Genomic DNA, 72,089 nt, shown 5'->3' on the forward strand with positions numbered 1-72,089 from the left:
TCATTAGTCCTTTCGGACCCCAAGAGGACCACCTCAGATATTATTCCATATTTCAAAGGACTGAATCCAAGGGCGTGCTGCTTTGCGGTTCTGCCATATGTAGAGAAGTAAGCACCCACTTTATTTATTTTATGTTTTATCATTGTTGTTAATATAATCTCATGTATATATTTTATAGTTTTTTGTCATTATTTAGATTTGGTTTTTTCAAATGGCAGAGGGCATTGGAGTGGCTGCTGCATTATTAATTTGGTGAAGTGCCAAGTTCTATTCATGAATAGCATGGTTGGAATGCACTGAGAACGTAAATTGTAAGTACTAGTTTCTATGATTTGTGTTAGAATTCGTGGTGCTCATGCTAGATCAAGTATGTGGAGGAGAGGGACTCACAAAATACAAGAAAATATCTTGCTTATTAAGTTGCTCAAATACAACTAGGCTTCTTGCTCCATACATAAAAGCCTTATAGCTCCACCTTTAAATAGGTGAGCTAGTGGACCTTAAGTCTATTCACACACACACCCTTCTCTTCCCCTTCTACATAACCTTAGTCTCTTAATAATTTATACCATACCACTTAAGTTCTTTTAATTTTGAACATTGAAATTTTGAAATAGGGCATCTAAGAGAGCGGTTGCTACCATTGAAGCTCTGTATCCTTAGTTAAAAAAGAAGACATAGTATAAGTTTTTAAATCAACCCATTCCTCTTCAAAAGGATTCACGCTCCTGTGGGTGGCATGTTATTGCCAATGTATGGAAATTCATTCTTTCCAAGTACACTGAACTTAATAGTAGTGTAAGTTACGTTACTCGTTCTCCCATTTTTGTTGCTTTCACCTCTTTTATAATATTTAATTTTGAGCCATTTTTATTTTTAATGCAGTCACAGTCTCTTGGTACGCTTGATTTTTGGTTGTGGAACGTGCGAGCGAGGGTGATTAATATTATACTTGATAATGCAATTACACCGAAAGACCTTGACTCGCCACGTCCAACAGGTGAAGCCTCTACATCAAAGAAGAAAAGAATGCCTATGCATTCACCTTTTAACCATTTTATCTTTAAGCAAGGAACCCCTGAGAAGGGTGGCAAAAAGGGTACGCCGAAGAAGAAGCTTCGATTCGTAGGCAAGAAGGCTTCTACAAAAGAGACCCAGGCAAAGGATGTGGACGCAGGGCGGCCGAGCCACAGACAGCGAGCCACAGACAGAGAATCCTGAGGGCATGGAGCCCCAGCAGCCCTAGCTTGCAGATCTTTATTATAGTATATTTCATTTTGTAAAGATTCTTCTCGATATGAGCTTTTTTCTCATATCTTTGTTTTTTTTAATATCCAGAATTCTTATTGAACCCCTTACTATTTTAGCAATTTAAGACAGCTTTAAAAACAATTTACGAAAAAATTGAGAGAGAGAGAGAGAGAGATCAAAGTATAATACAAGTACACAGATAAATTGAAATGTCACAATATATTTTCCATCAAAGTAACATTGAGATACAAATTGTTTTGAGCCCAAGTCCTCAATACAAAACATTCCTAAAATTCCTAATCATCCTGCTGAGTAGGCTTTTCTTCAGTTGGCTTGTTTTGGGTCTTCTGAAGGATCGTTTGATACACGGCTTTGGCTTCAGCTAATCAGTTTTTTTGCATCTTCAAGGTCTTTTTGTCTGTTTTCAGAGTACACGACAGATTTATCGTCTGTATCCCCAAGAGAGGAATACATTGAGTCATCTTGTGAGACTGGAGGGGGCGTAGCAACCTTACTAGGAGCATCCTTATCGCAAGAAGAATTCGCATCCATGGGAGGCTGGCTTTTGTTTATGAGCTATGAGTAAGAAATAATGTCACAACTTTCATATGTAGGATGTCTTTATATACTACTGAAAACCATGTTCTACAATCCTGTGTGCCATAAAACCACCCTACTTTTGAACAACTGTCATCTCCAATCATGTGTGCCATAAAACCATTTTTCCAGTCTACAATGAATGTCATGACCATTCATGTGTTATAAGAATTCGCATCCATGGGACAGCATTCTACAATCCAAGAAAATATATTAAAATACACATTGCACTTTTTGATTGGTAAATCATAAAAGATTTTACAAAAATGATTTTGAAAATGAAGCTTGAAAGGTATTGTTCTAGAGAAGTTCATTAACTCATCGATATACCCTCAGCCTCCCAGTCGGTATCTACCAAGGCCATCCATCGGCTCCATTTGCTTATGAATCTTTCTATTATTCACCTTGAATTGTGCCTTGCTAATATCCTCACCTCCTATGATTTGAAGGTGCTCCCTAACATTTAGGAGGCTTTAATGTCTACTTGCACTTGCAACTTCCCACCACACCACTTGGCAACTGAACACGTATGTCAACAAGAAAAACAACTTGTTCATCTCCCTGCATTGGAAAACCCAATAACTGTTCTTTTTCATCCACCGCTCATAATAAAAGCGTATGTATAACGTGGAACGAGCTTTGAGATCCTAAAATGAAACACTAGAGTCTACTATATTACACTTGAATGTGTCATTTTTATGCACCCCCTCTACAATACTCCAGTGCTCTCCAAGCAAGGCAACCATGTCATCACCTAGTACTTTCTTGCACACAACCATGGTATATGTGTGTGAGAAGGTAAATTGATTGAACATCTTAGCAAAAAGATGTAATTGGGCATACCCAACTAAGACCCACAAATCGAGAGGGCTTTGCAAACTTTAAAGACCCTTGTATATCACAAAGCATCCTTGATTTCATGACCATTACAGTCCAAGCAGCTGGGAGGATTGGCCATTCAATAGAAGAGAGGGGGGGGACATGTTATCATCTGTAACTTACCAAAACCACCATCATGCCTTGGAACCACATAGGAGTGCTAGTAAAAGTTCTACACTGTTTCTATACAAGAAAACCTTGCTTCACCGATATCTCCATGTAATGCATGAAATGTTCCAGTAAGACTGCGTAATGGCTGCTCCTCTACCAAGTTTGAGGGGAAAATGTCTACAAACAAGAAATAAGATGACTTAGAAAGAAAGAAACTTATGGCAGTCATGAAATCATATGCTCCTTTCAAACTCATGATACTTACAGTTGCATGGAAACTTAGTTTGTTGGCAAAGATGGATATCTCGTGCTGTGTAAACGTTAGGCAATCAAACTTTAAGGTAATTGGAGATAGCGATCAATTGGATGGTCGGGCATTGAAGTGACTAGGGCGATTGAAGTGACTTGGGCGATTGTGTTGAGAAATGTGGTACCGACTCATGTTTATGGGGCACATGTGTATTTGTCAAGCAATTAATATGTATTTGGATGTGTATAAACCTTAGGTTATGGTCTAGCAAAGGTTAGAATGAGCAGTCAATGTAAATGGTGAAGAAGAGTCTAGAATGTGGTCAAAAAGGGGAATATTTGGTGATGTATGAAGGCAAGTGGATAGTAGCTAGCATGTGGCTACAAATTAATGTACCAACCTCATTTTCAACAATGCAGTTGTGAGTATGTGATTAGTCTTGATTCATATCTTGATTATCTTCATTTTAGTGTTAATACTATGCTCTAACTATGTCTTCTTCCATCTTCCACCCACCATAGCTCTCACTTCTCATGTTTATGCACTCAATATTCTCTTCAAATCCACTTATTTTAACATGGTATCAGAGCCAATGTCATCCCCTTAATCTCATTATCATCCCACAACACCGTAATTAGTAGAATCAAATCTTCCATAAAAGAGTGTGGCCAAAAAACCAGCTACTACTAGTGGAGAGGTTGCCATTGCTCAAACCCTTTACCATTTGGCAAACCCTCTTAGTAGGGTGTGGAGCACCTTACGAGAAATCTACTACAAGGAGGAATTAGACAGAAGCGGTCTAAATCGTGCATAAAGTCACGTGGCGGAGCTTCAAATTTCGGGGAAAATTGTCATGCCGACAAGTTCGTGTAACAAATATCTAATTCCACAAGGATCCTGGGGTTTTTTAAGGTGTTGAACATGCTGGTGAAGTTAGTTTTGCCAGATGGTTGACTGTGGGAAGAGATCCAGACTTACTGCACTTTTTTGGTATCAAGGCACACGTGGATGAGAAAGATGCAATTGCGGTCTTAATCAAAAGCATGCCTCAAGAGTTTTCTTCGGTGGTAACAACTCTTAGTAATCTTTCAAATCTTACTCTTGAAGGTGTTGAATCCTCTTTGTTTGAAGAAGATAAGAAATTAGAAGGCATACAACAAAGCTCAACAAACAGTAGGGAGACTGATTTCTTTAACAAATCCAATGTCAAATGTAACCATCGTGGAAGGATGGGACATAGTATACCTCAATGTAATCATTGAAACAAGCCCAAGATTTTATGTGATGCATGTGGCAAGGTAGGCCACCTTGAGAAGAATTGTTGGTGAAAGGAGAAACAAGAAAGCAACTTGATGGTGGAGGCAACTCATGAGGATGCTCCATAAGAGCACCTTTTCTAGATGTGATGATGTGATGATGTTTTTATGTCATGTCTATGTTGATGTAATCCCCTCTAGCCACCAATGATGTAGGCTATGTGTGTGTCTTCATTAAAGGGGTCAAATGTCATGTCTATGTATGTCACATTACCTTCTTGGGATGCAACCCATGTGGGCACCAAGGAGGGGTGTTGAGAAATGTGGTCCGACTCATGTTTATGGGGGACACATATGTGTTTGTCAAGCAATGAGGATGTATTTGGATGTGTGTAAACCTTAGGTTATGGTCTATCAAAGGTTAGAATGAGCACTCAATGTAAATGGTGAAAAAGAGTCTAGAATGTGGTAAAAAAGGGGAATGTTTAGTGATGTAAACAATGACGTATGAGGGCAAGTGGATGGTAGCTAGCATGTGGCTACAAATTGATGTACCATGCTCATTTTTAGTAATTCAAGTTGTGAGTATGTGATTAGCCTATATTCATATCTTGATTATCTTCATTAGTGTTAATACTATGCTCTATGTCTTCTTCCATCTTCCACCCACCATAGCTCTCACTATCGGCATTATCGCTCAAGGTGACGAGTGATTGCATGATTACCTTTTTTATCGGATGATTCTAGATTAAGGCGATTGTTGGACTTACACCAATAGATGTAGTGATAGCTTGTGGCAACACTAAGTTATACATCAACACATGACTAAGTTAGAGAACACTAAGCTATACATCAACACATGACTAAGTTAGAGAACACTCAATGATGAGCCAAAATGGTGACAAGAGCCAAAGTTCACAAAGTAACACTAAGCTTAAATTAGACACAAAGTGCATACAACAATGCTGGAGCTCTCACACTCTAGAGAAGGTATAGAGACCATGATTTTATAGGCCCTGGGAAGGGAGGCGCCTAGATCAAACCCACTTGCCCCTCTCATGCCACCTAGATGAGGTGCCTTGAACGATGGTCAATGAGCATGGGTTACAAGCTAACCCATGGTTTACACCTTAGCCCATACACTAAGCATAAATGTATCTAAACCATGGATACACAAAGTAATGGATGTAGATCATCATATTCTCAACACCCTCTCTTGATCTACATACATACCACGCAAGGTGTGTAGATCAAGGAACCACATAGGCACTTAGTACCACAAAGAAAATATACTTTCACAAAGAAACTAACTTTCACAAAGGAACTAACTTTCACAAAGGAACTAAAAGGCCCAATCTGAATCAACAACAAGATTAGCCTCCTCTTCAGATTTGACTTTGACTTTGCCTTTGTCTTTGTCTTTGTCGGTACTGTTGGAGTTTCCTTTCTCTTCATCCTTTTTCTTTTTCCTACAGTCTTTGATCATATGCCCCTTTTTTCTACAGTAGTAGTAAATTCTTGGAGCCTTCTTTTTATCCTGGTCTGCAATCAAAGCTTGTTCACCCAATAGCTGAGGGTGCAGTTGAAGACAATGAACTTACCTCCATTCTTGTTTCCTCTAAGATTAAAGAGGATGCTGCTGAAACAAGCGTAAGGTTAGGTTGATTAGAAATGACTGAATACATTGTTCAAAAGTCGGAGGCATACTACATAGAATCACAAAGACAGCTTCTTCTTCTGAGATTGTAACTCCTGCTCCAGAAAGCTGGTCGATGAGACACCTAAGATCATTCATGTGCGTGGAAATGGATGTCTTCTCAGCTTTTTCTAACCTATAAAGGCATTTCCTGAGAAACAGTCTTGTTGTAGCATTGGTTTGACCAAAATTTGCTTTTAGTCGAAGCTAACCTTCATGAGCGCTAGATGCTTAGCTAACCTAATGGATTTGATTCGTTAAGACCACTTATAATGAATGATAGAGGCAGTCCTACTTGCAAGACCCCATAGATCTTTATTTAATAAGGCCATTTGCATTTTGATGGCCCACGTGTGATATTTAATAAGGCCATTTGCATTTTGATGGCCCACGTGTGATATTTGGTGCCATCAAAGCGGTCATTTCTATCAAAGAACCGACCCTGGTGACTTGACAAATCCCTCTCTAAAACAAATACCCTTTATAGTTGGAGGGTTATTACAAATATGTTGTTTTTACCCAATTTCACCAACAAGTACCTTCACCGTACAAGTGCATATTTTCACATAGAAAGGGTGAAAATCCCAAAGTTTTGGCTAAGTAGTAGTAGTGGATTTGTGTGATTTTTTGATTTTGGGTTTTTTAATTTTTATCTTTTTGCTTTTCGGTTACTTAACTCACAAGAGCTAGGTATCACATGAGTCCTTTACATTGATAGGACTATTACAAAAGATGTTCTCTCACAAAGGAACCCTTCCACTTAGTTTGAACCACGTAGCATAAATAAGGATGTATACAACTGTATGTGCACCTCCCCTTAGTTAGATGTAAAGCCTTTAGTGAAATGTAAAGGTGGTGGTTTCAAGGCTTAAATTAGTAGTGTGGTAGCACTGGTTGAAGAAGGCTGTTGAAGCCGCGTGGAGAAGATTGATGACGGTTGGTGAGGCCACGTAGAGAAGTTTTGGCTACTTCTCCAAATTAGCTCCGGTCCCAGCTGGCACAGTAGGGACTTCACTGAGATGCACCTTAGAGTTGGCAGATAGGATCTCACCTAGATAGAGTCGCCTTCAGTGCAGTGCTGCAGTGCAATACCCTTGGCACCGTGGAGCAGCTCCTTCACCACTGTAGCGCAACACCCTTAGCACGTTCAATTCTCGAGGAAGCAGCAGAGCCGCCACACTCGCCTTCTCTATAGACAGCACCCTTTGCACCTTCAAATCTCGACTGTGTGGAGAAGGAAGCAGCAGAGCTGCCACACTCGCCTTCTCTGTAGACAGCACCCTTTGCACCTTCAAAGTCGCAGAAATAGACCACATAGGTCTACGCCATTACTAGTGAGACGTTGCCTCTCCTCAGGCGGCCTGCTGCCTGAGGCCGTGTAATAGTCGCCTAACCGCTGGTTGTGTAAGAGCTCAAGACTGCCAGTAGTTCAAGTCAAACTGGCAGTGAAGAGAAGATTTTGCATTAGTGATTAGAGAAGGAACAGCTTCAGACAAACTTGAAGCTCTGCCTGCAAGCTTCACTCGTCACACAAAGGAGAAGGTGAAAAGAAACTTCACCTTATGGTTGGCAGTTTGTAGAACACAGTTAGCACTTCTCTCTCATTAGAGATTTTGATAAGCTAATATGATACCACAGAATATACTATCTCACTCTCTCTTTCTCACTTGGACTTAATAGAATAATCACAAAGGTGATAATTTCCACTCTCTTGTGCAACTCATGTGAGTGAAAAAATGGAAAAAATCTCTTCACAAAGTTATGTTGTTCCCTCTCTTCACAAAGTGATGTTATCTTCTCAAACAATGGACACTTTCTCTCTTGCTTGTTTTTAGCATCATTAAGAAAATGAAGATAAATCACTCAACCATTAAACTTACTAATGTGATCATCAACACCCACAATAGTGTTTCCCGACAAAACTCTCTCTAATGACTTTGCTACTAGTCAAAGATATAAAAGAGAAATGTTGCTAAGCACAAAACTTATTGCAAAGGTTAGCACCAAGCTATTAACAAATCTTCTCACCACTCAAGTAAGACTTCCATACTCACAAATATGCTCCTACTCAACTCACAAGTAAGATGCACTCCCATGGAAAGGAGCTCCGATACCAATTGTTGGATTTACTCACCAAATAGATGTAGTGATAGCTTGTGGCAACACTAAGTTATACATCACCACATGACTAAGTTAGAGAACACTCAATGATGAGCCAAAATGATGACAAGAGCTAAAGTTTACAAAGTAACACTAAGCTTGAATTAGACACAAAGTGCATACAACCAGTAGGATTGGCATATTGGTGAGGCAGATCGTGCGATGGCAGATCGTGCGATTGGACCATTTGACGATTAGATCCTCTTGATGTCAAGCTTCACTAAAAGTATGCTCTCTTTTTATGTATTTTAAAGGTTAATCTTTGTCGCTTCTCTTGACTTATTTGGCCTTGACTCTTATGCCCACCACCGCATCCCACATAGGCAACTCAATTGAACTTTTATGCTTGTCTCTCCAGCACAAGCAACTCGACTTGTGAAATAGCAATTGGTGTTCTTGTGGACAAGTCAGGTTAACATTTTTAAGGAATTATGCTTGATCATTACTCTTTGACTCTTATGCCTTAGGCTTGTTTTGGTCGTTGGTGACTTTTGAACTCTTATGCCATTGGTGAATTTTGGCCTCCACCAAGAGTCGGATGCTTACCTGATGTCCTTCCCTTTTTTTTCTTTCTTGCTGCTATGCTTTAAGCAATTGCATCTTTAGATTTGTTGCTTGAGTTAAGGGGGTATGCATCATCTTAAACTTAAGAACGAGGCTTTGATGGTCTTTAGGCCTTTTTATGCTGGGATGGTCTTCCCTTTTTTTTCTTTCTTGCTGCTGTGCTTTAAGCAATTGCATCTTTAGATTTGTTGCTTGAGTTAAGGGGATATGCATCATCTTAAACTTAAGAACGAGGCTTTGATGGTCTTTAGGCCTTTTTATACTAGGATGGTCTTGACGCTGTGCTTGTTATACATTCAGTAGATAGGGAAGTTGGGATTTCTTCTTCATGCAGGGCTAAAGAAGAGGGTAGTTCTTGGATTTTCTTCTAAAGCTACTCTTGCTCTTTCGCAGCCCATGTGTGACCCATCGTAGCTTTCCCCTTATCTTGCTTTTTGACCAACCAATGTGTTGTACGAAGGTGAAATGATGTCATTGGCTTACAATGATAAGCTAGAAGCAAATGAAATGAAAAGTGTCCATGCAAATGTCAACACAACCAATGGGGAAGGGGTAAACAATTGAATACATCTTTGTACACATTTAGTGTTGTGGACCATGGAAATGACCTTCAACTCTTGATCCACCTTTCACAAATAATTGCAAACTTGAAAGTGTCATATGAGAATATGAGCTTAGGGCTGAAGATAAAATGAATGAATATGGAAGTGAATGAGAATTATTAAACGAAACATCTATGCTACCTCTTGAAAATCCAATAAACATTTAGCTATATTTCCTCGTGGGCAAAAACATTTAGCTAGATTTCCTCGTGGGCAAAAACAATCCATGAAAACAAGCAGTGATTGGCCTCACGCTGCTCACAATTTTGCTTCGAGGAGAATTTGGATGTTCACTCCTAAGCAAATGAATATGTTAGATGCTGAAGGCCAAGACCTTGAAGTCTGGGGCTATCGCAAACACACAATTCTCACTGCAAATGAAACATCGAATTTGAATTTCAAGTTACCCCTGAGGAGCTAGAAGGGGTTGTCCTTGGTGGTGATTGGCTGGTCAACACCTGATATTCTATTGATGAAACAATGCAAACCAATTTTTTTGGAAACCCCTGAAATATCCTTCACGTTGTTCTTACAACCAGAGGAACCCTTGCCTAAAAATCTATCTCTAATCTTCTCTCTAATGCATGCTAGTGAGTGTGTGTAAGTGGTTTAAGGTGAGAGGATGGAATAGTACCCGTAGTGCAATACAATGGCATGACAAAACTTGTAGGAGAAGGTGAATGTTAAGCTTGAAGATCTCAAGGGTTATGAGCTTCCATCAGAAAGATCCCCACGAGTGCATGCTATCTCTAATCTTCTCTCTAATGCATGCTAGTGAGTGTGTGTAAGTGGTTTAAGGTGAGAGGATGGAATAGTACCCGTAGTGCAATACAATGGCATGACAAAACTTGTAGGAGAAGGTGAATGTTAAGCTTGAAGATCTCAAGGGTTATGAGCTTCCATCAGAAAGATCCCCACGAGACATTGAGGTGAGTAGAGGTGAGTGGTTCCCTCAAAGCTATTTCTTAGCCCTAACACTCCATATCTAGTTAATCACAAGCAAGAATCAAGCAAGCTTACCTCAAGCACACACTTATACAAGGAAGCAACTCAACAATACATGCAAGAATTAGCAAGGAACAAGACATGTAAGAAGGAACAAGACATGTAAGAAGGAAGGAGCTCCCAAGCTTGAGCTCAATAGTAGATTGTATTATGAAACGTGACCTTACACACCCTCATACATCACTTATATACAAGTGGGCTTTGCTCAGCCTGCCCACACATATGGGGTGCCCAAAACATGTTCTCATTACATATTTAAGCCTTATATGGCCGGCTTTTGTTGTAACAGTGGGCCTTTGGCCATATACAATGTGAAACATCTAAACTAAGGTGGGGATTTTTTACAAAGAGTTTATAGAAAAGGAGTAACAACAGTTGTGGGGGAGACACACACACAGTGTGCTTATGATAGTTATGATAATCTGGCTCTCAAAAGGATGGGGGTGTATACACCAAGGGTAGTTGTGGGGGTGTATACACCAAGGGTAGTTGTGGGGGTGCAAGGAAGGGAGAGACGATGGTGGGAGAGCACACAAGTTATGGGCTTGGTGTGGTGAACTCTCTCTATCTCTATACCTACTTGGGATACATATGACATTTTGGCTCTTGAGGCTAGGATTGTATGGAGCAAGGGCCATTGTGGGGGAGGGAGGGAGGAAGGGATGGAGGGTGAAAATGGGAGGGCACATGACCTAGAGGGAGGGCGTTGGATGACAGAGACATCCTGTAGATTTAGCTCTACGAGAAGGGGGGGTAGTTTGGTTAAATTTGATTGCCTACATTAGCACATCCAATTTAATTAATTTAATTATATTAACACATTTAATTTATTACATTAGATCATGGATATGTTAGAGCACTATCTATAAGATATCTGTGAGCTATAAAGAAATAAAAACACATATTTCACCATAGCCACTCGCTACATAAATTACAAGGCCCTTTTGCATAATCATGTGCCATGCTCTTGCAAGTCAGTTGTTCATACTATAAGAATCTACCCGACCAACTCTAATCATCATTGGGGGTTTGCAGTTCGGTTTTTTCTACTACAAGAATCTACCCCACGAGCTTCAATTATTGTTGGCTTGCAAGTCAGTTGCTCTTACTACACAAATCTTCCCCACTAGCCAAATCGCACAAGCATTACCCATAATCATTGCCATCACTAGGACCCACAAGCATATGCAGACAAGCATCACCCACAAATCAATGATTGGCACCATCAGTATCCACAATCAACAACTAACACAAGTAGGTGTACATCAACCCCACGATCAACAACCATCACCAATACCATCCACAATCATAGGGTCATAACAAACATCACCAATACAATCCACAATCATAGGGTCATAACAAATCAATGATTGGCACCATTAGTATCCACAATCAACAACTAACACAAGTACGTGTACATCAACCCCACGATCAACAACCATCACCAATACCATCCACAATCATAGGGTCATAACAAACATCACCATCCACAATTTACATGCATATTTAGCCATCATGTGAGGGATGCAAAAAACAATTAGCCATCCAATCATTGAGAGGGTGCAAATGGGAGGGCACGTGACCTGGAGCAAGGGTGTTGGTCAACACAGACATCTTGTATATTCACAGAGACGCCTACCTTGTAGATTTAGTTTACTTTAGACATCTTATAGATTTAGTTTACTTTAGACATCTTATAGATTTGATTTAGTTTAAATATATCTACACAAGAGGGGCTAGTGGGAGAAAGAAGAGATGAGAGAAGAGACAATGTACTCAAGAACTCATCAATGAACCACTAGCCAACTTCATTAGAAATGAACTACAATGCCTCATATATATAGGAAAGTTCCTCCACCCTTTCCTCCACCCAAAAATGTGTGTAAATAGGAAAAAATGGAAATGAATGCTATAAATCCCAAAAATGCCTAGAGGCTAAAGAGTGTGCCACTAGCGTGATACCATCTGGAGATGACACCTATCTAACAGCTAGTTTGCTTTAATTAATATATATAGACAAGAGGAGGGGATAGTTTGCTTTAATTAAATTGCCCACCATTGGTCAATAGAGACATCTTGTATATTCACATAGACATCTTGTAGGTTCACATAGACATCTTGTAGGTTTAGTTTAAAGATCTACGAGAGGGGGGACTAGTGTGCTTTAATTAAATTCCCCGCCATCGTTAGCACATTTAATTTAATTTAATCGCTTTAGCACATGTAATTTAATTTAATCACTTTAGCACATGTAATTTAATTTTGTGCATTAGCTCATGGATATTTTATAGCAAAATCTATAGCATATTCATGAGCTATGAAGAGATATACACAATCACGTGTCATGCTTACAAGTTAGTTGTTCCTACTATAAGAATCTACCCCACCAACTCCAATCATCATGGTTGCATCTAGATCATCATGGTTGTAGTTTGTGACACCAGCTATTAATGGAGCACACGAAATTAAGACAGACCACTCGTGTTAACACCCACATATGAAGCATATGCTATAAGTACATACAACCAAATTGCAAAAGCATCACTAATAATCATTGACCACCATCACCAAGATCCACAAGCACATGTAAACAAGCATCACCCATTAATTGATGACTAGCACCATTAGTATCCACAATCATCACCCATTAATCGATGACTAGAACCATTAGTATCCACAATCATGTGGTTAAACTAGCAGCACCATCCATGATTTAGTGAGATGTTCGTTTTATCAAAGAGCCCATTCAACTTAGGGAAAAAAACATCTCAAATTAAGGGGAGAAGGAAAATTACCTTCCAAAAAAGAACCCATTCAACTTAGGAAAAACCCATCTCAAATTGAGGGGAGACAGAAAATTACCTTTTGAAAAAAAAAATCCAAGAAAATTGGATCAAATTATGAAGGAAATGTTTGTTCAAATTCACCCATACCTTTTCAAACCTTGTTTTTCATGCCTCTCTTATTTTTCTCTCTACTTAGGTAATTTCATCATATTATTGCTCTCTTGTAAATATTTGAAGGAATTTCTTGGAATCTTAAACAACAAGTGCAAGTAGGCAAAGCAATAACTAGCTCAAGTAGCATAAGCATCACCAAGATTTGTTAACAAGTGAGAAACAGCAAGCCTCAAGCAAGAGAGCACTTGGTATGTAAGCAATCATGCAATCCTCAAGCAAGAGAAGCAATCAATAGGCTATAAGCATGCATAATCGGCAAAAATGGCAAGCATCACCCAAAATCATCGACCATCACTGGTATCCAACCATTATTGATAACTAGCACGCGCATCACCCCCCACGATGAGAACAACCATTACTGATAGCATCGAAAATCATATGGTCATAATCAACAACACCATCCATGATCATGTGGATGGTCATAACCAACAACACCATCCACAATCATGTGGTCATAACCAACAACACCATCCATAATCATGTGGTTATAACTAGCAACACCATCCACAATCATGTGGTTATAACCAACAGCACCATCCACAATTAACATGCATGTTTAACCATAGTGAGCAACATAAACAACAACCAGCCAATCATTGAGAGTCAAATCAAAAGATACTAGCATTAGCACTTGAAATCAACATATAATCACACTAAGGCCAAACAACTACCACCATGAGCAGAGGGAAAAAGTGCCCCGATAGTCCTAAGTGTGTTCACACACATCACTACCATATAATGCTACAAATTGTTAGAATTAGGGTTAGGGTTGTAACAATGCGCACACACACAAGATAGAGAAGCTTGAGAGCACACAAACTCACTAGATAAGAATCAACAAATGTGTGCCAGAGATACAAAAGATAAGTACACACCCCAAAATAAGTAGATAAGAGGGTGTACATACGCACGAGGGAAAAAACCTCCTAGTAAGGGAAAAAGTGCCCTGTGGTCTTAAGTGTGTTCACACACATCACTACCATATAATGCTACAAATCCCCCTTAGAGTGATGATGTGAATATGTACAGGGTATGGCCGATGAATCTTGAAAAGGAAGTAAGCCCAAAGCTTTACGAAAAGCTTTGAACTTTTCATGATGAGAGGAAGAGCCTTCGTGAATAAATATGCCATATTATCATGTGTAGGCACATAGACCAAGCTGATCTCTGTGGTAGAGAGTCTTTCCTTGACATAGTGGTAATGGACCTCAATGTGCTTAGTGCGAGCATGAAACACTGGGTTCCTCGCAAAACTACTAATGCGCTCTGGCTGTCAGCGAAAATCGTAGGGCTACCGACACCCAAATATCAGCCATAAGATGTCTGAGCCACACACACTCAACTGTAGCTGTAAGCTATCTTGTACTCAGCTTCACAGCTGGAAATGGCCATTGTAGGCTGCTTCTTGCTGAGCCATGATATACATGAATCACCAGGGCAAAAGCAAAAAGCACTAGTGGACACTCGTGTGTCATAACATCCAGCCTAATCTGAATAACTAAAAAGCATGCAGTTGTGACTCACCTCCTTTTGGATAAAACAATCCAAAATACTGAGTGCCCTATAAATACCAGAAAGCCCACTTAACAGCCTGCCAATGTTTCGTACCTGGGCTATGCATAAATCTGCTCAACTGTGAGACCACATACTGTATATATGGCCTCGTGTTACATACATGAAGAAGGGATTCAACAGCCTGCTCATACAAACTAGCATCAAAAGAGTCTCCTACGCGTCGAGTACCTATCTCCTAGGTTTAGCCCCATAGGTTTACAGTCTTCAAGATTAAACCTCTTCAATAGTTTTTGTATATACTTAGACTGCAGCATAACAATGCCATCATTGCATTGCATAAACTAAATCCCCAAATAGTAATGCAACGGCCCCAAATCTAACATCTCAAAATGATGACTGCAAATCAGCCTTAAAGGCTGAAATCTGATCTATATCAGGTCCCATGAGAGCAGCATGTCGTCTCAACATATAGAACGATGACCAATAATGTGTCCTTACTCCTCTCTTCACATAGAGGGTACTCTCTGTTGGACTGTTGTAAAAATCATTTACAACCAAGTATGTATGAATCTTCTCATACCATGCTCTAAGAGCCTGCTTAAGGCCATAACGAGCCTTTTTTAACCTGCATACTTTTGACTCTTCTCCTTTCAGAGCAAAACCAAGAGGCTACATACACCTCCTCATGTAAATCACCATTCAAGAATGCAGTCTTAATGTCCAACTGATCTACAATACATACACCTCCTCATGTAAATCACCATTCAAGAATGCAGTCTTAATGTCCAACTGATCTACATTCCACCCATGATGTGCTACCAAAGCAATGAGAGACACCCAATGGTAGTTATACGAGATGTGGGTGCAAAGGTCTCATCATAATCAATGCCCTTTTGTTGGGCGGCATACCCCTTTGCAAAAAGTCTTGACATGATCCACATGAGAATAATTTGCATGATGAGAACCCGCACGAGTTCTGCTAGGTAAAAGAGCTGCCAACTTGCTATCCCTCAATGTCTACACAAGCCATTTTGGCATATGCCTAGATTCTTGTATGGCTACTCTCTCCTCATCCACTACATCCTCAATAATTGCCTCATCAAAAGGCTGATTTTGCACCTACAAGGCTGAATTTCAGTACTTGGTTAAGCATTCAATTGCTCTACATATGGTTGCCCTCCATTAAACAAAGATAGGAGCCAATCAAACATGTCCTGTGAGCATACATTTTGCTATTTTTTTACATGAAAGCATGGGTAGAATTGAGTTTTCGACAAAAACAACATCTATACTTACCAAAATCCGCTTTGAGGCTGGATGGTAGAGTCGATATCCCTTGCTTTCTGAATTGTATCCCACAAATATGTATTTAACTGTCTTATCATCAAGCTTATTGCGTTGTTGCTCATGCACAAGAGCATAAGCAAGATAACCAAAAACACGTAAATAAGCCACAAAAGGCTTCCTGCCATGCCAAGCTTCATAAGGAGTTTTAGACTGCAAGGCCTTTTTGGTAGGGCAGTTGTTCAACACATAGTTTGTGCACATAGTTACCTCAAACCAAAAACCATGAGGTAAATCTTGGGCCTTCACCATACATCGTGCCATCTCCATGAGAGAGCTGTTCTTCCTCTCAGCCACACCATTTTGATGAGGTGTGTATGGCACTGTACATTAATGTCTTATGCCTTTTTCACCCATATATGCATGAAATTCCTTGGACATATACTCCCCCCTTGATCTGAACGAAGGGTCACATGCATTTTCAGCCCTGGATATAAAGCGCCTAAAGCACATAAAAACCTCCGACTTCTACTTTGATGGATACACCTAGCTATATCTAGAGTAATCATCAATAAAAGTGACGAAGTAGCTCTCACAGATCCATTCTTTGGAAACGATGCCCGATACATTTTACCAAGAATACACGCTTACAGCCCAAATACCTAAAATCAAGTAGTACCAATCTTTGCCGCTGCACAGCCTAAATACCTAAAATCAAGTAGTACTAATCCAAAATGACGCCTAAATACCTAAAATCAAGTAGTACCAATCCAAAATGACGCCTCTCCAGAATGTCTTAGAAACCTTACGGTGCCCAAAACGTGCCCAAAACGTGCCGGAATCGCGACGCGGACCCTGAAATTTGTATGCTTTGTATACAACACACTACAGTATATATTTTCTTCTCCTGAGAGGGTATCTCAATCGGAGACAGAAAAATAGGGTCATGAGGAGGGAGGCAGACTACTAGAGCAAGTGTCAAGGAAGCTAGCTCTGATAATACCAATTGTTAGAATTAGGGTTAGGGTTGCAACAATGCACACACACAAGATAGAGAAGCTTGAGAGCACACAAACTCACTAGATAAGAATCAACAAATGTGTGCCAGATACAAAAGATAAGTACACACCCCAAAATAAGTAGATAAGAGGGTGTACATACGCACGGAGGAAAAAACCTCCTAGTGAGGGAAAAAATGCCCCGACAGTCCTAAGTGTGTTCACACACATCACTACCATATAATGCTACAAAATGCGAACTTGAAATTTCAATATTCTTGGAGTTGAATCCACCCATGGTTTAAGTTTGTGGTCCTTCCATCTTTTTGAGGATTTGATCTTTAGCCTTTAGGTACTTGATTTTTAACTTTCAATTTAGGATACCTCCCTCGCCTTGTTTCTATGCTCTATGGTTTCTTAAAAAACACTTGCTTGATCACATGTTTTCTCTTCTTGTACTAGTTTTTTTTTACCGTCTCTTTTGCTTTTGGAGACGCCTTTTGAATGTCTTTGGTGATGCCTTTGAATGTCTTTGGTGATGCCTTTGAATGTCTTTTTTGGTCTCTTTTTTCAAGGCATTTGTGTTATTACCAAATATCTTCATAGGGTTTTTAAAAAAGGGTTCTTTCTTGTTTTGTCTCCTTACCCTAGCCATTACCAAGTAATCTTGCCCATTTTGTCATGGGACCTTTTTTGTACTTCTTGAAGAAATAATAAAAAACTCATAAATTGATCAAAGATGAAAGCATTGACTTGCATCGAATTGATATAAAAGAGCATAACATAGCATAAATAAGAGAGATAGAACAACATCACCATCAAGACAAGATTGGGTGTGCAATCTCCCCCCTCATGTGTGTAGCTCCACTTCCATGACATGAGTATTTTGAGAATTGTATTCTAAATAGGCCAAGGAGCTATTAATAGTTATGCATACAAAATTGGGCTTTGCTTTTCCACTTTTTACAAAAATAGCTCAAGCACTAGAGCTCGTTCACACACTAAGTGTAACTAATCAAAACTCTTATAGCATATGTGCTAGGAATATAGCAACGACATGCAAAAGCGTGCATAAATAATTTGTAAAAACATTTGGCAGGTGGCCAACAAAAATAACTCATAAAATAACATTGTGTACATTCACACAATCCATTTATTAAGCTGATTGTTGCACACATTAAATCAAGCATAATTTTTTACAATTATTATGCATCAAAAATATTTTAAAATATATACATGTAATAGTTTTTCCATTTGAGGAAACAAATGTTCTCAGTTGTGTAGAGAAAAATGCTACAACAACAACATCATGCTCGTAGCTATCAACGTCATAATCTACAAGGTAAACTCAGAGGTCTGAACATGGCTCAGAGGCTAATCAAGCATGGCTCAGAGGTTCTTGTGGACATGGAATACCACAAACAGGCTCAGAGGTTCATTAACCGAGCATGGTTGAGAGGCACCAAGGCATAGCTTAGAGGCTCGGGTGAACATGGATTGAAACAATAAAACTTGTGTGACACCTAAATCGGTGACCCTTGCACTCTTTATCAAATCACAAATAATAATACGAAATAATATGATATATACAAGATCCCTTATGTGCGACACACGCACTTCTCATCACCTATCTCTTAAACGTAAACATATTAGTTGTTCCAATTAATTTCCCTTCTCTACAATTAATCCTAATACGAAACGTTGATAGGCACAAACACAACATACACTTACCAATTGTTTCACGATGATGAGAGTATCATTATACACCTCATCTAGCATGGAGTGTGTTGCCACTTGTTACACTTTTCATTAGCATGGCACATCAATTACATAAACCACTTGTTTCACTCCCACCGTGTGCAGTTGTCTAGCATAGTCTACTTGTTTCACTTTGACTACAATAAAGTTATCAAGCATGGCACTACTTGTTATACCTCAACAACATACACCCGTCAAGCATGGTCTCGAGCTATGCTAATAACACTAGGTAACCAGTATTTAATAAAGGTCACCCACAATACCAATCACTAGGATGGCACACTAGTGGCTAGGCATCCCCGTATAACTAAAGGGTGGACGTTATGTAACATCTCTCCTGCTTGGATAAGCAATTGACCTCAGTTACATGTTTGTTTTGCGAGCAAAGGAGATCAACTATCATATAATATATAAATTCAGGTATATTTTCTAATTATAATGAAAGAGATTGTATCAAGGACTTCTATACGTAATAAATTCTAGTGTTTCATACCACCAAAAATAATTCCACATAAATCTAGAGATAAGTATGCATCGGAATCCTTCACACATGGTTAGTCTTGTGTCCCATACCACAAGGCTAATACATATTGAAAAAAAGTATAGTTCAAGATGGAAGGGTCAGTTCCTTCAAGAAGTTCTACTTTTGATGCATAAAAAGTCTCCTTGAATTTTACAAAAAGTGTGACATAATTTTTTGTAGGAATAATCAAATGAAATAAATATGTTACCTTAAGAGTTGGATATGAATTTGTCGAATGATTGAATTTGTATGAAACTAGTTATTTACAAGTGTCAGATAACTTTGCTACAAAATACACCACTAACACAAATATCACAAGAATATGTGATGTTTTAATTTGTTTTGATGATTCAAATTATGGAGAATGGAGAAACTTACTTAAATTGGACTGCGAAATATTGGTTAGAAGAAAACGAATCGACAAATGATAAATTTTATTTTATGCAAGTAATCAAATTACACAAGGCAAATACTTAATTGGTAATCATTGGAGATTTTATATATACTAATATGTCGGCTAGTTTCAATTCATAATATAATTTCACGCAGGGGAAAATTTTTGCATATACTAATCTAATAGAGAGAAGGGAAAAATTCGTGTGCAGTCGGTGCCATGGAGAAGAAGAGAGATCGAAAATTCACGCTTCCGCCGCCGTGGAGAAGAAGAGAGAAGCAATTTGAAGCTTTTCTTTATTTTTGATTTAAAAATAAAATAAAAGAAATTAGAAGCGCGCAAGTGGTTTCTCCATAAATTGATTTGTGGGAGATTAAATATTCCATTATAGATTTCCGACACTTCCACTGGCTTAGTAATCTTGCTATGGCTCTCCCTTGCTGATTCAATCCGTACAGATGGATTATGAAGAGGATTAGTGAGACTAAAGGTGGTTTTGTGGTTTTCACAAACCCACTAATAGTTTTCCACCTTGCTTTACTCTTTGAACAATAGATTGATAGAGACTTATTGTCCAATGGTTAAAAATAAGTCTTCTTTCAACTATATATAACCATAAACGTATTCTTCTTCAAATTAAATTGAAAAAAACACCAAAATCACCTTTGCCTTTGTCTCTTTCACCTCTTTGTCCACGAGTCTTTGATCGGCTTTAAGAAGATTGAATTAATCCAAAGCTCTGATACCACTATCACGCGGGACCTTTTCGTACTTCTTGAAGAAATAATTAAAAACTCACAAATTCATCAAAGATTAAAGCATAGACTTGCATTAAATTGATATGAAAGAGCATAACATAGCATAAACAAGAGAGATAGAATAACATCACCATCAAGACAAGATTGGGTGCAATCTCCCCCCTCATGCGTGCAGCTCCACTTCCACGACATGAGTATTTTGAGAATTGTATTCAATAAATAGCCCAAGGTTTATAAAAATAGCTCAAGCACTAGAGCTTGTTCACACACTAAGTGTAAATAATCAAAACTCTTCTAGCTATGTGCTAGGAATATAGCAACGCTATATTCCTAGCACATAGCTAGAAGGTTTATAAAAATAGCTCAAGCACTAGAGCTTGTTCACACACTAAGTGTAAATAATCAAAACTCTTCTAGCTATGTGCTAGGAATATAGCAACGCTATGTACAAGCGTGCACGTGGCCAACAATAATAACTTATAAAATAAACTTGTGCACATTCGCACATTCCATTTATTAAGCTGATTTCTGTACACATTAAATCAAGCATGTTTTTTTACGATTTTTATGCATCAAAAATATAATAAAATATATACATGTAACACATTTTTGGTGTGCCTAAGTATGATTAAAGTGTTCACTTCATTTTCACAAAAGTAGTTTTTCTTCAAATATGGTGTGCATAATAAAAATGTTTTCTAATAGGCTTTTCTAGTTCTACTTTAGCTTGGGCCTCACCTATCAACTTAAACAAAATTAATTTAAATGTTACTCTTACCATCTCCCTATGTCTCTTTCTCTCACACACAATTCTCAATTGAACCTTAGTTAAATACTAAATATTTTATGTGTATTTGGGTAAGGTTTATGGAGATTGGGTTCAACAATAATCTCTTTAACATTTCATAATTTATGTGAAAATTCCTTAGACAATATTATAATAATTCAACAATAATCTCTTTGAAATTTCATAATTTATGTGAAAAATTCTTAGGCAACATATTATTGTGAATGTTTGGCCGACCGCCCGTTGCATCCGAGTGTGTCACGGCCTCCCGTTGTTGTGAAGCTGAAAGGCATTCTGTCAGCTGTTGTCCCTGCCGGTTCTCGGGAAATCCCTAATCTCCGAGCTTGCTTGTTGTTGTTATAGTTGCTTCAGCATGAGGCTTGTCAGGTAACTCCTCGTAACTGCAGAGTCCCCCTTAATGTTTTTTTGTTAGTGATGCATACTGCAGTCCTCCCCCCCCCCCTCGCCCCCCCTTTTTTTTGGGGAGGTGTTTAGGCATGTTTTTGTCTTTTAATTTCTGTTTTGGGTTTGACAGAGGATTAATTTTGTAGAGAGGCTTTCGTCGTGTGTGTTTTTTGGTTGGGAAACCTGTTCTAACGCTAGATTTATTCACCGTCGACAGGTTTTTGATGAAGTTGAACAACGAAACAGTTTCCATAGAGCTGAAAAATGGGACCATCGTCCACGGCACCATTACAGGTAACCATGTTTTGTTGAGTTCAGCAGGAGGATTTGCAAGGTCCAGTAAATCTCCAGCCTTCTGCTACTTCCAAAATGTATTGAAATCGTAGGAGTCAGTTTTGTCCGAAAGGGCATGGTTCAGCATGACACTATCTGCATCCAGACATACTAGTTTGAGGTTATCTCATTTGGTGTACAATTAGTATTTACGTTCATCACATTCAGAGAGATTCAAGCTCTTCTGTGCTGTCCTACTTGGCACGCTAACACACCATCGTACTCTTGGGAAATGTGCCCTCATGCTTTAAAGTAAAGGCAATGATCGGAAACCAAGTGCACCATGGCTGTAAATGCATGCAGCCTGAATGGTGTGGAGGAAGGTTGATACAAAGGTTGCCTTTCAGCTTACAGTGCAAAACTCAAGAGTTGCATTCTGGCCAACTTCAAGGTGATGGGGAGAAACTTGAATTAGGGTTTAGAGTTCATTCATGGGAGACATACACAGAGAAGCAAGGGAGAGAGAGAGAGAGAGTTGTGGGGATAAGTCAACTCATGAAAAGCATGAGTGTGTGACTCCCCTATCACACATGTATATTGCACTAGTACACATAGTGCACTTAGTACATTAAAAGTACTAAGTGTACTATGTACTATAACTTATGGGCTTGTACACACTATAAGGGTGGGCATAACGCCTTTACCCCAACAACCTCCCACTTAAAGGCAAAGTGCCCTTAAGTAAAGGAAAAGAAAAATCAGCATGTACATGATAATATACAAGGCCATATCAAGGCTGAAAATGGCCTCATCCAATGCCCATCAAGTGTCTGCAATGAGCAAACCGCTCCGGAGGCAAACTCTTTGTCAACAGATCAGCCGGGTTGTCATCCGTATGAATCTTAACAAGCTGAATTTGCTTGTTCTCTATCACCTCTCTGATGAAGTGATACTTCACATCCACATGCTTCGTCTTTGCATGAAAAACAGGGTTCTTTGCCAACTGAATGGCACTCTGACTGTCACAATGCAACAACGGAATATCCCCTGTATAACCCAAATCAACCACTAACCGAGATAGCCATAATGCCTCCTTGCAAGCCTCTGTGGCTGCAATATACTCGGCCTCTGTAGTAGATAAGGCTGTGCACTTCTGCATCCTGGATATCCATGACACAGCACCTCCTGTGAATGTAAATACATAACCGGTAGTAGACTTCCGGTTATCTGGATGACCGGCATAATCCGAATCCGTGTAACCATGCACTAATGCATCCTGTTTGCCAAAGCAAATGCACAAATCCTGTGTGCCCTTCAGGTATCTCATGACACCTTTCACTGCTTCCCAATGCTTCTTGCCAGGGTTGGCCATGTATCTAGAAACCACTCCCACTGCAAATGCAATGTCCGGCCTAGTAGCAACCATGGCATACATGAGACTGCCACAAGCTGAAGCATACGAAATTTTGGCCATATCAGCCCTGTCTCTATCTGACTGTGGGCTGTCCATAGCACTGAGTTTCACATATGGAGGCAAAGGAGTACTAGCTTTCTTCCCCCCGTCCATATTGAACCTCTGCAAGACTTTGCCAATGTATTCCTTCTGAGACAAATACAACACATGCTGATTTCTGTCCCGAAGTATCCGCATACCCAAGATGTGATTAGCATCACCCAAATCCTTCATATCAAAGGTTTGATGCAGCCTCTGCTTCAAAGCATCCATCTCTTTACGAGATTTCCCGGCAATCAACATATCATCAACATACAAAATGAGAATCAATAGACTGCCATCCAAAGCTTTCTTGGTGTACAAGCAGTGATCTATGTCACTTCTCCTGAATTTTTGTGATTTCATGAATGTATCAAATTTATGATACCATTCTCGTGGTGCCTGTTTGAGCCCATAAAGACTCTTTTTCAGCTTGCATACAAGCTTCTCCTTTCCACTCACTGCATAACCCTCTGGCTGCTGCATATATATCTCCTCATGGAGATCACCGTGAAGAAAAGCAGTCTTCACATCCATCTGAATCAAGTCCAGATCATCATGCGCAACCAAAGCCAACACAGCTCTAAGTGTGGTCATTTTGACCACTGGAGAGAAGATCTCATCAAAGTCCACACCATATTCCTGCTTGAAGCCCTTAGCCACTAACCTGGCTTTGTATCTTGGCTTTGCATCTGGTGCAACTTTGAGCCTGTAAACCCACTTGCATGGCAAAACCTTTTTGCCTGCAGGCAAAGGCACCAATTTCCATGTTCCATTTTTATGCAGAGAATCCATCTCTGACTTCATGGCACGCTCCCATAGAGCTTTGTCTGCCCTCTGTAAAGCCTCTTTGTAACATGAGGGCTCCCCACAGTCAGTTAGCATCAAGTAGTCAACCCCTGGAACAAACCTGTCAGGGGCTCTGGAGGGTCTAGTGGACCTCCGTACCCAATGACCATCATTTGCAGGTTGCTGTCCAGCCTGCATATCACCCATTGGTGGCTCCTGTTCCATGCCATAAGGCTGAAAAATCATGCCCGGTATATCCTCCAACTGTGGTATATCCATAGGGATATCTTCTGCCATCTCTGGCTGTCCATTTGGACCATTTTCAGCACCATTTAAGGGCTGGTTTTCCTGCTGTAATGGCTGATTTACAGCCCTTTGTTGTTGTCCATGATGTCCATCATCATCAAAGATGACTCTGCCAGGCTCCTGTTGCCTTGCAGGCTCCTTATACATGCATGTTTCATCAAAAATGACATCATTGCTGCGTATGATCTTTCTATTCATGGGATCCCAAAGTCTATACCCCATTTCACCTCTGTCACCATATCCTAGGAATATGCATTTATGAGACTTAGGATCAAGTTTGGTGCGCATTTCCCTGCGTATGTGCACGTACGCAACGCAACCAAACACTCTCAAGTGCTTGTATGACGGAGGCTTCCCTGTCCATACTTCTTCTGGCACTTTCCCACCAAGCCTCGTGTTAGGTGACCTGTTTATAAGGTGAACGGCTGTCATAACAGCTTCAGCCCAAAAACCATGAGGTAATGCAGCATGTGACAACATAGAACGGACCTTCTCCTGTATGGTCCTGTTCATCCTCTCTGCTGTCCCGTTTTGTGGAGGATCATAAGGAGTAGAGAGCTCCCTCTTGATGCCTTTAGCATCACAAAAGTCCTGAAACTGTTTGGACGTATATTCTCCACCATTGTCGGAACGCAAAGCCTTCAGTGTTTTGCCAGTTTGATTCTCAACATGAGCAACAAACTTCTGAAACACTGAGAATGTATCACTCTTCAAGCGAAGAGGATAGACCCACACCTTGCGTGTGGCATCATCAATAAAAGACACAAAGTATTTTGCCCCTCCCAAAGAAAGCTGAGGCATCTCACATACATCTGTATGCACAAGCTCTAACTGAGCATCTTTTTGTCCAAGAGCTTTCTTGTGGGGGCACTGTAGTTGCCTACCATATATACAATGCTCACAAAACTGAAAACTTGAAAACTTTAGAGAAGGCAAGTAACCCAAACGAGACAATTGCTCCATTCCCTTGACACTCATGTGTCCCAACCGGCTATGCCACATAGAAATTTCCGGCAGCTCGGTTGCATTTACATTAGCATGGTGACAAACACCTGCATGCATGAAATAAAGAGTGTCCACCTTAGAGCCTCTGGCAACAACCAGTGAGCCCTTACTAATCTTCCACTTTCCACTACCAAATGTGGTAACATAATCAGCATCATCAAGCTGTCCAGTAGAAAGCAGATTCTTCTTGATCTCAGGCACATGCCTGACATCATGGAGCATAAGCTGTGAGCCATCTGAAAATACAAGCCTCACATCACCTCTGCCAAGAATTTTGCATGCATGGTTATCACCCAAATAAACCACTCCTTCATTGCCAGCAGTGTACCTGACAAACAAGTCTCTGCAACCTGTGACATGAAAGGAGGCACCTGAATCAATGATCCATGAGTGCATACCATGACCACCTGTAAGAAGTGAATGGGCATCAAGTGAAGACGTAAAGAGGACCTCATCCTCACTGCCACCTGCATGTGACACATTGATTTCTTCGATCTTGACTCCACTTTTGCCCTTTGGCTTTACATCTTTGGCTTCATCCTTCTCTTTGTCTTTGCCTTTTCCCTTTTCTTTTTGATCATTTTTCCATTTGTAGCATTGTTTTTTGATGTGTCCCTTCTTGCCACAATAATGGCATTCCAAATCCTTTTTGGAGCGAGACTTGCTCCTTCCCCTTTCTTGGCTTTTTCCCCTTTGTTGGGATCTCCCACGTGCATTCATTGCATTGGACTTGCCAACAGAGTTGTTTTTCCTGTTCATCTCTTCTTGAAGAAGAGCACCCTCAACATCTGCATATGACAGCATAGCATGCGAATTGCTAGTGGCTGTCCTGAATGTGTCCCAACTCTCTGGCAAAGTGCATAACAAAAAAGTGGCTTTGAACTCATCGTCCATTGCCAACTTTTGATTTATAACCTGGCTGACAATACCATTAAACTCATTGAGATGGGCTGTCATAGAAGCCCCTTCCTTCATCTGAAGGCCTATGAGTTTCTTCAACCAATACACTTTGCTTGAGGCACTTTGTTGGGCATACAAGTCCTGCAATCTCTGCCACATTTCCCAAGCTGTCTTCTCTTCACGAATGCTGAAAAGTAATGAGTCTGACACAGACAACATGATAGTAGATCTTGCCAGCTCATCCATATTGTGAGATCCCCCTGTTCCCACCGAGCAACGGATTCGGGTACTAGCAGCGGAAGTAGTACTTCTCGCACGGGACAGGGGTCCCACATTCGGGGCCTCGTCCACGGATATCCGGACAAGAGACTAATCCGTCGGTTTTTCCAAAACCGAACCCGGAAAAACTTCCCTTACCCGGAAAGCACGGGCGATTCCACCAGGATAATTTTTTTTTACTCTAACGTAGTCAAGATCATTACTGATCACGCTGATCCAACTGCACCTATAAAGATACTCGGTCGGATCAAGGAAGAAACTTGCACTTGGATCATTGGGATCAACGCTTTTTTCCCCATCAAGAGGCACAGCCGTTGATTCCTATCCATAGAACAATTACTATCCGGAACTTACTTCATCTATCGTAATAACAGAAATTGAGTCTCGGTTTACGGATCCATCAGTCCAGCCTAACCCCATCCGATCCCATGGGTTAGCCAACCGCCCAACCACTGTAGTGATGGGATCCAATTTGGAATTTGGTTAGGTTTTGTCCCGGGTACCAAGGAAAAGAGTTCCAAGGCCCCCTAGCCGGAATTTCATGCAAACATAAAACTAGCCACACCACTTACACACCCAATATGAAAATTGCCTTTTTCTTAGCATCAGCTAACTTTAAAACAATCCTTTAATGAAACCATAGTACCACTGATCACAATCTCCCAATTTATCCAGTTGATTCATAATTTCCCATCATTCCTTCATCAGAGTATCTATGGCATCATTGGCAACTAGAACGCTCACCACCTGTCCACACAGAGGCCGTTTCCATAGTTCCTAGTCCATAATACTCGGTAATATAATCACTTATCAAGATGGACTCTCGTTGAAGATCAGCAAGATCAACCAACAGATCCATATAAAAGAGCCATGGACTCATCCGTTGAGGACCAGCAAGGTCAGTCAACCAGATCCATGCCCGGTTTCACAAAACAACTCTTACTCCTTGTTCCAATATCTTCCTCGATGCACGCGTGGGTATCCTAGGCGACCCAGAGCCCGAGCACCGTATGGTCAGCACCCTCTAGGATCCTTCGCAGGTGACCTAGCGCTTCACTCATAGGCCGCTTCCTTGGTCCCTCATCCACCGTACCGGAAGCTCACCATTTTAATCGAACCGAGGCTGGTCAAGACCTCGGTCGACCTTGCTACGCGAGACGTCCTCCATTGACTCTCCGTCAGCAGTTGCAACTTTATCAGTTAGGTCTCCACGACCTTAATCACAAGACGGTCAAAATGCTTCCCCAGCATTCTTGACATAAAACAGCCATTTACAAACAGCATTTACAAACAGTTTACAAATACAGTTTCTATATTAACTCTCATTTTTCCACATTATCCCTCATTAATCCACATTACTTATTCCACATTCCATGTATATGTGTACTCATCCAATCACCTCCTTTTCCATCTCTTCACTTCAGATTCCTTCACATCACATATAATATATTCACATCCATATCCACATCCATACATCCACATTCACATCCATACATCCACATCTACATGCTTATCTCCATTTTCACATCCTCATTTATACATCCACATCCCATATCCACATTCATACATACACATCCATATCCACATCCACATCCACATCCACATTCACATCCACGCATCCACATCTACATGCTTACCTCCATTTTCACATCCTCATTTATACATCCACATCCCATATCCACATTCATACATACACATCCATACATCCACATCTACATCCACATACATACATACATCCACATCCACATTCCACATTCACATCTATACATCCACATCTACATTCACATTCACATACATCCACATCCACATTCCCATACATCCACATCTATACATCCACATTCCACATTCACATCTACATTCACATTCACATACATGCATCCACATCTACATGCTTACCTCCATTTTCACATCCTCATTTATACATCCACATCCCATATCCACATTCATACATACACATCCATACATCCACATCTACATCCACATACATACATACATCCACATCCACATTCCACATTCACATCTATACATCCACATCTACATTCACATTCACATACATCCACATCCACATTCCCATACATCCACATCTATACATCCACATTCCACATTCACATCTACATTCACATTCACATACATGCATCCACATTCCCATACATCCACATCTATACATCCACATCTACATCCACATACATACATACATCCACATCCACATTCCACATTCACATCTATACATCCACATCTACATCCACATTCACATACATCCACATCCACATTCCCATACATCCACATCTATACATCCACATTCCACATTCACATCTACATTCACATTCACATACATGCATCCACATTCCCATACATCCACATCTATACATCCACATCTACATCCACATACATACATACATCCACATCCACATTCCACATTCACATCTATACATCCACATCTACATCCACATTCACATACATCCACATCCACATTTCCATTCACATCTATACATCCACATCCATTCACATCTATACATCCACATCTACATCCACATTTACATCTATGTATATACATCTTCATGCATATATCCATTTTCATGTTCATACATCCACACTCCCATCTCCATATCCACACATCCACATACATACATCCATTTTCACATTCCCATTTATATAACCCCATATACCTTCACATCTAATCTTTTACATCACATTCATTCTCGCCCTATCACAACCCATATACATCTTATCCTATCACATACACTTCTTACCTCATCCCCCCATACACATCTTAATTCATCTTATCACATCCTAACTTATTTCATAAGCATCTTATCACCTCTTATCACACCTCTTATCACATCCTATCACTTTCCATACGCATCTTATCAATTCTTATCACATCTCATACACCTCTTATCACATCTTATCACATTTCATATCTTTTTTTTTTTAAAAGAGAATTCTTTTATTTGATATAAGATTTCTCTACACATTTATTTATACATAAATTCCATTTAAGGAGACTAACACTTTCGAAATTAAAATCAATCTTTTATGCATCTTCTTATGCATGATTTCAATTTGGTAGGGAATTATACTTTTAGAATAAAAAAATTTCTCTTATGCATCTAAGTTAAGCATAAAATCCAATTATGAGGAAAATCATACTTTTAGTATAAAAAGAATATCTTTTATGCATACCTATATGCATGAAATCCAATATGATAAAAGTAACACTTATATAAAAATTTTCCTTTATGCATACTTCTATGCATGAAAATTAAAAATGATAAAAGTAACACTTTTGATATAAAAATTTATCCATTATGCATACTTCTATGCATGAAAATAAAAATGGTAAAAATAACACTTTTGATATAAAAATTTATCCTTTATGCATAATATTAAAATTCAATTTCTCCATGATTATAATGAAATTCTTTCAATTAATCTAGGATGATGATTCCTAGAATATGGTAGGAAGTCCTCTTTTTATGCTTTGAATGAAAATTTTTTATGCATAATTTTTATAAAAATTTTGCCATAGCTCCGCTGCTATGACTGATAAATCTCAATTTTTCTAAGGGATAATGCTTATCATTAAGAAAATAATTAAAATAATCTCTAATTGGATTATCAATCCATAATGGATTGAATCATTAATATACATAAACTAAAAGCATAGAAAAAAGCCATTAGTTTGGCCTCAAGCATAGCTTAATCTTGGGTTAAGGAAAAGCTTTATGAAAAGCTTGATTTGGATTGAGAACGGTTCATGAGTATGACCATTTCTTGAGTGAGAGAGAGAATTTACATAAAAATCATTAGAATTTAAACATAAATGAAAATTAACTTCAATAGCATTATGTAACTCTTCACTACTATTCAAACTTCAATAGCATTAAAAAAAAACCATACCAATTAAACTTCTCAAGCTTGAGAGGGGTTGAGAAGAGAGAAACATTGAGAAATTATAGAAAGATGAATATTCACTAATTACCTTACAACTTGCTTGATTCTTTGTTCACGGTAGAGGCCCCCAACCAATCAATTGGTTAAGTATGTTGATGGAGCCACTAATGGGGATTGAAGAAAGAGGGAAGCTCCAAAAACTAGTGAATTATTAAATGAATTCACAGTTCTTGGCTTAGGTGGAGTAGAGTAACGGTGCATAAACACTATATATTTTTCAACAAGGGTGAGGCTTCTATTTATAGGAAAAATTGAGCTCCTAACCAAACAAACTGATTCTAGAATTTTCTAAATCAGTTTGGTCAATATTTGACCATTTTTAGGTCAGTTAAGCTAACTTTTTGGAACTAGACTTGAATGAGGAGAGAGGAGAGATGAAATATCTCATTTTTTATGAGTTTAAAACTCATTCAAGCATGTGAAATATGCACCTCCTTTAAAGAACTCCCCTTCCTTACATATGTCATATTTTTAATATTGCTCATAGTTTTTTTTTACTAATAAACCTTGTACATTTTCAACTCTTCATCTTATGTGAAATATGCACCTCCTTTAAAGAACTCCCCTTCCTTACATATGTCATACTTTTAATATTGCTCATAATTTTTTACTAATAAACCTTGTACATTTTCAACTCTTCATCTTATGTGAAATATGCACCTCCTTTAAAGAACTCCTCTTCCTTACATATGTCATACTTTTAATATTGCTCATAATTTTTTACTAATAAACCTTGTACATTTTCAACTCTTCATCTTATGTGAGCATTTACTCATTTTTGGGTATCTTCTTTTTCAAATTGGATTTATCTCCTCCCTACACATGGATTGATGCTATTGGCCCATAGGAACCTTAATTGGACCATAATCCAAAAATTTCTAAAAATCTAGACCCTTAGACTAAGGTCCTTTATACACATTTCCAATTAATTCCAATTGCACATTGGAAAGTTCTTTTTGAATTTCTGTTTCAGGGAAACTTATTTTAATAAGATGAGATAATTTTCTATCCAAAAATATTAAAAATCTGAATATTCTCTCTCTAGAATATTTTCTCTCTCTAGGAACAAGTCTTTTATATTTCTGAAGAGGGATTGATTACAGGGAAAGATACTAGACATCAAAAAGGGGGTGGGAGAGGAATCTTACACATATCTTCCCACTCTTCAGCTGTAAGAGAAGCGGGCATCACACCCCTTTCTTTGATAGGCTTGTGCTGCTTTTTCTGGAGCAACACATTGTAGCACTGGGTTTGCCAAATGTCATAGTTATGCGAGCCTTCAAGCTTCTTGATGTGAAGCAATGAAGAGCTGTCACCTGTGGTTGCCATAGCAATATGCAACCTTTAATGCCTGACTCCCTGCAAATGTGCAAACACTACACCCAAGATGTGCAAACACTGCACCCAAAGCACACAAAGTGCTCACAAATGTTCTCCCAAGCTTTATCTCCCACTGCGGAAGCAAGAATGCAACTTTTCTCCCACTTTTTGTGATGAAAACACCAAAATCTGGTTGCTGCAGATTTTGGACAGCACCTTGAATGTGCTCTTTTGCCCTTCCAAAGTACTGTACAGCAGTACTAAGCGCTCACCAATGATGTACCAAACCTGTACCGGCAATTTCAGCAGCTGAATTTGAACCTTTTGATCACTCAAAACAATGTACAGCCATGCCAAACCATGCACAAAGCTGTGCCAAATCTGTACCAGCAGGTACAGTAGCAATAAATGCTCTCCTGGCTGTCCAAATGAGTGAAAATCAGATTTTTACAGTCACGAACACTGCATAAAACAGTCCCGAACAGAAATTGGGCAAAAGCCCCTTGACTGCAAGCTGATTTTTGAGGATTCAAGGCATAAATGTCTTGCCTGCTGCTTTGCCAAGCTCAACAAGCATACAAACTTGAAAAGCCCCTTGATTTGAGATCAATTTCTGATCATGCATGGTACATTGGCGCACATGAAGGCATCCAGAGTGTTCACGATGCTTCCCCCTGGCCACATATACATCAAATACATGAAAGCCCCTTGATTTACAGGCACATTGAGTGCTTGTAAGGCATCAGCACATTAACCACAGCATCAAATGCGATTGCCTGCATGCAAATCAACCAAATCGGCACAAAAGCCCCTTGATTTGCACTGCAATTTGCTGCAATTTTGCCCAAATGTGCGATTTTTCACATCATACAGCATGTATGAGTGCTTAATTGCACATTTACATCAAAAGCCCCAAATTTCGACATCCAATTTCCTGCAAATTGATCCTGATTTGACCAATTTCTTGCAAATTTATCCTGATTGTGACCAATGTCACCCAATTTTGCCAATTTTGCTCAAAATTGAGCAATTTGGGCACCTGTACCTGCTCAATTGTTTGATTTGACAAGGAAAATCCAAAATTGAAGCAAAATACCTTTGATTTAATCCAATTTGCAGGCTGAATTTTTGTTGCAGGAATCTGCTTCTGTTTTGTGCAGGTGAGAAGGGGGGCACTTTTGCTGCAGATTTGATGGCTGCTCCAATCAAGATCATGCGTTTGTGCAGGTACGGCTAATGCTGGGCGCTGGCTGCTGCTGAGGTTGCTGCTGCGCTGAAAATGTTACTCTGGTTGGGCAGCGTGGAAGTACTGCTGGGCAGTAGCGATTCGACGCCAGCTGCTGGGCACCGTGGCTGCACACCTGGCTGACCTCCACGACCAGCTCTCCACGCCTGCAGTCGACGGGTTGTCAAGAGCGCTTCGCTTCCTTTGCCAGGTTCGCTCATTGACAGTGCCTCCGACCGGTAGCTCTACGCCGTCACGTCACCTTCGCCCAACGCTTCTCGCCTTCGCTCAACGCTTGGCGCCAATGATTACGAATTGCTTGTGTTCGCTGCTGGCCTCCTCGCTATGCTGCCTTCGCCTAGTAGTGCCTGTGCTCGTGGCTGCTGGGCAGCCCGCCTGGCTGCTGGGCAGTAGTTGAGCCAGCCCACGCTTACTGGCTGGGCAGAGATCAAGAAAAATACAGGCAGTTCTGTCAGAGATTCAGCAGGCGACCAGCTCCAAGAAAGATTCAGAAGGCGACCTTGCTCTGATACCAGTTGATGGGGAGAAACTTGAATTAGGGTTTAGAGTTCATTCATGGGAGACATACACAGAGAAGCAAGGGAGAGAGAGAGAGAGAGTTGTGGGGATAAGTCAACTCATGAAAAGCATGAGTGTGTGACTCCCCTATCACACATGTATATTGCACTAGTACACATAGTGCACTTAGTACATTAAAAGTACTAAGTGTACTATGTACTATAACTTATGGGCTTGTACACACTATAAGGGTGGGCATAACGCCTTTACCCCAACACAAGGAAGTGGATAAATTTCTGGCAAGTTGAAATCCACGTGGCCCATATTTCATGACAATAGTGGAGCTAATGTCTCTACCTCCTCGTGGAACTGCTGTCCAAGTTCCACATCACGTAAGTGCTCCTGCCCTTTAAACCAACGGTAGGGGATGGGTGATTATTTGCGAGCTTGTTTGTCTCGACTTATTTGTTTAATAAGTTGTTACATGCGTGGAAGCTCTGAGTCTTCTTTCAGCCCTAAGTACTGAGATAGGAACATCTTGATGCAGAACACAAAGAAGAGATGGAGAAAAGAGAGAGAGAGAGCAGTATTTTGAGTACATTATACAATACATAAAAGTTGTACAAAACTTGCCGCCTTTGGCCTTCCAAAAGGGGACTATGGACCTACTCTACACTTGACCAAACCCCCAAGTGGGAGTGAGATACTTACAATGACCCTTGGCCTAGCCTTTATATGGGCCCCAAAACTGCCCATAAACTGGCCAACCTGTGAGTCTTTGTGAAGATGTTTGCATAATTCTCTATTGTCAGGCATAGACTATCTTGACTTTCGTGAATATGATGAGCTTGTGCACAAAGTGATAATGAATGTGAATGTGTTTCGTGTGAGCATGAAACACAAGATTCGGAGCAATGGCCATGTAACTCTGTTCGCCACATTGTAGCATCGTAGGCTGCTTCTGCACCACTTCCATATCTTGTTAGTCACAATGTCTCACATGATATAAAGCATGCAGCTTTCTTAGCCTCTGTTGTAACGCTCTAATTTTGGATTCGAAATAAAAATTTGGGAACTCTATATTTTTAGACTTTAGAATGTATTTGTGAGTCTAGGATCTTATGTGGACACTTTTTGCAATAAGAATTCATTTTTAGGGTTTGTCGCTAAAGAGATTTCTGTTATTTTGTGGATTGTTTAGAGTTAGAATTAGAGAAAATGTTGTATGAGAGAGTCGTATATATATTTTAGAGTAGAAGCTTTTTGTAGAAGTGAGCTTGAGGTGATTCATTTGGTTAAGTGTCCAAATTTGCTCTTCAAACTTGTACACAAGTCATTTACAACTCATTGTTTGCGTAAATTTTTGTACCACTGTTTTTAATGTGATTTTGTAACATGCGGAAGCTTCGGAGAAGAATCGGTAACTTCAATGCTAAAAAATCAGCACTCTTTTCGTGACAGAATTAACGCACAAACTGAATGAAGATGTGCAGAAAATAGAGAGAGAGAGAGAGAGAGAGAGAGAGAGAGAGAGAGACACAGTATTGGGTCCCAAATACCCTCTGTAGGGCCCCCACCACGGATGGTGTATTTGCTTTATTAGAATGATGTAAATCTGAAAGAAAATACAGAAATCCTTGACCTTTCTTGGCTGGAAAATCCCTGTCCTTGACCTGCAGTCCTTCACCCCTTTGTTTAGCACCTTCTTGGCTTGTCTAGCCTCTTTATGCTTGAGCTCTTGGTGAGAAATGAGATGATCTAATGGGATTGTGGGCTCTCCTATTTAAGACTCCTGTGCAGGACAATGCACATCTGACCTCGGACAACTGAGATGGATTCTTGGTTGACTCGTCCCGGACTGGGCTCACATGGGACCAGTTCACCATCCCAGGTCTTGTACCTTCTGTACAGATATGTCTACGTGGCATCCAAGTACGGGATGCACGTGACATCTCCTTCTGCTTCACTTGACGGAAGCTGCATAGCCTCCAAATAATCCGTCAAAAGCCGGATAGTCTTCGAAAAACTCTTTGTCGAGCCATACCGCTTCGTGGGTTCCTCGGTCCTGAAACTTCGTGAGGAACTGTCGCAGTCTTTGGCCTGAGCCATGCTTGAAACGGTGCAGAAGGATCTGTTCTGGAACCATAACTTCTGCTTCATCAACAATATTTGGTCCGCTTCGTTTTTGACCTATGAAGGGATAGGACCTGCATGTGGCTTTAACCAACTGACGTGAAACACATCGTGCATAGTCCAACTCGGAGGTAGCTTTAACTGCATAGACACCTCATTAATCTTTTTCCTGATGGGAAAAGGTCCGAAGCTCCTGAAAGACAACTTTGGGCATCGCTTGTCCACCTGTTTCAATCTTTGCTTCATAATCCGAAGCCTGCACACGTGAGCTGTCCAGTTGCTGAAATCTGTACCTGCCTGCTCTGAACCGGCCTGTACTTGCTGCCCATGTGCTGAATTTGCAAGTACAGCACTTGATGTACCTGCTGTCCCTGATGTACCTGCCTCCCACCTGCACACGTGAGCTGTCCAGTTGCTGAAATCTGTACCTGCCTGCTCTGAACCGGCCTGTACTTGCTGCCCATGTGCTGAATTTGCAAGTACAGCACTTGATGTACCTGCTGTACCTGTTGCAAGTACAGAACCTGAATACCACCGGGCTGGTTGTACCTGCACACGTGTGAAGCACCTGTTGTACCTGCTGCAAGTACAGAACCTGAATACTACCTGGCTGGTTGTACCCGCACATGTGTGAAGCACCCAATGTACCCGTTGTACCTGTTGCAAGTACAAAACTTGAATACTACCTGATTGGTTGTACTTGCACACGTGTGAAGCACATGCTGTACCTGTTGCAAGTACAGTACTTGCATAGTACTTGGCTGGTTGTACCTCCACATGTGTGAAGTACCTGATATGCCTGATTGTACCTGCTACAAATTGTACATGCTCTACTCGAATTATACTCACTGTACCAGGTGCCCTCATGTTTTCTCATTTGTGTAAATCTGAAATTTGTTAATTTAAATTTAGAGAATTCTTTAAGTTGTGCAGTGCAGTGCAAGAGCAAAGCATGTATAGGCTGACCATGCTCAGGAAGTTCTTCTTGGTGTGGTTAGTATTTTTCCCTGTGTGGTGTTGTTAACCGCGCTCTCAGAGCCTCTGAGAGCCAGTGAAGGTTAGACTCACCAAGGAATTTGGGAGCAAAGCTCATTGGGGGTCATTGGGGAGAACCAGGCCATGTTCCCTTTGCGGTGTACCCCTTGGCCTGCGTTAGTACGGGCATGCTTGTTGGTGCATGGTCCCGGAAGACCAGTGAAAGGCAGATGTCCACCCAGTGAATGAGCGTGTGATTTGAGGCTACTCCGACCAACACATCTACATCAACTTGAACCAGTTTGTTTGGTTGTTTTCACTCCCTGGTGGAGAAATCTGGCCTATCAGGTCCGTGACACTTGTACATATAAATACTCCAAGAAATACATAATGTATTAAGGGGGGGGGGGGGGGGGGGGGGGGGGGGCTTTCCGGCCCGAGTGCTGGTGTCATGTGTATATTTGGTATTTCCAATATTTATGTTGGTGATGTTGTTTCCATTGTTAATATCAGTTAAATTAAGTGTTCTAAATATGTGTATATTGTCTTCCGATCTGTAGGCCTTCTGTAGGGAGCGGTCACACTCTGAGATCTTGCGTTTGGCTTATCGTCAGTCCAAAGTCATTCTCTTCGAAGTCATAAAAGCAAATACTATTCCGGTAATGGGATAGGGGGCCCTTCAGTGGGTAATTCAGAACCCAATCTGGTGTATAGTCTCTCTCTCTCTCTCTCTCTAGACAGAGCTTTTGAGGCATCTAGATAGCTGGCTGAGGCAGGAGACAGAGGATCATGGTATGCACAGGTCACACATTGGTTCTCACAGCATGGCCTAGACATGGATCATCTACCACCATTCCAGTATGACAGGGATGCACCACATATCCGTCTCTCATAGTGAGAGGAACAGAGTATTGAGACAGGACCTATGGCAGCTCTATACACGAGAGACATGTGAAGGCACAAGGGGTGTTAGGGTTAGGGTTTGGAGATGCTGCAAGCAGGCGTGGAGAGCAACAGAGAGAGAACACGATTTCAGTGTATTCAGCTTGATAAAAAAGTGAAGTACAATAGCCACATAATAGTGACCTAAAGAGATGTGTTCACATGTCCGGCCATAAAATATGCCGGGTGGACCAAAACACCTATAAACTGAATATAAGTGAAACTAAGCTAAACTGGGGGAAAAAACCTTCACTAACTGAAGTAAAAAGTGCCCCAGTAATCTACTGATGATCACTAGCACTCCTCTGGGTGCATACACAGCATAAAACCCAACAAACTCCCCTGGAGTGATATGTGATCACTGTACATCATCCACCAAAAGGAAACAAATTCAAAGCACTGCGGAATGCTTCAAATTTCAGACGTGGTAATGCCTTGGTGAAGATGTCTACCACATTCTGATCTGTAGGACAGTAGATCAGACTGATATCTCCTGCCTGGAGTCTCTCCCGAACAAAATGATAGTGAATCTCAATGTGTTTCGTGCGAGCATGAAACACAGGATTCCTGGCCACAGCAATGGCACTCTGACTATCAGTATAGATAGGTGTAGGCTCCTCCACTGAAATATCTATATCAGTCATGAGACGACGCAGCCAAACACACTCAACAGTAGTAGTGTAGGCTGCTCTGTACTCTGCCTCACAAGACGAAGTGGCCACTGTGGTCTGTTTCTTGCTTAGCCAAGAAATGCATGAAGAGCCAAGAAAGAAACAATTTCCACTAGTGGAATGTCTGGTATCAAAATCACCAGCCCAATCTGAATCACTGTAAGTGTATAACTGCATGTCAACCCCTCAAGGATAAAGCAAATCCAAGAGACAAGGTACCCTGCAAATAACGGAATACACGCTTCACAGCTTGCCAATGTGACAACCGCGGGCTGTGCATGAATCTGCTCAACTGAGAGACTGCATACTGAATATCTGGGCCTTGTATTACACAAGTAAATAAGGCACCCAACAGCCTGAGCATATGTAGTGGCATCAAAGGAAATACTGTCATCTTGTAGTGACAGTTTCATCCCAGGCTCCATAGGAGTGCTAATAGGCTTGCAATCCTGAAATTTAAACTTCTCCAGAAGTTTAGCAACATACCGTGATTGCAACAACCCAATGCCTCTGTTATCCTGCACAAACTGTATGCCCAAATAGTAATGTACAAGCCCCAAGTCAGACATGTCAAATGTCTGTTGCAGTATCTCTTTAAAAGCTGCAATTTTGTCATCATTTGATCCCATGAGCAAGAGATCATCCACATAAAGACTGATGACCAGCAGATCTGTCTCTTCTTTCTTTACATACAGAGTGGCTTCTGATGGACTGTTCACAAATCCCTGAGTGAGTAGGAAGGCATCTATTTTTGCATACCAAGCTCGTGGAGCTTGTTTCAAAACCATACAAGGCCTTTTTCAACCTGCATACTTTCCCCTCATGACCATGTTCTGCAAAACCCATGGGCTGAAATACATAAACTTCCTCCTCGAGGTCCCCATGTAGGAATGCAGTCTTTATGTCCAACTGGTGAACAACCCAACCACGATGTGCAGCCAATGCAATGACACACCTAAGTGTCGACATACGGGATGTAGGAGCAAATGTCTCCGCATAATCAATGCCCTTCTTCTGTGCATAGCCCTTTGCAACTAGACGGGCTTTGTACCTGTCAATGGATCCATCTGCATGTCTTTTCAACTTATAGACCCATTTAGTACCAATTGCTTTCTTGCCTTTGGGCAGATCAACCAAATCCCATGTTTGATTCCTTTTAATAGAATCAAGCTCATCCTGCATGGCTTTGTTCCAATGCACATTATCTCGTGCATCCACAAATGAATCAGGCTCATCATCATCCTGTAAACTGGCTGCCATAACCAGATTCAAATCCATGATGTGTGCATGCTCATTGGTCCTTGTCTCCCTACGAGTACGACCAGCAAGAGGACCCTCTAAATGGCTGTCGTGTAATGTCCTCAAATACCATCTAGGTATGTGTCTGACTTGTGGTGCCTGCTGCCCCATATTTGGTTTAGGTTCTGGCTCATTTTGCTGCTGAATTTCTGCACCACCTACATCATTTGCTGGCTGTCCTGTATCCTCAGGAGTTGGATCACCAACTGTGGAATGAAACTCCATAGGTAGTAGACCTTCAAACACATCATTTTCAGCCTGATTTGCCTCATAACCAGCCATGGATATTTCTGATTTTTCATAAAAAATCACATCCCGACTAGTGAATATCTTCCTGGATAGTGGGTCATATAACCGGTAGCTCTTGCTCTCACGGCTATACCCAACAAAAATGCATTTTGTGGCTTTATCATCGAGCTTCCTCCTCAACTCTTTGGGTATGTGTGCATATGCAAGACACCCAAAGATACGAAAATGTGATACAGAAGGCTTGCGGCCATGCCAAGCCTCAAAAGGAGTAATGGATACCAATGCCTTTGTGGGACATTGATTCAAAATATGACAAGCACACATGACAGCTTCCACCCAAAAGATATGTGGTAGCCTCTTTGCCTTTAGCATACATCTGGCCATCTCCATCAGTGATCGATTCTTCCTTTTTGCAACCCCATTCTGCTGTGGAGTGTAAGGAGTAGTATACTGATGTTTTATACCTCTACTCCCAAGAAAAAAATTCAGCATTTGTAACATATATTCCCCCCCTCGGTCAGAACGGAGAGTCTTGACCTTACATCCTGACTCTGTCTCAGCAAGTGCTACAAAGGCCAAAAATGCATCATATACCTGTGATTTCTGTGTCAAAGGATAGACCCAGCATATACGAGAGAAGTCATCAATAAATGTTGCAAAATAGAAGCAACCACCTAATGACTTCGTTTGCATGGGACCACATAGATCACTGTGTATAAGCCGCAACTTTGCAGTTGCTCTTAGAGCCTGATCACGTGGGAAGGAAAACCTATGCATTTTTCCCAAAATACATCCTTCACAAATGTGATCTGGAGGCTTCTCCATGAGAGGTAGATCCGTAAACATGTTATGTCGCTGCATAAGCATAAGACTACCAAAATTTACATGTCCCATGCGAGCATGCCATAACTCCGCATCAACCATAGCTGGAGTAAGAGTGAATGCATTATAAGCAGACTGATCCACTGGCTGAAATGCATCCAACTGATAAAGTCCATGACATAATGTACCAGTAAGCATCAAGGTCAAGGCATTAGCTTTGTCTCTGACCATGCATTTATCATCATCAAAGTGGACTTGCATACCACAATGTGCTAAAGAAGAAATGGACAACAAATTCTTCTTTATCCCTGGTACATATAAGGCATCATATAAGGTGGAGAATGGAGCCATCAATGGCTGTGAGCTGAATCTCCCCAATGCCACGAACTGGATATGAAGCATTGTTGGCACACTGAAAGTTTTGCCAACAGGGGCAGGGCCAACATGACTAAACAAATCCCTGCGAGATGTGATATGCTTTGAGGCACCACTATCAAAATACCAAGTACATGCATGCTCTGTCATACTGAGGGCCTGTGAAGACCAAGAGGCATCATAGCTGCATGTATAAAAACAGTAATCCCTGTCCTCAACAAAAGAAGCAGTCTCTGGAGGAGCTTTAGAAGCATCATTAACAGACATCCCAGCTTCCTTTGCCTTCTCTTTGGCAATCCTCTTCCTACATTCAGTGATGTAGTGACCTGGCTTCTTACAGTAATGACATTTGCCCTTCTTCTTGGGCTGTCCATCACCTTTCTTGGTATCTTGTGAAGAACCACCATCACCTGAATTTTGATTTGAACTCTTTGTCTGAGTTTTTCCTTTCCCCTTTTTGACCTGTAGTAAATGCTTGTTCAGCATTTGTGTTCATATTCATATTCTTCCTCATTTGCTCTTCTTGTAGCAAGAGAGCAACAAGTTCCTGATACTTGAGGGGTTCAACAGCATTCCTCATGCTGAGGTTCAAAGAGGTATGAAAAGCCAAGTAAGATCTTGGCAAAGAGTGCAAGATGGTGGACACAAGCTGTGTCTCAGGAATAATCTCATCCACATTGATGAGTTGCTCTCTCAAATCCTGCAGCTTGTTTAAGTGGCTGGACATATCATCTCCTTCATTCATTTTCTGATTTTCCAGCTCTCTTTTCAAAAATGAGATCCTAGCCTCATTACGAGCAGCATACATCTGCTCCAAAGTCACCCATGCATTCTGTGAAGAGCCAGTTGAACGAATATGAGGTATAATAGACCTCTGTACTAACAATGCAATGAGTGACAAAGCTTGTGCATCCCTGGCATCCCATGTCTTTTGAGCATTTGTTCTTTGAATAGGCAATGGCTGCCCTGGAGCCTGTACCTGTTGTCCTCGTCCACGAGCACCCCCTTGGGGAGGAGTCTCTAGAGCCAATGGACCTGGACGTGGTTCATCACCACTAACAAAATCCCAAAGACCTTTTGCCACAAGCACATTTTTTAGCATGAAACTCCACAAGGAGTAGTTCGTGCCGTCCAATTTGTCTTCCTTAGACAAATACGTGAATACATCACTCTGCTGTTGATGTGCCATTATGCCTACGCACAATGTGTATCAAAAAACCCAATAGCAAGAACCCTGAAAATAACTGTACTCCACTGAATACAGTTCACCCAAATATGCCTGCACTCTCAATCCTGTGAATGTGCAGCTCAATGCACCAATGACTGAGTAGAGTAGCAAATGGCATACTCAATCCCAAAATGCCCCAAAAATGCCCAAATTTGCTGCACGCAAAACTGTGCAAAAAACCTGTAGACTTCCTTGCTAGAAAGTCTGCCTGTTGTGCCTGTAGATTTTCACAGAGAAAATAGTATTGCCCAAAAACAGAATTTTTAATGCTTACCACAGATTGACTGAGCAGATTGTGGTACTTATGCAGGTACAGTCCACCAAGAGAGCAAGTACGTTGATTGTACTTTGCAAGTACAGTCGACTTGTACTACACAGGACTGATGGCGACTGCAGGCAGATTCTGTGCAGGTACTGTGCAGGAACTGAAGTCGGCTCTGACAGGTACGGAAGCTGCACAGTGTAGAGCAAGGCGACCAGGTACAGTATACGGGCAGGCAGGTATAGTACGGTGCTGCAGCAGTCGACTGAATACAGTCGACCAGTCGACCAGCGCTGACAAGTACAGTCGACGCTGACTGTACGGAGCAGGTACAAAATGCACGACTCCTGCTTACGGCGGTGAACTTGTACGGCAGCTGTAGGCGAACAGTGTACGGTCGGCAGCTGCACGATTACTGCAGGCGGCGCACTGTGTACGGGCAGATGTACGGGCAGTTTATGAAAGCGACTGTGTACAAGCAGGGCAATAGCAAGCCTTCAATGCTCTGATACCAAATGAAGGCACAAGGGGTGTTAGGGTTAGGGTTTGGAGATGCTGCAAGCAGGCGTGGAGAGCAACAGAGAGAGAACACGATTTCAGTGTATTTAGCTTGATAAAAAAGTGAAGTACAATAGCCACATAATAGTGACCTAAAGAGATGTGTTCACATGTCCGGCCATAAAATATGTCGGGTGGACCAAAACACCTATAAACTGAATATAAGTGAAACTAAGCTAAACTGGGGGAAAAAACCTCCACTAACTGAAGTAAAAAGTGCCCCAGTAATCTACTGATGATCACTAGCACTCCTCTGGGTGCATACACAGCATAAAACCCAACAACATGGATATCGCCTACACTGCCTCTTCCACCGAAGATGCTATACTACAGAGATCACTTCATGAGTATCACTGATGATGGATTTATAGAGAGGCCTAGATACATGGAGGGCTTTTTACCACACGGCTCCCGAGTGGCTATTGGTCAGCTTAGAGTTTCATCACACCGATTGGAGATTGAGACTGGCAGAGCAGCACGGATCCCCCGAGAGGAGAGGGTATGCAGATTGTGCAGAGAGGAGGTGGAGAGTGAGGAGCATTATGTATGCAGATGTAGAGCATATACAGTCATCAGAGAGAGATATCCCATTTTATTTAGAGAGCCACATTCCCTACGCCAGATCTTTGAGGCAGCAGACCAGCGCATACTGGGGAGATTCATTCTAGACATACAGTGCCATAGAGAGACATCATTACAGGCTCAGACAGCTCGAGAGGGGGGACGATAGACACAGATTACTACATTTTTTCAGAGATCCATCCCACTCCCAACCCCTACACGGCAGGGAATTACTCTCCAGAGAGCAGAGACACTCAGAGCCCGCAGGAGACAGAGGACACCTGGCTTTCGGACACCACGCCTATACCAGAGAGAGATGACAGGGATCAGAGCTCAGTTTCACAGAGAGGGTGCGGAGCGACTGGCTCGCTTCAGAGCACACCCAGGCATTTTCTTCAGGGAGCTGTGGACACCCCCTTCATTGATGTATACCATTTTATACCCCCCAGTATGGTACAGGATGGAGCTAGCTAGGTTGCATATCATGATTGTATACTCCATGCATATAGCTTTGCATTCTCCTAGTAGTAGAGCTCCATCCCCTCCCCCACTCATTGTACTTATTGCACACCCAGATTTAGCTTTTAGTTCAGTACTTTTTCATTTGTTGGGATGACAGAGGATACCCCATACAGGTACACCGATTTGTCTCATAGGCCGAGTTCGGTCTTTTGGAAGATGTTAATAAAATCTTTCTTTCTTTCTTTCTTTCTCTCTCTCTCTCTAAATCTCTTAAAGTGTGAAGTCATAAAAGTGGATTGCTAAACTCGCGAAACTCAGCCCGAACTCAACCGAACTTTAGTATGTATGATGGTAAGTGTGATCATTTAACAGTTAATCAATTCATTCATCAATTTAATGCTCATTTTTCTTTAGCTAGGATTACAGATCCTCAGGATAGAGTCCACGTAGCGGCTCTCTACCTTACGGGTGAGGCAGTCACTTGGTGGCAGCATTGGTCTAGTCTTCATATAGACTAGACCACAGGTGTCCCAGCTTTTCAGTGGGATACGTTTGTCCATGACCTAAAGACTAGATTTCTCCCTCCCTAGTATTTGACGACCTGGCAGATGAGTTCTATGGACTCAGACAGAACGGGTCTCTCGTGCTTCAGTTTTTCGGAAAGATTATAACTTTAGCACAACAGTTAGGGTTATCTGAGCAGGCCAAGATGGATCAATTCATTCGTGGATTAGATCCTAACATCCAGTTCATAGTTCGCAACTTTGAACCCAGTACATATGACCGGGCTTTGACTCTGGCTCAAAATGAAGAAATGAAGATGAACGGAGAGACAAGCCTAAGCAGTCGTCACAGTCTAGTACCAAACCCTGGCAGTAGCAATCTACTGCACGACCAGGGAAAGGTAATGCATCTTCGAAAGATGCTAAGAAGGACGACAGTAATAGCTCTAGTTCAGGGGGTAAGTACTAAGAAGGATAAGGACTTTAAGACTAAGAAAACTCCTGAGGAAAAGGCTAAAGCAAGCATCATTGGAGGCTACCTTCCTCTAGAGGAACAAAGGAAATACCAGTCAGAAAACATATGTTTTTTATGTCATACCATTAGGCATGGCAAGAAGGATTGCCAGAAATGGCAAGCGGAGAAATCCAAAGCCCCTTCTTCCACAGTTGCCACAACATCTCTTACTCCTCCATGTTAGCAGTCATCTCCTGTCTGTATATTTACACCAGGGCCTCTGTTGTGGGTGTGTCCGCCCGATTTAGGTGTTTTCTCATTTTTCCCCACTCCATATTTTTTTCCTATTTTTCTGGTGTGGGAGGCTGTCATGTGGCTCTTGGCTGATCCAATTGTGATGGCCGACTGGCGATGCAGCAAGTCGGGTGTCTTCAGGCTGCTATCGGCTGCCTTTTATGCTGGCTGACTGCATCATAGGGGCCATATAAAATGGCCCCTAGCTCCCACACACTTTGTATTCGGGTATTCGGGTTTTCTTGTGTATATAGTAGAGTTACACGCCTCTTTCTCTGCCTCTCTATTGCTGTGTTTTTCTGCAGTGCACTTGCTCTTGTGTTTTCAGATCTTGTCTTCATCTCCGCTGCATATTCTGACACTCTAGCTCCGCCTACTACCACAAACGTAGTTCAAATTTTACCTTCTATGCATCCTATGCCATCCATGGTATTTGATGCTAAGCAGGAGGGTGAGAGCGATGCTGCACAGAAAAGCCTCATCCAAGCTTATGGCTCTACCAAGGCCCAACAGCTTGTAGTCCTATTTGATATGGGCAGTTTTGAGGACGCCATCTCTCCCAAGTTGGCTAACAAAATGAGTTGCACATTAGTGCCATATCATTTGGATGTGGATGGGTTCACACCTAGTCTCTGCACTCACATATCGCAGAAGGCACAACAGTTTGCCTTTGTAGTTCAAAAGGCCTCATTCAAACGAGATTTCATTCTCGCCTCTTCTGGGATGTGACATGATGTTAGGAATCCAATGGTTTCGTCAATATGAGTCTATTCTCGATTGGAGGCGGGACACTTTTACTATTTGTAAAGGTTTTCTTGAGCCCGTCATCATGAGTCTTGGGGATAGAAGCATCTCCGGGCCTGATGAGCTATCCGCAAGGGAGCGGAAGGAGCATTGCTTTATGTTCGTGCTCAGACAGCCTCTACCTCATCGGTGGCATCTATCTCATCTTCATCCCCAGTCCCACAATTAGTAGACCTCCTGGCTAGACATCAAGACATTATGCTTAGGGACGATCTCCCGCCCAGTCTCCCCCCATCACGTCCTGAGGACCATCATATCGATTTGGTCCCTGGATCAGAACCTCCTAGCCGGTTCCCCTATCGTCTTTCCAAGACTTTAGAGGGCGAGCTAGAAAAGCATTTATCGAAGCTCCTCCGAGCTAGATTCGTTTGGCCTTCTTCCTCACCATTTGCTGCATCCATCCTATTTGTCCAAAAGAAGGACAAGTTTGCACGCCTTTGTGTAGACTGTAGGGCATTGAACAAACTCACCATTAAGAATAAGTTTCCTATGCCAAGAATTGAGTACATTTTGGAGCGTTTAGACGGTGCAAAATTTTTCACTAAGATCGACCTCAAGAGTGGTTACCATCAGGTCCGCATTTTCAAAGTTGATATTCCAAAAACAGCTTTCCGGACAGAGCGTGGTCACTACGAGTTCGTAGTCATGCCTTTTGGGCTTACCAATGCACCCCAACTGTCAATAAAATGATATCCAGGATTTTCACAATCCTCATTGGTAAGTGTGTTTTCATATTTCTTGATGACATACTTGTCTTCTCAGCCACTGCAAAGCAGCATGAGAAAGATGTGGTGAAAGTCTTGCAACTTTTGCGAGATAATGGGCTCTACATAAACGCCAAAAAGTCTATCTTCGACGTTACAGAGGTTCAATACTTGGGTTGTATCATCGGTTACGATGGGATTCGATTGGACCCCTCATAGGTTCAAGAGATCTTGGATTGGGACATCCCTCAGACCGCTCAAGAGATTTGTTCTTTCGTAGGTCTTTGCCAAGCCTACAGCACGCATATTCACCAGTTTTCCAACCTTGCAGCACCTCTCACCGACTTGCTCAAGGGGGTGAAGACTCGCAGACAAAAAGTCACAGTCATAGGCAAGGCGCTTGATGCATTCCGTGCACTCCAGAAAGCAGCCTCAAAAGCGTCTGTTTTGAAGTTAGCATCTTGGGATGAACCTTTTGAGGTCATTACCGATGCTAGTAATGTAGCCATAGGTGCAGTTCTCTAGCAAGACAATAGACCTGTGGCCTACTACAGTAGAAAGTTGGATGTTGTCGAAAAGAATTATGTGGTCTATGACAAAGAGCTTTTGGGTGTAATCACAGCACTCAAACATTGGAAGCATTTCCTTTATGGATAGGATTTCAGTCAAAACAGACCACCAAGTACTTAAGTGGCTTCAAACCATGCCAAGTGCCCAATGGAGTGATCGGCAAGCCAGATGGAGTGAGCTCTTCCAACAATTTGGAGGAATGATTGAGTACATCCCTGGTAAGCATAATCCAGTCCACAGATGCTCTTAGTCGAAAGGCCAGTATCCAGGCAATGTAGGAGTCTATCATTCTCGAAATCACAGGAAAAGACTTAGATAGCATGAAAGACCAGTATGTCGACTCCCCCGAGTTTGGTACTCGATACAGTTTGGCTCTCACCTTTGAGCTTGGCCATTATTCAGTGCAAAACGGTTGGTTGTTCTACAAGAACCGCCTCTATGTCATTCGGGAAAAGCGAGCAGCTCTTCTCCATGATGCCCATGGCTCCTTAGTTGGAGGACATAGAGGTATCGACAGTACCTTCGAGAAATTGGAATGGTTCTTTTATTGGCCAAAAATGAGACGTGATGTATATTCACACTTCCAAGCCTATAAGATTTGTCAAAAAGTTAAGGTTCCACATACAAAGAAGATTGGGTTACTTCAACCTTTGCCTACCCTCGATGGACCTTTCATCGACATTTCTATGAACTTTGTAGGGCCTCTACCAGCATCCACCGAATCTCGTAACGCTCAGTGTTTTACCATTGTGGATCGCTTCAATAAGTTCTGCATGCTCATCCCATGTAAGCATACGGCCACAGCTGAGGACATAGCTCGCCTTTTTCTCAAGCTTTGGTACTCTATTTGTGGTTTGCCTAGCACCATTATATCAGACAGGGATTCCACTCGCATTTTTGGAGGGTATTATTGGAAAACTTTGGAGCCAAGTTACAGTTATTTAGTGCATTCCATCCATAGACAGACGGCCAGACATAAATCCATAACGAGTTGGCCTTTGTTGTTCTCAAGTCATATTGTCATGATCAGCAGTCCAAATGGGAACATTATCTTCCATTGGTCCAAGCCATCTTGAACGATACTCATTCATCCAGTGTTGGACGGACTTTGTATGAGGCAGCCTTTGGTCGTCGTTTCTCCTCTCTTTTGACGAGAATGGTGTCTCCATCTCTTGAGGCTAACAAAACGACGGAAGCATTTTCCGAAATCATTGAGTCAATTAAAGAACGCTTGACCAAAGCCCAAGAAGCTTATAACAGATAGGTAAATAAGTGTAGACGAGATATCCACTTCAAGGAAGGGGATTGGGTCTATTTGCGCATCATGAAACAGAGATTGAAACAAGTGCGCAAACGCTGTCCCAAGCTTTCAGGTGAGAAAGATTGTGTATGGTTTTGTCCAACTATGGTCGTGAAGGTAGTAGTAACGAGGGTATGTATTTGCTTTCCTATAGTTAAAAAGATTAGTGATGTCTCCATGAAGTTAAAGTTGCCTAACAGTTAGACAATGCATGATGTTTTTCATGTTTCTTGGCTAAAACCATATGTTGGACCAAAAGTGTTTGATGTTTCAGATGAACAACAACCAGACGTGGTAGACGAAGGAGAAGTCATTGAGCCTGAGTAGATCCTTCTTCATCGATGGAAGCATGGTTCCGGTCAAAGAATACGTCAGTTCTACACGAAGTTTCGAGATCGAGGTACCCACGAAACCGTTTGGCTAGACGAGGAGTTCTTTCAAGAGTATCCCCAGTTGTTGGCGGACTACTTGGAAGCCATGAACCTACTGCCAAGCTAAGCATGAGGGAATGTCATGTGCACTGTGCACTGTAGTGCATGGTGACAAGATGGCTCATCATCATCAGTGCAACATCGTACAGTATTAGCACCCTGTGGGATGATATTTGCGGTACGCTGTGACCCCATTGTAATCCTCAGTCTAGAGTCCAGGATATGTCAGGCACGAGCTTCGTAGGTCATTCCTCAGCTTGCAGGCAGTTAGTCAGTCGAAGTTCCTTAACCCACTTGGAAAGAATCATTCATGCATATAGAAGTTATAGAAGCCTTACGGTCTGCATCAATTCATGGTTGCATTTTGCATATCATCCATCCCATAGGCACATAAGACCACATAGACCATGGCAGAAGCATCAAAATATTATTCAGCATTATTCCAATATTTTTTCCATATTTTACAGCATTTAACTGGCATTTTTACCATATTATTATCAACATTATTCATTTATGCAAGACATGTTGCAGCCGTCCAGCTTTCAGCCAGCCGACCTGCACATGAAAGGCATATAAATAGCTCAGCCTTGCATCACTCATTCCATCTCATTCGAGTCGAGCGTTTCCCTTCAGCACAAGGAGCATCGATGCATGAAGCATTTAGTCCTTCATCATCAGAATGCAGCATCAACAGTATTCAGCCCGTAGAAGCACTTCAGTACCTTGCGTTTTCAGCATACATACAGTTTTCAGCATTCATACGTATTATCGTTTTGCTACATCCCTACCGGTGAAGGTAAAACACATTCATTCATTCATTTTCAGCATATACTCACAGCCTAGAACAGTCCAATCAGCCCCTTCTCTCAGCCTCAGATTTGGAGCCTTCCTACATCCATTGGGAAGAGTGCATAGGCTTGAGATCGGTCATTATTGGTGCTTCTATAGCCGTGTACAGTTCAGCCTGACTCTTGGTCCTCCGAGATCTTGCGTTTGGCTTATCGTCATTCCAAAGTCATTCTCTTCAAAGTAATAAAAGCAAATACTATTCCGGTAACGGGATAGGGGACCTTTCAATGGGTAATTCGGGACCCAATGTGGTGTACAGTTTCTATCTCTCTCTCTCTCTAAATCTCTTAAAGTTTGAAGTCATAAAAGTGGATTGCTAAACTCGTAAAACTCAAGATATAGAAGGCGGTGTGAGACTTGTGTGACAGGATCCTTAATTACGAATACTTCTGCCGCATGCTACAAAATGTGCCACATCCAAAAAGAAACAACACTCTAAGCACATTGGCAAAGGTGAAGATTAGGTTACCATCAAAAGTGGCTCAACAAAGATCTCCAGAGGAATTGATGATCGTGCCAAAATACCACTCCCCCAAGTAGCCCCAAGGAAGCAAGCCAAACTACAAAAGCGGCTGGCCGCATATCCCAATCTCATCATCGAGAAGCGACGTCTTCCACAAGCCCAAGCACTGGTACAGGACTGCCTGGTCCAACTGAAAGAACCGCCATTACCATTGCCAAACGTAGGCATAATCCCCGAAGATGGAATCCCCCGTAGAACTATTTGCTCGACGTCCGAAAAAAGAACTGAACTTCCGCACTAGGTAAGGTAGGAGCCTGAGCTTATGCTGGAGGCCGAGGAAGATCTGTTTGCCAACTTGATGTTGACCCATGAAGATTTTGTTCCATGTTGACCAATGAAGATCTTGTTCCACCTGTGCCCTCTAACCCTCCATTGCCTATTCCACGAGAGGCTAAGACCAAATCCCACGTTCACATTGAAAAACTCGATGTGGACCGTGACACAGAGATCGCTGCTCCAACCTACAAACCAGGCCTTGAAAATGACGAAGCTCCGCATAACGTGACTTTGCCTGCCTATCAACCTTTCTTTCCTCCCAAATCCAAATGCCCATCGGAACCTTGTTACAAGGGAATTTGAATTTATGGAATGACCTTAGGGATTGGATGGAACGAAAACTACAGGCTCCAATAGAGGAGATAAACAACTCAGATTTCTCAGATGAATCTGAGTTCCATCTACTTCATGAGAAACACCCACAATCCAAAGGCGCTCCGACAATTCGAGTAAATGCGTTGGGTCACTACATTGAAAGTGATGACACAAACGCAGCCCTATCCATTTCCTATGAAAGACATGAGGTCACGACCTGGATGGGGTGTTGGCGTAAGCATCATCACAAGGACGTGCTGGGAAAGTTGGGGAGAACCACCCTTGGATCACACCAAGTTCGTGATGAGGCTCATGGATGGGACAACCTCAAAACCCTTTGGACTATTGAAGGACCTCAAGATTAATCATTAAAGTCCTTGACATGAGCTTCAAACACACATTTGTAGTCATGGACTTTACTCAAGATGGCTATGACAACATCCTAGGAACTTGGAAGGCCCTTCATGAGACTTAACACGATTGGTCCATGACTGGGACACAGATCATGTCTACCTCCGCAAACGGGATCGCATGCTCAAAGTGAACTTATGTACATGGTAGATACATTCCATGATGAGAGATCCCTTCGCCGAAGATTCTGTGACCACAGCCAGGACTAACAATCTCTTTGTTTGCGAAGCTTGTCATCAAATCCTTGATGTTGTGCGGGAGCCATACACAATCGCTTTTGTCATGGACGACGAAGTCGACCACGACTGGATGAAAATCCTAGCTACACTTGACACACTCCCAAATTGCAAACTCGGAACGCAAATTGGTGGTCCCAACCTCCCAGTACCTTCATGAACCCTACAAGGCCTTTGCCTCGCTCAACACCATGAGTGTAAGTGCAGCTCCCCAACACGAAACTGTGACCCTTTGGACATGGTTGGATTTTTCCTTTGGTAGAAATATGCAAAGAAAGCGTGCCTTGCTGTCTCCCACAGCTAGCCACAATCTTTTGCCATGGGAAACATGGGTCTTCCTAGGCAAACCATCTCTTCACAGTGCTCATGCCAAAATTCAGCTGCCTGGTGGAAAACGGATATGAAGCCTTGGGTCCTTTACACAAACGGTACATACTATCTCTAATCCATTGGCTTGTAAGTTCTATGTGGTTCCCACAGGTGAGACCAAAGAAGCAGTTATCCTTGGGGGGAGCTGGGTCAAAAACGCCCTATGTACAATCAACTCAGTTGACAACACAACTATCCTCAAGCTTCCCACGGGAAAGGTAATGATGATCCTCTGGGAAGGGGAGTCCATTGTATCCAATCCTTTGTTGCTTCCACAAAGGGTACTCTTTCATCCACAAAAATTGGTAAGTCTCCCACCGTCCGCGAACTACTATAAGAACTAAACCCACCACAAATATGGATTGGATTTCCCACCGAGAACGGCCTACAAAGATAGCCAGCCCACATATATCCTATGGTCCACACCAATCTCATATTCTTGGAGGCGTGGAAAACTCTTGGAAAACCCACATTGACACCTGAAAACACTTATATTCAAATCTCACATAAAATGCGTCTAATGAGTGTTAGGTATTTCATTTCTAAAATATTCATTGGAAATAACCAGTTGGAGTGCAGATTTCGTGTGATGCAGGCGCACTCCAAGGCCGGATTATAATTGGAAAAGAATGGATTGATGCCACTCACTGCTAAATCAATTGGTGAGAAGACATGGCCACCATGGAAGTCAACGACACAAAAGCCATAGTCCTTGTGTCCACAAGAGGAAATCATTGACACAGCCTCACCCTCAAATGCCCGCCACATTTAAGTCACATCCTCATTACCGATAGTCTTTCCCTGTTACCACACCCCATGCCTCACCAAAGCTGGTCGAAAGGGCATTGTTGACACCATCGAGCACTGCCAATCAAGCCTCGTCGTCGACAATCACCCTTAACTCTACATTCTCGATCATCCACACTTAAGTCCCATCCTCATCACCGACAATCTTCCTTGTTACCACACCCCATGCGTCACCAAAGCTGATCGAAAGGGCATTGTTGACATCATCCAACACTGCCAATCAAGCCTCGTCATCGATAATCACCCTTAACTCTACATTCTCGATCATCCACACCGCAAGCACCCCGATCTCTTTCCACTATCATAACAATTAATGGTGGGTGCACAAGACTCTTTTTGCAGCTCAAGGATTCTACGATGGCTACATAGAACTCTGGATCCCAAAACTGCCATCTCGAAAACACAAGCGTAAAAAGCAAACCAAGCCGAGAAAAGTGCACAAGACTCTTTTTGCAGCTCAAGGATTCTACGATGGCTACACAGAACTCTGGATCCCAAAACTGCCATCTCGAAAACACAAGCGTAAAAAGCAAACCAAGCCGAGAAAAACCAATCCTAAGCCAAACCTTCAACGTTGGCTAGTTTCCGACCTCCTGCTCAGAGCATAAGGCTACTATGAAGGCAACACTCACCTCTGGCTACCCAAGAATGCAGCATGTGCTCATCCACCACAACAACACTCCAAGGAGCTGCGGCACAAGGCCCAACGGCTGAAAGTTAGGCAACCCCAAGCACAGCAAAGCCAACAACGATGGGTGCCTATCAACGTGCTCAAAGCTCAAGGCTTCCATGAAGGAAACACACACTTGTGGCTTCCAAAGCCACAATCAAATGCTTGTCCTCAGCGTCGACAACCTCAAAGCCACGTCGACAAAAAACCAAGAAGCCTTGTCAAACACGGGCCTTGATCACTCAGTAACGATGGGTGCCAAAACATCTCTCAGAAGCCCAATGCTTTAATGATGGCAATTCCATCCTTTGGATCTGACAGAATAACCCTCAAAGGCTGGCCCAATCTACACAAACCAAGCCAGCAGTTGTCCAATCCACGCAGTTGGTTTGGCGGCCAACAAGGAAGCAAGTTTCCTCTTCATCAACCAAATCCCATGGACTTGTCCACACACAAAGCATGGACACTCACAAGTTTAATTTGCTCAGTCTTTTCAACGAAACGAGCCTTGTCCACGAAGCTCCAACCCGCCCCTCCACTTCATTACCAAACCTAGGAGCAATGCGACAAATGTCAAAGCTTATACAACCACTCAAAGACAACCTCAAGGGTAAGCTCACAAATCTAGCCAAATGGGCTAATCAGTACAAAATCCTCTTTTGGGGTGCTGACCAATAAACAACCTTCAAGTCCTCACCCAGGAGGACTTAAATAAAAGGGTCTCTAGGTGATAAGGACCATGGGTCCACTTTTTTGTCCTCGCCATGCACAATACTTGTAATTCTCATTGGGTTTTGTCATTTACGCACACACCACACAAAGCTTCATCATCGACAACCATCCAGGTACATCTCTGGATGGGGGGACCATGGAGGGCGCAAGCTTGGTCAATGGTACAACCCATCGCTTGGAACTTCTTAATCACCCCCGTTTCGCCCAAATAACTGTGCTTCATGCCTACTACTAGCTAGATACTTAATTGCTAGTACTTCACTAACTTCTTTCTATCCCTCATCCCCTCTCATTTCCGGAGAGACTAGAGGACCAACCAAGTGCGACACTTTCTAGCGTGCCTCGACAACTTCTTATTGATCACGAGGACGCGATCGAATTTAGAACGGGAAGTATTTCTATGACAACTATGTCCGCACACTTATGTAATGGGTGCCTGAACTATATTGTAAATCCCGTCATTTGATGAGGGAAATGCCTTGAAGACGCTCCCAAGTCTTGAGCTTCAAAGGACAGACAAGAGGATCTCGATTAGTTTGCCAAACATAAAGAAAAGCCTTGTAACTATGTTTTGGGCGTCTTGGGTCACTTACTCCCCGGTGGCCTAGTAGGAAAAGGCTTGGAACTATAACAGCATGTGAGGTATGCTTAGGGTTAGGGTTTGGGTGTGATTAGTGCTGATTGCTCGTTCTCTCTTGCTTGAGTGATTAGGCTATCACCTCGATCGTCTTCCGCGGAGATACCACATGATCTTTGTGAGAGAGGTTGACCACCCGTAGGAGGAACTGCCTCGGTGTGACGAGGAGTGCAGGAGGATCGCGATGGAGAGTGGCTATCCACACGACGCGACGGTGGAGCTCTTGAGCATAGCTTGAGCTCGGCAGATCGGTAACTTCTCACAGCACATTAGAGTGAGCTTAACAGTATTATTGGATTTCTCACATGGCTATCTAGCATTGCTATTATAACCGGTAAAACCTTCGGGCATGGCGTTGTAAACATTAGCTATGATGGCACTTACATAACTAATGAGCACTATAAGTGCCATCATAGCTAGGGGAGATGTAGCATTGCCATTGATTTTGGTCGAGGAGAGATTTGTGGGAAATACACCCAAAACTTATGCCAATGCACTAAGGTTAAAGGGGGCACATTTACTCTTAATTCTACTCGTGTAAAAGCTTCAAGTATACTAGGGAAACTTATAGAGTTCAAGTGGCATTGGAGGAGATTCCATAGCATTAAATAAAGCCCATAAGGTTTGACTCTAAGCCCACATGGAGCCTAGATACGTGGAGTGGATTGAGGAGAACCCTTGAGCTCATCAATGATGTCATGGAGCTTTGTAACTTGAGCCTATATAAGAGGCCTTCAATCAATGTAATATGATTACGAGCCTTTGTCTAACTCTGCTAATCATGTTGCAATGACAACGTTCAGCTTCTTTGATCCTCCATAATCCTATCTTAATCCTCTCTCTAATGCCAACAATTGAGTCGTGCATATACTCTCTGTCTCTTTAATCAAGTTTGTCTCTAGCTTTCTCTCTCTGCACACACTACCAAGCAGCATGGATTTGTTTGATCCCCCATAGCTGTTGCTTCAGCTCTGTGCTTACTAACCCTAATTACTACATATCTTAGCTAGCTGGATACGTTATGCTTTATAGATTTTCAAGTTCTTTATTATTGCTTTGTGATGCTATGAATAGGGGCTGAGCATTGAATGTTTGAGATTTGTTATTGATTGAGAGGGATCATGGTATTTGCGAAGCACTGTTTGTGCTAATTATTGCCGTTTGGATTATAAAACTGAGCAGGTGTTGACATCAGCATGAATACTCATCTGAAGACGGTTAAGTTGACGTTGAGGGGGAAGAATCCTGTTACATTAGATCATCTGAGTGTGAGGGGTAACAACATACGGTACTATATTCTTCCTGACAGCTTGAACTTGGATACTCTGCTTGTCGATGATACCCCGAAAGCACGACCTAAAAGGCCGACTTCTGGTAAGCAAATATACGTTTACTTACGGAAGAAGACTTGGTTATATTTAATGGTCAGGAAGCTATGCTAAGTGGGTCAAGTGTAGAGTTAGGTTTGGAAAAGCAATTTAAGTTACTGCAATATGGTAATGGTCAATGGCTGCTTTACAGGAAAACCATTGGGCAGGGGACGAGGACGGGGTCGTGGTAGGGGACGAGGGCGTGGGCGCTAGACTTTTGTGGTTTATTCGGGTTGTAGCAGCCAAATTTTGCTAGCTTTCTTAAAAGCACGATCTTTGAGCCGGGCCATGAGCTTTATGGGTTGTGCAATTGTCGCTCTAAGAAATCTACATAGCTCTTTTTGCTTACTCTTTGGACATGGCCCTAGTCTCTATACGTTCTTCTTTCTAACGTTCTGCCCAATATCATGTCATGCCTGATTTGCTTTATTGCAATAGCCATCCTTCCCTTGGCTTTTCTTTCTAACGTTCTGCCCAATATCATGTCATGCCTGATTTGCTTTATTGCAATAGCCATCCTTCCCTTGGCTTTTCTTTGTATCTCTATTCAGAGTTAGCTCTGTCTTACAGTTGAGTTCATGATGTTTTAGATGAGTATTCCCACGTCTTGAAGATCATGCGACTGAGCTGATACATCAATGCTTTATTTCCACACAATTGGCTTGTTTAGCATGCGTCTCTTCAGTGCTGTCATGTCATGGAATATTTTGTTCCTGCATTATGTACATTTTCTAGCTGCATTGGTATCCAGCTTGTTTATGCAAAGACTTCCAGTGGATTAGTTCTGTCATTTAAGGCTTGCTTTAAACTGTGGTTTGTTGCTTGGGGTTGAGAAGTTGTGGTGAAGTTTTGTCAAAGGCTTTCCTTAAAATATTCAATGTTGCTTGGGGTGAGAAGCTGTGGTGTACTTGCTTAAAAAAGAAGTCTCAAAATTGTAAGAGCATCACCACTAAGGAAAACCATCACGCACGCACGCACATGCCCTCATGTGCTATTTTTGAGTTGAAAGGGTTTCAAGCAAAACATGTCTTACTTACACCCAAAGTGTAAGTCACCACCCTTTGAAAATTCATACAAATATGTATAGTAAACGTCAATAGCTTCAAAGCTTCCATTCTTGCGTTAAAGGAAATCTCTAGTGCATTCTTCTCTACCAAAGGGACCTGGTGGGATGTCACAAGAGGCTGGTAGTAGTGGCACCCACCCTAGCAACACCTCTAGTTCAGGAGTGTGATAAGCATCATCGTGGAGGTTGATTTACAGCAATTGGATAGACATGTAAGAGCAGTCCTGTTAGGTAGCTGCCACCCAAGAATTCCCTGGTCACGAGGATTGTTATTACCCTCGCAGCCTTATGGTTGGGGAAAAAGACCTGAGTTGTTTTCGAGTAGTGTGGAGATTCTCCTCCTTGGAAGTAAGTGTTGAATAAGAGATTGAACATGTTGAGAGGAAGGCCAGTTGAAGAGGCCGAGATAGAGGGTGAGGCGGGCTTCATCTCCATCGCTTCAGTCTACTACTAACAAAAGAAAGGACGACCCCAGCCTAAGGTCCCATGACTTAACCAGATCTAGGATAACTTTTTAAGCCTAGAAAGTGAAAAGTAGTAAAGAAGCCTCCCCATCTTCATGATTTTTTCATTGAATGTCAAATGTTTCACGGACTGTGACTCAGCTGGCCTTCTGGCCTTATGTCAAATATTATTGGGCTTCAGGAACTAAAGTTGGAAGGGAGGATTTAGTAACGCAGCTTATAATTGTGTTGCCTGATCATGAATAGTTGTGAAAATTTTGAAGGGGGTGCTGTATTAGGCATAAGAAAAAATTACAATGTACAAGTGTTGGTGGTGGATATTTAGGAGGATCACCTGTGGATTATAGTGAGATTAAGCATAAGGTCATGGATGATCTTTCTAATCATGCACCTAATGGAGCTAGGTCAAAAACTGCTCCACTCAAACACTTTTACAAGTGATGTTCAGATTACAAAAAAAATGCTTACTTGTGAGGAGTGATGAACTCTTGGGCGCAGGTGAAAGAAACATATACCGTTCATTGGTCCTTGCCATACTTTCCTAGCATTAATTCCAAGCTAGGCAGGTTTTATTTGTCTGCAAGTCATAAATCTAGCCTATCTAGGAGTTGAAATGGAGATTCTTGTCACTTGTATGCTGTCATATCATTATTCTATCCTCCATTCTCTCCAAGACTCCTCTCCCTCCCATTCCCCTTACATTAACTGAAGGCTAACATGCTGAAGAACTCTTGGGTTAGTGCTAGGATTCAAGAACTTTGGGAAACCTAGATTATCATCTCTCCTTGGCTGATTTTTAGGCTTTTGCCATCGAAGGCACTCAAGAAGACCTTGATGTGGGAAGAAGTTCGTTAGAGCTAGGGTTGGGAAAAAAAGGATTGCAGTTCTTACTTCACAAAGTATGTCCATCTAATATGAGATTTGTAATGGAGACTTCAAGGTACTAGAAGCTGTGGAAAATCTGCACACTTACCATATAGCTCTTTAGGATTCTCACGAAGAAAGAAGACCATGATCATATTCCCCTCTTCAAAAAGGAGGATAGGACTTCCATCCAAGGTGAAGATGCCAACATAATCTTCATTAGCATTTCAGTGATGGACCTTTTTGAAGTAGAAGTGTACATCGAATAGAAGACCAAAGTCCTTGCCTAGATACTTGGCCCTTACATTACATAGAGAGAGATTACTCTAGAAGGCTCATGTAGGATGGGCTTCCTTTAGAATTCTTATCTCCACCTTTACAAGTTGAGGAGAAGGGGGGGGGGAAGATGGAATGTTAGTACTTTCTATAAAATCATTTAATCCTTCCAACTTTCTTTCACTATAGATGCTATTTTTAGACGTCAAGGCTTGGTAGCCTTGGGAAGGTATGCAATGTATAGAAGAATCCAAACATAATCTTTGCTTAACAATAATAACCTCTACATGCTTAATAATACATACTTCTTTTAACATCAATTCTAATGTCTTAGCACTTAATTATTATTATTTATAATGGATTCTACTCTTAGCTGCTAGTAAAAAGGCTTTTTTCAAGGGTAGACACATCTTGGAGGTAATCATTAGTCTTTGGGAAGGTACATGCAATGGGAAAAAGAATCCAAACATAATTAATACTTTATAAGATCCACTTTCCAAATAATAGAGCCCTAGCGTTTGTAAAAATTAATTAGTTTAGGTGAGAAGACCTCTAAAAACCTTAGCCGATAAAATTAAAACAAAGACCAGAGTGTGAGATAAAAATTGAAACAAAGACCACTGCATCTATGCACCATAATTAGCAATAATTCGGCCCCACCTTACATTGGACGCAACCTCCCATCCTTAATGGTGATGCTAATCAAATTTTTAAAACCCTGGTCTTACGTTTACATTATGCTATGATAACGCTTGCAAAAGCCTGTATGTTGCCAGCACGATACAACTTATTACTATAGCCGTGAGTAATCATTCTTTGGTGTGTGCTTAGAGGGGGAGGGAATAGGGTTAGCGGAGGTTAGAAAAGGGGTAGATGGGGTACCAGCAAGGTTATTAATGATGGGGCTTAACCATGGATGCTACTTGTCATGATGGGGACCTATTAACCACTACGCAAGTTAACATGGTTTCACTTGCTCGACCTACAGTAGGGTGCTTTATCATCTTACTCTATCTAACATGGTCTATGAGCTTCTTACCAAATAGGAAAGTCTTTAACTTCGTGTACATACTTGCTTTTGACTAAAACTTGTGGCCAGAATTATTTTTAAGTTTTGTCCAACCGAGTGTGAAAGCTCGTCGCTTGTATATAAGTCATTTTTTTACATTGAGTTTTGTCCATCCGAGTGTAAAAGCTAGTCGCTTGTACATAAGTCATTTTTTGAAATACACTGAACAATGGAGGGACATTCATTTCCTTGCAATAGAATACTTGTGAGCCATTCTTCTTCTCCCTACCCTCTTGGGTTGTATTCAGTTTTTCTTACTTGATGTATGCTTGCTAGATAGCTTTGTTTATAGGCTTCTCCCTCTCATTAGTTTTTTCCCTATTTGTCTTTTGTGAGAGAGAACAACCACAAAAAGGCTATCTCCTTCTTGCCTCCATCTAGGCAAAGAAAGATCTACCTTCACCCCCATTTGCAAAGGAGCATTCTAGTGTGACAACGGAGTGAGTGTTAGAAATAGCAAATAATCATCCATCAATATTGGAGTGAGCTAGGGTTCATTCCACTTACGGAGTTTATTTTGATGTATTTTGGTGCCTATAAAAGGCTTTAATACCTAATGGAGAGTACCACTCTTTTGGCTATTGTGCTAATTGCTTGTATTCGTCAAGCTCTTTTCATTTGTGTTAATTATCATTAGCTTAATCTCATACTTAATCACCGTGCTTAATCCACACTTCTTTTCACCCTAATCTATGCCAAACCCTATTTTACCAACATGGTAATAAATCCTTGATCCATTTTTCTTGCCATTAATCACTTTTCATTTATTAGCAATTTCCAGTTTTTCCTCTTTTACCTAAACACCCCTTTTCAATGTTTTTCTTTGTTCTCCCTCTACAAAGCATATGTCTCTGAATTTTTTTAATGCATATTGAAGCTAACACAGAGCTCTATCATCACCTTAAGTGGCTCCGCCCAACTCAAAGTAGAGGTGGTGAAAAGTGCAGGACCATCACTGCTAAAACAGATTTAAAAAATGCAAAATCGACGCCTACAGTACAAGATCTTCTAATCCCTCTTGGGAATCTTCTATTGGGTCTAGTGCAAATCCCAAATCTTGAAGCAAAATGATCACTGGCTTGTGAGGATCAAAGCTTTTCTCAATTTTTAGCATTTTATCATTAACAATAGTCAATTAGTGCTAATAAAGTGCTTTAATCCTCAGCATTGAGGGTTCAATTTTAACAATAGGGAGTTTCCTATTATATGCCATTATATTATTTCTCAAAGCTCCCTTGATTTAGTGCTTTAATTGCATCCTCCACCTATCTTTCATGGAAGAGTTTTGTACTAATCATGTTTAATGGTGTTATTAATTACTTAAATCTTTGTTGAAAAGGATTAGACATTGCCCTATTGAGCATAACAAGAGGGTAAGACCTTCCTTCATTATCATAATAGCATCCCACCCCATGAATTTGGATAAATTTGATGGCAATGGTTTTCATACTTGGCAAATGAAGATCAACTATCACCTCATGAGGGAAAGTCTTTAGAGTGTGGTCAATGGGAAGGAGAAACAACCTTCTACCAGAGATGATAATAAGCTTGCATGGATCACTAAGTATGATAAAGCATTGGCTATGATTTCATTGGGACTTAGTAACAACCATATTTATCAAATCTCTGATCTTCTACCAGAGATGATGATGAGCTTGCATGGATCACTAAGGATGATAAAGTATTGGCTATGATTTCATTGGGACTTAGTAACAGCTATATTCATCAAATATCTAATCTTGAGTCTTCTCTAGAAGCATGGAAAGCACTTGACAAATTGTTTGGTGCAAAAGGGAAGAACTCAAAGATTGCATTGAAGATTGAGTTCTTTGAGCTAAAGATTAATATTCATGAGTTTTTTTCTACCCATATAAATCATATTAAGAGTCTTATGACTCAACTCTTGGCCATTGGAGCACCGGTGGAAGATGGCACATTTGTAGTGCTCTTAAAGAGCATGCCACAGGAGTGAAAATCTTGTCACTACTCTTAAGAATCTACCTTCTCTAACCTTTGAAGGGATCATAGCTTCCTCCGAGAAGAAGAAAAGAAGCTTAAAAGAGGTGGAGATCAAGCTTCTACTCCAACAAAAGCTCCAACAAAAAGTCTTCCAAAGGTAAAAATTACAATTACTGTGGTAAAAATAACCATAATGAGAAAGATTATTTATTTCAAGAAGAAATCTAACCATTGTGAAAAGCCTAATCATGAAGAAATGGATTTCTTTATAAAAAATAGATCATCATCAGCCAACCTTATAAGCAATGAAGAAGAACTAGTCTCAAAGAGAAGGCCAACCTTGCCCAAGATTATTAATGGGCATTTTAAAAGGCTTCCTTGAACCAAAGGCAATCACTTATATGTCTACTCATTTGTACATCTTCACTAGATTAAGTTGGTGAAACCAATTCAAAGAGAGCTTAGTAAATCCAAACATGTCTAAACTAAGGTTATGAAACTAAAGCCAAATAGGAGCTTTGTAAATCCACACGTCTTAAGTGATGGTTGAGGGGGAGTGTTAGAAATAACAAATAACGATCCATCAACAATAGAGTGAGCAACGGTTCATAGGTTTTAAGAGTAATTAATATCCCACAAGGGAGTCCATTTTGAGTATTTTGGTGCCTATAAAAGGCTTCAACAGTTAATGGTGATTTTGCTATTTTCTTGCGTTTATCAAGCTCTTCTAATTTGTGTTAATCATAATTAGCTTAATCATAATTAAACACCATGCTTAATCCACACATGGGAAGTTGCATTGCAGCTCTATGATAAAGTACCAAATGACACATGATTCCGCAAGGCTCTTCTCAGAGAAAAGCTAAGGGCTTAGCTTTGTTTGTCCATCCATTCCAAGCTATTGGGATCACCCAATGTTGTCAATGTTGATTATAAGGTCACACTCCAAAAAATATATGTTTTGGGGCTTTTAGTGTGTTTAGCTTGTTTTTTATTTTGTTTTGAAGCTTGTTTAAGTTAGGATATTCTAGTTGCGTATCTTAGAAAAGGAAAACCTTGATTTCATTGGCCTTTTTGCATTGGGCTAAGGAATAGCTTAGAAATTATTATTAGGAGTGGAATCCATTCTAAAAAATGAACTATGAGCTTCATTAGGTGTGGATTGGAGTGGGAGTTTAGTTTTTATTCACGCATTTCATATTTGTTCATGCATTATTGGAATTGGTAGCTTAGAAGTATGCAAAATCAATTTTAAAAAATAAAAAAAACACTTAATCACTTTCATAAACATTTAGGATTAGAAACCTTAAATTGTTGGAATTAGGGTTGCAGGAAAGCACATAAAGCTTTGAGAAGAAGAAGCAAGAATGCACACAACACACAATGTATTAGATTGTGTCAATGTACAAAAGATAAGTTAGCTCTAGAATGATGAGCGTATATACAAGCCAAGGGAAAAAACCTCCTAAAGAGGGAAAAAGTACCCCGGCGGTCCTAAGTGTGTTCACACACATCACTGCCTATATATATGGTAACAAATCACCCCTGATGGTGTAAACGAGAGCTGGCACTCATGTATAGGGAAGTGCCATGCCCGAAGTAGATCAGTCCACAAAGGGGAGCAAGCCCAAAGCTTTGCGGAAAGCTTCGAACTTCTCACGAGGAAGCGCCTTTGTGAAAAGATTGGCGAGGTTGTCCTGTGTTGGCACATAGACCAAGTTGATCTCTCTTGCTGAGAGTCTCTCCCTGACATAGTGATAATGCACCTCAATGTGCTTTGTGCGAGCATGAAAAACTGGGTTTCTCGTGCAACTACCAATGCGCTCTGACTGTCAGTGTAGATAGAGGTGGCAGACTCCTGTCCAACAACCAAGTCAGCCATAAGCCGTCTGAGCCACACACACTCAACTTAGCTGTGAAAGCTACCCTGTACTCAGCTTCACAACTAGAAGTGGCCACAGTAGGTTGCTTCTTGCTCAACCAAGATATGCATGAGCTACCGAGCATGAAACAAAAACCACTTGTGGACACTCTTGTGTCATAGCAACCAGCCCAATTTGAGTCCGAAAAAGCATGCAAATATGGCGACAACAATCTCCCCTTGGGATAAAATAACCCAAGATGTATGGTGCCACTCAAGTAGCGAAAGATACGTTTAACTGCCTTCCAATGCTGAGACCTTGGGCTATGCATAAACCTGCTCACCTGTAAGACTGCAAACTGAATGTCCGGCCTTGTAATGCATACATAAATGAGGCAACCAACAGCTGTCTGATAGAGTGTGACATCAAAGTGATCTCCAGCATCATGAAGACTCAACTTCAAACCTGTCTCCATTGGAGTAGCAATAGGCTTGCAGTCTTCAAGGCCGAATCTCCGCAACAATGTCTCAATATACTTTGTCTGACATAAAGCAATACCTCCATCACACTGCTTAAACTGAATCCCCAAATAATGATGCAAATGCCCCAAATTTGACATCTCAAAAGAGGCATTAAAATCAGCCTTAAAATCAGCAATATGACTCTCATTTGGTCCTGTGAGCAGCATGTCATCAACATAGAGAGCAATGATTAGATGTATATCATCCACACGTTTAGCATACAAAGTGCTTTCTATTGGACTATTCTGAAAACCATGTGCAATCAAATATGCATGTATCTTTTCATACCAAGCTCGTGGAGCTTGCTTTAAACCATATAAAGCCTTTTTCAACCTGCACACTTTGTTTTCCTGCCCTCTTTGAACAAAACCACGAGGCTACGATACATACACCTCCTCATGCAAATCTCCATTCAAGAACGCAGTCTTTATGTCCAATTGATGTACATTCCAACCATTATGAGCTGCCAATGCACAAATGCTACGAATGGTAGTCATACGACAAGTGGGAGCAAAGGTCTTATCAAAATCAATGCCCTTTTCTTGAGCATAACCCTTTGCAACAAGTCTAGCTTTACAGCGATCAACACTACCATCTGGCTTTCGTTTCAACTTAAAAACCCACTTACATCCAATGGCCTTTTTATGAATAAGCAAATCACACAAAGACCATGTACCATTCTTCATTATAGCATCATATTCACTTTGCATTGCAGCCAACCAATTTTCTGATTTTTGTGCCTCATCAAATGAAAGAGGTTCTTCCTCTTCACACATACTAGACACAGCCAAAGCATAACAATCTGATGCATAAGAGGCATGCTAAAAACCTGAACGAGTACGACTAGATATAGGTGCATCAATTTTACTATCACGCAAGGTTTGCACCAGCCATTTAGGCATACCTCTAGCCTACTCATTTTCAGCCCTATCTGCATGAATTACATCCTGTAAATCTGCATCAAAAATAGGCTGATCTATGATGTTTGAAATCTGCATAGCTGAGTAATTGCCTCATTAGGACTTACATTTGAATTCTCACCGGTAAATAGAGGCAACAACGTATCAAATACATCCCGTGAGCTCACACCTGTCTCTTTGGTACATGATAACAAAGGCTGCACAGCATCTTCCACAAAAACAACATCTCGACTAATCAAGATACGCTTTGACTGCGGATGATACAATCTGTAACCCTTGCTCTCAGCACTGTAACCAACAAAAATGCATTTGACAGCCTTATCATCCAATTTTATGCGTTGTTGCACAGGCACTAAAGCATAGGCCAAGCAACCAAAGACACGCAAGTGACCAATAGAAGGCTTCCTGCCATGCCAAGCTTCGTATGGAGTAATAGACTGCAAGGCCTTAGTGGGACACCTATTGAGTACATATGCAGCACACATGACAGCCTCAAGCCAAAACGCATGTGGCAAAGCTTGGCTCTTGACCATACATCGTGCCATCTCCATAAGTGACCTATTTTTCCTCTCTCAGCAACACCATTTTGCTGAGGGGTATACGGCACTGTACATTGGTGTTTTATCCCACGACTAGCCAGAAATGCATCAAACTCTTTAGACATGTACTCCCCCCCTCGATCAGAACGGAGGGTGTCCACAGTACAATTGGATACATTTTGAACCATAAGCATAAACTGTTTGAAGCACAAAAACACTTCGGACTTTGCCTTCAGTGGATATACCCATGCATGCCTTGAGTAATCATCAATGAAAGTCACGAAGTACAAGTGTTTACCAAATGATGGAGTTTGCATAGGCCCACATACATCACTATGTACAAGTTGTAATTTGCGAGTGGCCCGCATAGAACCATCCTTTGGAAATGAAGAACGCTGCATTTTGCCCAAAATACAGCCTTCACAAACATGTTTCAATGGTGCCTCAAGAGGGGGCAATGAAGCAACCATATCAAATTTCTGCAAACGCAGCAAACTAGCAAAGTTCAGATGACCAAAACGAGCATGCCATAGTTTTGCATCTGAAACTGCCTTTTCATCAGAAACTGCATTTGCTGAATCTTCCACACACTTGTCATAAGAATTGAGCCTATACAGTCCACGAAACAAGGTGCCAGATACAATAATCGTATCACCAGAAGTCAAATCATGAACAGTACATCTGTCATCCACAAATTTGACTACAAGTCCAAGTCTAGCAAGCGCAGAGACAGACAATAGATTCTTCTTTATCCCTAGCACATACAAAGCATCTAAAAGTGTGAAAGCGCTGCCATTTGCAGCAGTAAGCATAATTTTACCAATGCCCTTCACTGGGTAAGAAGCATTATTGGCACATGTGACAGTATTCCCATTAGGGACAGCCTCAAGACAAGTGAACATATCACGATGCGAGGTAATGTGCTTTGTAGCACCACTGTCAAAATACCATACATGAGAGTCAACAGAAACTGCCAAACATGCATCATGTACAGATGGGTCATACTGGCAATACACGCTAAATGCCCATTCTGTATCCTGCACAACATTTGCAGAATCTGCATTTGTAGAAGCATCCGCTATTGTGGCTGCATTTGACTCTTTCTTCTTTGCCTCTTTAGCCTTTAGCTTAGGGCAATTCTTAATGACATGATCATTTGCCTTACAATAGTTGCACCTGGTCTTTTTCTTGCCTTTATCAAGAGCCTTCTCAGACTTATTGTTGCTACCTATGGAAGGAGAAGAAGTTGCAGACCTACTAATAGGGGAAGAAATAGTGGAAGGGGCTGCCTTACCACTTCTTCTCTGCTGGGCAGCAATAAATGCCTGATCAACTGCACGCTGCCTAGCCCTGTTTTGCCTAGACTGCGCTTCTTGCAAGAGCTTGTTGACTAAAGTATCATTGACAACATCAGGTTTGTCTTCAGTAACAAGTCTCCACGTGGAAGCAAAAGTCTGATATGACTCAGGTAAAGCATCAAGAACAGTCTGCACAAGAGAATGATCAGGAATAATCTCACCTGCAGAAATCAACTGTTCCTTGAGATCTTTAATCTCAGCAAGAAAAACATTCATGTTATCATCTTCCTGCATAATCTTCGATTCTAGCTCTTTACGCAGGTAAGAGATTTTTGCCTCGTTACGACCTGCATACAAACCAGCTAGAATATCCTAAGCCTGTTTTGCTGTTTTAGCTGAACAAATATGTGGGGTGATGTTACGTTTGACAGAAAGTGCAATCAAGGCATGAGCCTGCGCATCTTTACCATCCCAACGAGCTTGTTCGGCAGTGGGTAAAACAACAGCAACAGTAGAGCTGCTAGAACCTGCAATATCCTCAACAGATCCTACATCCACAGAACCTGGACGTACATCCATACCCTGCACAATGTTCCACACTCCTTTTGCAACCAAAACATGTTGCATCATGTATGCCCAAAGTGGGTAGTTGCTGTCTCCATCCAATTTGTCATCAGCAGACAACATGCGAAATACATCATTGCTGTTATCAGCCATGGCCACTGACTGAAACTGATGCAAAAGCTACCTGTAATGAAGCAAAGACTGAACAGAGAACAACTCGTGCTATATAGCACGGTCCACAATAGAATACGTATGCCTGTTTTGCAGAAAACTGCACTGTCAAAATTTCTACAGAAAATGACAAAAACACCTGTGCAGAACTTGCAATGCAAAAACGGAGCCGCCCGAAACGACCTCAGATGTGATTTCTGAGAACGCTAAGCCCAACGGGCTTATTTGCAGAGTATAGGGACCTACAAGCGCTCGTGAAAGCTCACCTCAATCGGAGAACGTGAGTCGGAGGGTGCCGGCGGCGTAGCCCTGGGAGCCGATGCCTGCTCTGATACCAATTGTTGGAATTAGGGTTGCAAGAAAGCACACAAAGCTTGGAGAAGAAGAAGCAAGAATGCACACAACACACAATGTATTAGATTGTGTCAATGTACAAAAGATAAGTTAGCCCTAGAATGATGGGCGTATATACAAGCCGGGGGAAAAAACCTCCTAAAGAGGAAAAAAGTGCCCCGGTGGTCCTAAGTGTGTTCACACACATCACTGCCTATATATATGGTAACATAAATATTCCTTAAACTAGGATTAGGAACCTTAAACATCCCTCCATCAAGTCTATGGAAGTTCCAAAATCTCTCAAAACTAGGCCAAACCACCTCAACCAAGAGATGTGAGTCCACAATCCTACGTAAAAAATTCCATGAGCATAAGTTATAATAGACATGCAACTTGAGCATGAGCATGAAGGAACCTTAAATCTCTTAAACTAGGATTAGGAACCTTAAATATCCCTCCATCAAGTCCATGGAATCTCTAAAATCTCTAAAAACCAGGCCAAACCACCTCTCATGAGTCCACAGTCATTGCTTAAAAAAATCCATGAGCGTAAGCTATAACAGACATGTGACGTAAGGTGAGCTATAACACATGGATTTAAGTTATAATAAATGTGAGATGTGAGTCAAAATCAGGATGTGAGCCTGAGTCAAAACCAAAACGTGAGCATGCATCAAAGGGCAGGTGAACCTAATATTGTTTTAAGCGAGTTAAACCTACCTTAAAGACTTGTAAGGATAAACTTACCCATGTCTTATAAAGACTTTTTTTTCATGATACCATGTGTACAACATTGTTGCCATCCAATTACGACTACCTTAAATATTTGTAAGGATACACTTACCCATGTCCTAGAAAGATTTATAAGGATACATTACCTTAAAGATTTGTAAGGATACACTTACTCGTCCTAGAAAGATTTTCTTGTCATACAATTTGTACGAACACTAGTTTCCAAGAAAAATTATTGTCCTTTTTTATTATTAATAATTATTGGAGCATTAAGTATACTTATTTCTCAATAATTTCTCACTAACCTTGATTGTGGCGGCATGGGGCTTCATACACTACTTGGAATTCGTGCCCAAGCATGTCTATTTCATAAAAGAAAACAATTGATGGACCTTCATAAAAAATGCATGAGTCTAACTAGACAAGGTGAGATGTGAGGGGTGTGTGAGAGACCTGAGATGTGAGATATCAGTCCACAAAAAGCATGCAATGTGAGACATGATTCCATCAAGTATAAGACATGAGATGTGAGTTGTGAGTCTAGCTCACCAAACCTACGTTAGCCATTTCATAAAAAATCATGAGATGTATGAGCCCATAGCTTGCCGTGAAGAATTATGAAATGTAAGGCATGATGTGAGACATGAGCCATGTGTCTAGCTTGTTAGACCAGTGTGAGACTGGTCTGGTGAGTCTAGCTCATGAGGTGTGAAATGTAAGGCATGATGTGAGACATTAACCGTGTGTCTACCTCATTAGACCAGTGTGTGAGAGCTAGACTAGTCTGGTGAGTCTAGCTCATTAGACTAGCATGAGCCATTTCATAAAATCCATGAGAGACATGAGCGTGAGCCCACCTAGCTCTACGAGACATGAGTTCGTGAGACTATCTCACTCGACGTGAAACATGAGATGTGAGTGAAGTCTACCTCACTATACATGAGCTAACTTTGCGTGAGCCAAGTTGCTCCAAATTTCCGTGAGCCATGAGACGTCAGTCAACCCAAAAAACAAAAAACTCAAAAAAAGACTTATTTTTGCAACTTGGATTAAACGTACGTGTATGAATGCATTCAAACTAGGAAACACAAGAGAACATTTCACTACAGTGAAACACTTTGATGCAAACTCATTCTCCAAGATAATTACTAGAAAAATGACAATCCAGATGATAGTGCATGAAATCATATCTACTCAAACCCACTTAGCCTTCGGTCCTATAGCAAATGGTATGTCGAGCTCTAGATTCACATATTCCATGAAACGCCCAATTGGAAGTGGTTAACCCATGTTGGATTTCACATTGTTTCAAACATCGGTCCCCCATAGTGTGAACCCAACTACATAAGCTAACATTATAAATATGCCATAACTCAAAATGGCAATCACACAACCTATAAACCATTGGCGGCATATCACCCATAATCTCACCAAACATGCTAGTGGTGTAAATGTGGATTTGTCATCGTAGCATGTCACCTGTATTCTCACTAGTTGAGCTTGATACAATCTAGACATGTAGAGGAGATGGTTGTGAAGTCTCTTGCTCTTAAGATTGATCATAGTGATAAGTCATCTAGCCTTTTACGGGGGCTACATCTCATATGGAGATACTTGGTTTTAGCAATGTAGTCCCGCATTGTTTCTCCTTCCTCTTATTTGAGGCTATAAATTTGTGCAATGGGGCTCCATATTTCTCCACTGGGGTGAGAATCCAACAATGAATGTGTGAATTACAAACTTTTTACCAAGTATTTCAAACTAATGGCCTACTTTGCCTTCAAGGAAAAGTACAAAAGTCAGGAGATCTTGGTGGGTTTCCTTCCCATGGCTTGACAAACTTGATCAAACTTCTCTAGGTATTGAATGGGATCTCCAATTTTAACAAAATTTGGCATCATCCTTGAGATATGGATTGGCTTTATTTTTGCTTATTCTAAGCATCTAGGTGCTATGGTTGTGGAAACCCCCTTCTATTTCAAATGCCATCCTAATAAGCATATCTTTAGTATATTCATGTGGTGGTGGAACATAAGAGACTGGTTGCACAAACCCTCTGTCTTAGGGTGTTTTCTTGCCACATGGGGTGGTGGGGCTATGTAGTTTCCAATGGAACTAGTCCTACGCCTGCCTAGTTTTGGGGCTGCAATGTTATGGAGGATGAGGACGCATCATGTGATTTTTCTTGTGGAACCCTTGGGTTTTAGGTAGTCCCTATCATTGGTTCTTTTCCCTTCCATGTATTCCTTGTTCCTTATCTGAAAAAGAGGAACTAGAACTTGGTTTTGTGGTGAAGAAGCTTCTACAATGCGATCCTTGAGAAGGTGGGACTCTTACTTACACTAATGGGTGTTTTATGGAATAAGATTGTCCCCAATTGGTACAATAAAAGAGACATGGCCCGATTATCATAAGTGTAGTTGTTGGGATTTTTGGCCATGGTCAGCTTGGGACAAACCCAACACCAAAAAGTAAAGCAAAATTTAGATGGGTCTGTGAGCAGGTACAAAATGGTAGCTAAAGGATATGCACAAACCCATCGCATTGATTATGAGGAGACTTTTAGTTCATTTGCGAAGATGGAAAACTTAAGATGGATGTAAAGAGTTCTTTCTTACATGGTTATTTACAAGAGGAGGTCTATATGGTACAACCACCAGGATATGAGGACCATGCGCATCCAGATTTTGTTTGTAGGTAGTGTGAATCCTTGTATGGCGTGAAATAGGCACCTAGAGCATGGTCAAACAAGATAGAAGAGTATCTTGTTTTTATATATCAAGAGTAGATTTTTCACTTTATGCAAAAAATACTAACATGGGCATTATTTTAGCAGTCATC

The 72,089-nt window shown here is 41.3% G+C and overlaps 1 protein-coding gene and 1 long non-coding RNA gene across 2 annotated transcripts; both read left to right on the forward strand.

The window, feature by feature from the left end:
* Nucleotides 1–21,578: 21,578 nt before the first annotated feature.
* On the forward strand, nt 21,579–57,442 carry LOC147629599 (small nuclear ribonucleoprotein SmD1a-like). The gene is made up of 4 exons (XM_086811089.1): nt 21,579–21,735; nt 21,971–22,047; nt 56,420–56,611; nt 56,759–57,442. Exons 1-4 carry the CDS (start codon nt 21,722–21,724, stop codon nt 56,818–56,820), a joined length of 345 nt encoding a protein of 114 aa, XP_086667215.1. The 5' UTR covers nt 21,579–21,721; the 3' UTR covers nt 56,821–57,442.
* On the forward strand, nt 22,054–35,316 carry LOC147629600 (uncharacterized). Its single transcript, XR_015267735.1, has 3 exons — nt 22,054–22,477; nt 34,097–34,207; nt 34,363–35,316. It is a non-coding gene; the product is annotated as an uncharacterized LOC147629600 (long non-coding RNA).
* Nucleotides 57,443–72,089: the final 14,647 nt, after the last annotated feature.

The sequence above is a fragment of the Cibotium barometz genome, chromosome 17 (genome assembly GCF_041138505.1).
Source record: "Cibotium barometz isolate CiBa-2024 chromosome 17, ASM4113850v1, whole genome shotgun sequence".
Lineage (NCBI taxonomy): Eukaryota > Viridiplantae > Streptophyta > Polypodiopsida > Cyatheales > Cibotiaceae > Cibotium > Cibotium barometz.

Coding starts and splice junctions, on each gene's coding strand:
- LOC147629599 (XM_086811089.1), top strand. Junction 22,048..56,419: donor CGTCCACGGCACCATTACAG/GTAACCATGTTT, acceptor AAAACTGAGCAG/GTGTTGACATCAGCATGAAT. Junction 56,612..56,758: donor ACCTAAAAGGCCGACTTCTG/GTAAGCAAATAT, acceptor GCTGCTTTACAG/GAAAACCATTGGGCAGGGGA.